The following is a 70,515-nucleotide window of genomic DNA, read 5'->3' as shown; positions in this document are numbered from 1 at the left end:
ACCTATTGAAACTTGTACGCAAAGGATTCAGACTAGCTCCAACGTGTGGAAGACCTAGAGGTCACCACATAAACGCATGGAGACAATATGAACTGGGATCTTATATTCACACAGAGGATTATGTTACCTTCACACTTGTCCATTGCATATATATATATATATATATTGTACAAATGAGCTTTATTAAGCTGTGGGAGATAGAGATATTTATATGCCTCAGCAATACTCAAACCCCACTATCTCGTTACAAAGAGGTGTTGGTTTCACCACTAGAACGGATTCACATCCTCTGGCAATTCCTTTTCCGTAATTCCCTGCAATTCTTCTTTAGGATTTTGCCACGTGGCATTAAGTGATCTAACAATCACCCGTTAAAACTAAATTTGATTTTCCTCTCTCCTCTCTAAGTGAAATTCCAAAAAAACCCTGCGTTTTTTTCATCTCTCACTCTCTCTCTTGTTCCCGGCTCTCTCCTCTCTTGAAGAAATTCTGCTCACAGCTCTCTCCTCTCTCTTCTAAGAATTTCGGAAAAATCCCTAGTTTAAACCTCTATAGGCTCTGCGATTTTCTCTCCTATAGGCTATCTCCTCTCTCTTCATAATATTCAGAGAGATCTCTGGGATTGCAGTGATCATCTCACTCTGTCTTCACAAACCCTGCGTTTTTACGTAATGGTTTGATAGGGCAGCCAAAGGAATTGAATGAAATTGAACGGTTATTAATGGTGAAATAAGGCTTTCGATGTTTTGTTGAAAAGGAAAATTCAGAAAGGGATTTACGTATTGGGGAACTAGAGGATTAGAAGAAGAATTTTGAACCTCTAGGGAGTTTTCTCTCTCTCACAGAGAAAAGAAGCAACGAAATAGTTTGTTGATAAGAAAGCTAAGTGCATGGCCTTATCCCTCATTGTCTCCAGATGCAAGAGAATTTGTCTTAAAACTACCTTTCTAAGTTTCAGTCTCAGCTTATTAAAAACCCCAGATGATCAAGTAGGTAGGGACTCGCATGGTTCTGTGGCTTTGGGCATTAATTATCTTGGATGCAGACTTGCACTCTGGAAACATAAAAATGAATGCTGACCCAAACTCTGCTTTTGCATTAATACTGAATTTGAAACCCTGCTGCTATTGATTCTGAAGTTTAAAAAGTTGAAATTTAAGCTACAGCTTGAATGTTGAAGATGTTCTTGAGAGGAAAAAAGGAGTAGAAATCAGGATTGCAATATGATCATAGAAGACAGATGAGATGATCACTGCAATTCCAAAGATCTCTTAGATTTTTGTGAAGAGAGAGGAGACAGCCTGTGGGAGAGAAAATTGCAGAGCCTATAGAGATTTAATCTTGGGATCTTTCTGAAATTCTTAGAAGAGAGAGGAGAGAGCTCTGACCAGAATTTCTTCAAGAGAGAGGAGAGAGCTGTGAACAGGAAAGATAGTGAGAGAGAGGAGACAGCCTACAGGAGAGAAAATCGCAAAGCCTATAGAGGTTTAATCCTGGGATTTTCTGAAATTCTTAGAAGAGAGAGGAGAGAGCATTGAGCAGAATTCCTTCAAGAGAGAGGAGAGACCCGTGAACAGGAAAGAGAGTGAGAGAGAGAAGAGAGACCCGTGAACAGGAGAGAGAGTGAGAGACGAAAAAAAACGCAGGGTTTTTTGGGAATTTCACCGAGAGAGGAGAGAGGAAAATCAAATTTAGTTTTAACTGGTGATTGTTGGATCCTTTAATGCCATGTGGCAAAATCTTAAAGAGGAATTGCAGGGAATTACAAGAAAATGAATTGCAAAGGATGTAGATCCCACTAGAACGGATTCACATCCTCTGTAATTCCTTTCCCTACAATTCCCTGTAATTCCCTCATAGGATTGTGCCATGTGGAATTTAAGTAATCCAAAGGTTATCCAATTTAAGCTAAATTTGAATATTATTTAAACTCTAGTTTGTTGGATAACCTTTGGATTACTTAAATTCCACGTGGCATAATCCTATGAGGGAATTACAGGGAATTGTAGGGAAATGAATTACAGAGGATTTGAATCCCACTAGAACAGCTATGTGTTGGCTCCATTGCACATTTTAGATATAGATCAATTCATAAATATAAAATAAATAAATAAATAAATCATAAAAGGGTAATTTTCATCTGGACCCCCTGAGGATTGGTTCAAGTCACTTTTAGTCCAATTTAAGTTTTCTTTTGCATATGGCTCCCCTGTGGTATCAAGAAATGATTAAATAATGACAAGCTTAACAGAATCTGTTAGTTTAATAATTTGTGACGAAAATACCCTTCTCTATTAAATTATTAAACTAACAGATTCGGTTAGGGCCTGTTTGGTTAAGCGAATCCAGAGATTTTCACCTGTTTGGTTGTGTGAATCCCTAGATTCATGAAATCTAGAGATTCACATTTTTACACTAAAAACGTGAATCTGTAGATTTATGGGTATGAGGTGAAATCCAGAGATTTCACCCATACTATCAAAGTGTTAAAAATTTGAACCATAATTCAATAAATATTTTTTTAAGATAAATCTAGAAATTTCATTTCAAGAATTCAAACTAACCAAACAGTTAATTTTACGAACCATGACTCTAGAGATTTGAAGTCTGTAGATTTGAAATCTCTAAATTTTTGAAATCTACAGACTCAAGTAACCAAACAGGCCCTTAAGCTTGTCTTTATTTAATATTTTTTGAAACCACAGGGGAGCCATATGCGAAAGAAAACCTAAATTAGACTAAAAGTGACTTGGACCAAACCTTAAGTTCAGATGAAAATTACCCATCTTAAAATGCTCACACGCCCATTCGGGCCATTCCAATGGGCTCGGATGAGATTGACGCCGGTCACACCATTAAACAAGGGAACGAAGGGCACAGACGGAATTCTACAATAGCAAGAGGAAAGCTGAAAAGGTCCGAAAGGAGAAGTGGAAAACGGAAAACCTAAGGCGATATTCGTCTTCTCTCTTACCCGCGCGTTTGAGCCCTATCCGTTTTCTCTGATATCATGGCGCGAAGACCTCGCAACTCATCTTCTCCGGATTCGCACATTAGCCGGCGGCGCTTATTTGACCTGTAACTCTTCTTCTCCCTACTTCGCCCAACCTCTGCATCTCGTCTTCTACACTTCACCGTCGGCAATCATTTGCTTCACAGTTGGGGAACCTGTTCAACTTCCTTGCGATAATCTCAATGGTAACGCATTCTTTTGTTTATATATATATATAGCATTCATTTCAGTTCCCATTGAATCCAGCAAATTTTTTGAAATCATGAAAGAGAAAGTAGCCAATTATACAAAATGAGAAGATTGAATATGCTTACAAGCGGAAGTAATATCCACCAAGGTAGTGATTGAATAGTTTCCTTGAGCTCTCTCGCTCCCCTTCGAATTTTAGCTTCCTGATGCTTAAGCTTTTTATTATTGTCCAGATCATTAGTCTCTCGATTCCTACTGGGCTTCTGTTGCAGGAAGGATTGAGGCCTTGAAGGACAAAGGAGGGTATGGGGAGAGAGAAGACACATTGCCTAGCTGTAATCTCTACTTAATTATCCAATTTGCAGGAATGGTGCGTCCTGACTTCTCGATGTTTGATTAAACTGCGTTTACTACTTTAACTGAATAGGAGACTCACAGTTCATCCACCTATCTCATACAATTAAATTATAAATATTTTTGCTGATGACTTTTTGAGAGTAAATCCCAAATGTTACTATGATTCTGGACACTTCCTTCTTCTGCCCTTGTTTACCCTGAAGAAAAACCCATCACCTTGATTCTATACAGTTACTGTAATGCTTGTGATTTGATTTTTAGAAAAGCTATTTTGATGCCAAGCTTCTCTGTGTTGCAAAACCTCCATGTGACTAATCTCTTAACTTCAATTGTAACTATTTTTACATTATTAGACCCCTGTGTCTACTAAAGCATTTGTTTCTTACGGTCATTGTTTGGAGCTTGTAATTTGATATAAATATCAGAAATGTTCTGTTAATATGACGTTTTATACATGTTTACAATTTATTTTCCAGGTCTGATGTACAATGTTTGTTGGTATCAAGTTACTCAAATAATCCAGAAATAGAAAAACCCGGTTGAGACTCAGAACTGTTTTTTTGAACCAATAATGATATGACAATAGACCACAATAGAGTTGTGGGCCTTAATAAAGTCTTTAACACTCGTACTATTACCTAGATATCGTAACTGGAGTTGCTAAATCACCTTTCTAGCGGTGGAAATTTTGATGATGCTGTAGAGATATCTCATATGCCTACTGGTGTGGAGAAACTGTCTATTGTTTGTTTGGATATGTGGACTTCTGTTGAATCTTGAAAATGCATTAATGCTAAAAGGTGAGTCTCCCGTGCATGTTGTGCACATAACTAGTAAGTCAAACTGTTCACCGTTGGAGTCTTGGGTCTTATATGCTATGGCATGTTATGGACTTAGAGGGACTAAGGTCCTGGGTTTGATTCTTGCTGGCCTTTTGCATCTCCATTTTATTTGTTGATCTCTGTTGTTTTTTTTATTTTAATAATATATATTTTGAACATGGGGATCATCTTCTTATTCTGAATTATGCTTCTCATCCATTTTTCAGGTTGGTTCTGCTTGACAGCCCTATGTGACGTTTTATGTTGGGTTCTGGATAATGAATATGACTGCCTTTTTTTTTTTTTTTTTTCTGGTATAAAATTGGCTTAACCTGACATTCTTACAAGGAGGGACCTTCATGGGGAATGAAGTTTCACAGAATCAGTTTCCAACCAAAACTTCTTCATCATTGTCCCTACCCAGTGTTTAAAATCTCTGTTCCATTGACTAATCTTTCTCATGCCACCAAATCCATTCAAAGTTATGCTAATTTTGGTGGAGAAAAAACTAGAGCAATCCTTAACTTAATTAAGAAGGGTAACTTCATTCCCACATCAGACACTTACTCCAAGCTCCTGTCAGAATGCAGTGCAACCAAGTCTCTCGATCAAGGAATGCAGCTTCATGCCCGCATCACCAAATCTGGATTTTCAGAAGATATAACCCTTTGCAATCATCTGATCAATCTCTACTCAAAATGTCAGATCTTTTGTTACGCACGCAATTTGATCGACGAAATTGTGGAGCCAGATTTGGTTTCTTGGTCTGCCCTTATATCTGGATATGCCCAGAGTGGGCTTGGTACAGAAGCACTTGCTGCTTTTCGGGTGATGCATCTATCTGGTGTTAAGTGTAATGAATTCACATTTCCAAGTGTTCTTAAAGCATGCTCAATCAAGAAGAATTTGGAGGTTGGCAAGCAAATTCATGCGATTGTTGTCATCACTGGCTTTGAGACTGATGTGTTTGTTGCAAATACTCTGGTTGTTATGTATGCCAAGTGTGGTGAATTCTTTGATTCACAGAGACTGTTCGGTGAGATTCCTAAAAGGAATGTTGTTTCTTGGAATGCTGTGTTCTCTAGTTACATACAACATGGTCACTTTAAGGAAGCAGTTCATCTATTTCACGAAATGCTATCTGGAGGAACAAAGCCAGATGAATTTAGTTTGTCAAGTATCTTAAATGCTTGCACAGGTTCAGGAGATTATATCCAAGGAAGAAGAATCCATGGATATTTGATAAGGCTTGGATATGATTCAGATCCCTTCTCGGCCAATGCACTTGTTGATATGTATGCAAAATTAGGCGATTTTAATTCTGCAATTGCTGTTTTTGAGGAGATACCTCGACCAGATAATGTTTCTTGGAATGCAATTATTGCGGGTTGTGTTCTTCATGAATATTATGATTGGGCTGTGGATTTGATGGTGCAGATGAAAGCTTCAGGAACTTTTCCAAACATGTTTGCTCTGTCAAGTATTCTCAAAGCTTGTGCTGGAATGGAGATGAAAGAGTTGGGTAGGCAGGTCCACAGTGATTTAATCAAACTGAATATTCAGTCTGACTTGTTTCTGAGTGTTGGCCTAATTGATATGTATTCAAAGATCAATCTCATGGAAGAAGCTAGACTGGTGTTCAATTCAATGCTGGAGAACGATATAATTTCATGGAATGCCATTATATCGGGATATTCACTAAATGAAGCTGATGAAGAAGCGATCTCTCTCTTCATTGACATGTTATCTGAAGGACTTAGTTTTAATCATACCACTTTATCTGCTATTCTTAAATCCACTGCTAGTTTGCAAGCCATTAGTGTGAGCAAACAAGTTCACGCACTAGTTATAAAGTCAGGATTTGAACATGATGATTATGTTATAAACAGCCTTATTGATTCATATGGAAAATGTAGCCACATAGAAGAAGCAGCAAGAATCTTTAAGGAATACCCCTTTGGAGATGTTGTGACTTTCACGTCTATGATCACAGCTTATGCTCAGTATGGGCAAGGTGAGGAAGCTCTGAAGCTCTTCCTGGAAATGCTTGATATGGAGCTCAAGCCAGATCCATTTATTTGTAGTGGCCTTCTCAATGCCTGTGCAAATCTTTCTGCCTATGAACAAGGGAAACAAATACATGTTCACATCTTAAAGAATGGATTCTTGTCAGATGTATTTGCAGGGAATGCCCTGGTTAATATGTATGCCAAGTGTGGAAGTATAGAAGATGCGGACCATGCTTTCCTAGAAATACCAGAAAGGGGGATAGTTTCATGGTCTGCAATAATCGGAGGACTTGCCCACCATGGGCATGGAAGGAAGGCCTTGCAATTGTTCAATCAAATGCTAAAAGAGGGTGTCCTTCCAAACCACATAACTTTGGTTAGTGTGCTTTGCGCTTGTAATCATGCAGGTCTGGTAGCTGAGGCCAAATATTACTTTACATCTATGGAAGAGCTCTTTGGAATCAAACCAACGCAAGAACACTACGCGTGCATGATTGATATCCTTGGCCGTGCAGGCAGACTAAATGAAGCAGTGGAGCTTGTAAGCAATATGCCTTTTGAAGCTAATGCTTCGGTGTGGGGAGCACTCCTTGGTGCCTCTAGAGTTCACGGGGATCTTGAACTTGGCAGACAGGCTGCTGAGAGGCTTTTTGCTCTTGAACCACAGAAATCTGGAACTCATATTCTTCTTGCAAACATGTATGCATCAGCAGGCATGTGGGACACTGTTGCCGAGGTTAGGAGGCTAATGAAAACCAACAAGATTAAGAAGGAACCTGGAATAAGTTGGATTGAGGTAAAAGACAAAGTGCATGCCTTTATTGTTGGGGATAGGAGTCATTCAAGGACTGAAGAAATATATGCAAAACTTGAAGAGTTGAGTGATTTTATGACAAAAGCTGGATATGTACCTATGGTAGAAGTTGACCTTCATGATGTCAATCGAAGTGAGAAAGAGTTACTTCTTTTCCACCACAGTGAGAGGCTTGCAGTGGCTTTTGGCTTGATTGCTACACCTGCTGGAGTTCCTATTAGGGTGAAAAAGAATCTTAGAATTTGTGTGGATTGCCACACTGCATTAAAGTACATCTGTAAGATTGTTTCAAGGGAGATTATTGTAAGAGACATCAACCGTTTTCACCACTTCAGAGATGGAAATTGCTCTTGTGGGGATTATTGGTGATGCTTAAGAGGGACATTTTCTCTTAGGTTTGCAGTCTGACTCTGAATGTGAATTACCAGTAACCTCTTTGTTCCTCGTGTTTTTGTAATAGAGAAAGTAAGTATATCACCTCCCACTACTTGACATTACTACCATTGCTCCCATGTTTGCTTTTCTATTTTGAGCAACAATAAATCACATAACCCCCAGTTGTAGTGCTTCGTTATACCTCAACTCCTGATTAGTTTCGGGAATAATTGAGTTTGGATCATGAGGGCCTGTTATCAAATGAATGTGAAGACAAATAAAAGAAGCATGGAAGAATTTATTGTTTATAGGAAGTAATATCAAGAAGCATCCAACCTGAGCAGATAAAAATTAGTTAACTTCAAAATTTGGTTGCTAGAACATCTTACAATCTTCAATTCTTCCATTATCTATCGGCGTGCTGGTTGTTCAAGGGTAACTCTCTTCCTCTCTCTCCATTGTGAATCCATTCTCCTTCAGCATAGTCTGTAATTTGTACTTGTAATCACAGTTCCTATGGTTGGCTTTCCTGGTACTGGCATTGCCGAGATCTTTGTTGTTGATAGCTTTCCTCTACCACGGGTAAGACCATGGACAAGCTTGTGTTTTATGGTTTAGATGCAATGAATTCTGGTGCTTAGTGTGTGCTTTCTCTCAGATTTCAGTTCATTATTGCAGAGGATTCGACCTGCAAGGTCTATGCAGCATAGTTTTCCATTGGCAGGCCAAGAGATCCCCCCCTCCTCTCTCTCACTCGCTTCCTTTCACTATGAGGTATTTTCGATCTCCTTTGCTCTTCTCTTCTCTTCTCTGGTCATCTCTGCTGTCCAACTTCTCTCTATATGTCCTCCATCTGGGCTTCCCGATTTCCTTTCCATCTCTATCATTATTTATTTTGCCGCTTAGTTCTGTGCTTTGTTTTTTATTTGCAGCCTTATTTGAGAGTCTAGTGTGTGGTTTTTAATTTTTTTTGTGCCATGCTGATTTTTTCAATTATAAATTAACTTTGAGATGCAGGTATGCAGTTTCGTTTTGAATTTTGTTCTCTCCATTTTTTTTACAACCACTCTTTAATTATTGATGAATTTGCACTTCAACAAAGAATTTGTTAAGAGAAATCGTTGAGGCCTAGATCATTATTGAGATTCCAAGACCAGATTCTTGGCAGAGGTTGCTACACAGAAGGATTATTTTTTACCTGAACTTTGTATGTTTGCCTCCCCCCCCCCCCCCCCCCCCCCCCCCTCCTCTCTCATAGTTTGCTGTTCAATCCTGGTTGTCTGCTTCTTACGAGTAAATGTTATGATGTACTGCCAAAAAAGAGAGAGTAAATGTTACTATATTATGCTGCACATTGTATATTACTTTTTCTTGCTCCCCCTTTTGAACTTTCCGATGTCTGGAGTGTGCATTCAGTAGGGATTATAGGCTGATGCACAAAGGAACAAGGCCTCCTCCAAATTCTAACTGATGTGGATGAATGCAAGGTTTAAAATTGCAGGTGTGCTCTAGAAAGTTCTGTTAAATAATTGGATGTTTATCGATAAATTTATGCTTTTCAGGTGTTAATTATTGGTGTGACATATTGTTTCTGCTTTTTTTAGAGAAGGTCAACTTGACAAGATTATAGAGGATGAGAGAAAGGGATGGGATATTGGACATATTAAGGGTTTGGTTTTCTACAGAAACAAGATTCTAGGTCTACCCAAAAAAAAAAAAATTCTAGGAATTAGATGGTTACTTGATATCATGGATTTGAAAGAACAATTAGTCAAGTTCTAACTTGTAATTGGATACGTCTGACTAATTGGAAAATATCCAAAATGTTCTTTACTGTTTTTGCTTGTTAAGGTTGCCTAACAGATTTTAGACCTATTACAAGTTCCAGCAGTCATGAATGTTCTTTGTACTGTTGTCTTGATTTGTGATTTCTAAATCTGAATTGATATCTGGAGGTGTGCAACCCCATGATGTGTGTGGTTTTCTTGGATCACATAATTGTTAAGCTTGTAATTTGATTAGTGGAGAACTGGGTACTCTCATTTGCTTGGGGATTCTATTGGTCTGCTTGCTGATAACCCAACTTAACTAATTCACAATATTCTGCTGGGTGTGACATACTTGTTTGGGAGAACTGGTAATTGGTATTGAGAATTCTCTTCTGACATTGCTTGGTGCTTGCATCTGATAATCTTCTGAATGGTAGTTTGAAAAGCGATAGCCATGAAATTCTGATTTGGCTAATACATCAAATTAACCATTTGGATTAGCAACATGGATGTTGCTGGGGGTGTGCTTCTAGCACCTATGGGGCAGTGTTAGAGGCAGTAGGATGAAAGAGGTCTTAAGTTGAAAATTCCGTCTCTCTCCATGATGACCAAAAGAAAAGACATGGTACTGCCAGCAATGACAACTGTCACTGGTTGTATTCTAGTGTACCACGTGTATTACATGACCCGACAAATTTGATCTAATAATCTATGTTTAATCAAAATCAAGTTGATTAGTCAAAGCCACTAATGCATTGCAATTTGCAAGAGGACGGATGGTTCTAAAACCTTGGCAAACAATGGATATTTTGCAATATTTGACTGATTGAGGTCAAAATTTGAAATATAAAACTTGACCGAGTGGAATTTATTAAAAAATTCTGACACTTTGACCCTTCACTTTCCCGTTGAACCCGTTTGACATGCAACGTGACAATGAGTGGTCCATCCTGGCAAGCACCGTCCTTTTTTGAAAATAGAATGAGAAAAATGCCTGAGATTGCTTATCCATATTTTGAAGGTGGTTTCCAAAACCTTACCCAAAAAGAGGGGAGGTTTATGAAAATTTTTATTTTATTTTGAATTGGGAGCTTTATATTAGGTTTTTGTGACTTCTTTATCAAGAAATACTAGTCATTATTAATTGAGCTACCTTGTGATATTAAATTTTCAAAATTTATCCGACCTTGCTTGGGTCCTGCATAATAAATGTGTAGGACCATCAAAGCCTATCCACTTTGGGCAGGTGGGTTTCAGAACCTTACCCAAAAGGGGGGTCTAGAAATTTTTATTTATTTGAATTGGGAGCTTTATATTAGGTTTTGGACTTCTTTATCAAGAAATACTAGGCATGATTAATTGAGCTACTTTGTATGATTTCCAAGCTTTTTCGAAATTTTTATCTATTAGAGGACAGAGGGCATTTAATGAGTAAGATTTTTTTGACCGTTTCGTGATAGGTGGGGTTTTTAGGAGAGAGATAACTCAAATTGGACTGACCAATAAGGTGGCCAACTTTAATAAAGTATTTCTTGTTTCTCCTTTTCTCCGTAAGGCTTTCATAACGTGTTCTTTCTTGTGAATGCTGCAACATATTTTCTAGGTCTTCTTGTAAGATGTTGCCGTCCTTACCATGAGTAGATTCAAGTCATTCAACTACTAATATGGTGCAACATATCCTCCATAATTTTTCCATGTCAGATTTTACTCTTTACTGTATTAGATTCGGCTATTAATATGGTGCAACATATTCCCGAGCGACCATTTTCTTATAGGCCATTGATGGAAAAGTATGACTCCCAACTCTTGCTATTGGGCAGGGCAAGAGCCCGTATTTACAGCATGAATTTTTTAGCGAGATAACCAGTTGGGCTAATTTTTTTGTGTTGGCTCCGTTGTCTATGATGAGTAGACTCAACCATCATTGTGTTTCCTTATTCTACACCAAGCAATTGTGATGGAAATTTACAAATTACCTGATTGTACAAGTGGGATATTTTATGATATAATAAAAATTTAATGAATAAATGTATCAAAATCACAGTATTGTTAATAAGGGGTAAAGTTCTCTATTTGGATGTATAGCATCTGTTTCCAAAATATAATTGTCGCAGTATTCTTTATAATAAGGGAAAAAAATCCTCTGTAATGCATTTCTATACTAAATGAATAAGATTTGATTTAAAGTTTAATTTAAAATTTTGAAATTTTTCACTAGTCTAGTATTTACTTTGTTTTCTTAGTCAATCATTTAGTATATATGTGCATAGTAAAGACTTGTGCCATAATAAATAATGTTTTCTGTACAATAAGTGAGAAGTCTGGTATTTTTATTTTCAGATATTATTTATTGCAGTATTTAAGATAACACAAAATTTTCTTCAAATTTCAGATATATAATAACTTAAAAATCATTTAATATAATATTTGATTAATTTCATATGGGGGGTTTGATATTTCAACATGAATTTGTATTAAGAAAGTTCTATGTGAAAATTTTCTCCTGAAAAAAAGTTAAATATAAAATTTTACTTTTCGAAGAATGCGTCAATGCTTTAGTATAAAAATGATATTATCAAAATTTTCCAGCATTAATTTATCTGAGAAAATTCTCAGGTCAAAAGTTTTATGTTGAGACAAATAGAACCCACGGAGAATGGGTTAAGGAAATGATAATTTTCTTAATTTTTTGGGGTGGTTAAAAAGGATAATAATAAATTTAGCTTCCTTAAGGTTTGGTTTGGTTACTGGCGTCAGAAGATTTCAAATTGTTGGAGTCAGGGCCGGACTCAGAATGAAATATTGGGGGAGGGCCAAGAACGAAAGCCAGATAACCTTCCGTTAAGGAAACACTAATGCTTTTTTGTTATACATTATGTGGGCCCTTATAAGATTCATTTGAGGTCCCACCTTTAAATTATTTTATTGTATTAAAGAAAAGACCCCACATATATTTTGTGGGGCCCACACATATTTGAAAAAAGAGAGGTAAATTATTGATAACGAATTTTTTTCCCGACAAAATATAGGTAAAATTAAAGTAATAATATATAAAAAATTATATATACATGACTTCAACCCTAAAAAGTTAGATGCAAGCCAATATTTTATTTGGTAGGAGATGTAAACCAAAAATTTTTGTAGGTAAGAGATGCAAACCAATGGCAATTAGTTACCTACTAACTATAGATATTTTATTCAACAATTCAAAATCAAATAACAAAATTTGCAGAAGAAATAAAGAAGCATATAATATAAAATCAAATAAAAAGAATAAAAAAAAGAGAAAAAGAGAAATAGTACCTAATTGTGGAGTATATATATTTTTTTTCCAAATTTTCTTAATCCACGCTTATAGAAAGCGAAGAGAATAAATAAAAAGAAAGAAAATGAAGAGAATAAATAAGAAGAAAAGAGGAGAGAAAAGAGAGGATATAAAAGAGAATAAATAGGGATTGAAGAGTTATTTTCTAATTATGAATGACATTTTGATTTTTGAATGCCTAATAAGATGTTTTTTCAAAAATTTCCTTTAATCCAGGTTTATAGAAACAAAAGAGATTAAATAGGAAGAAAAGATAAGAGAGATTAGTGGAGAGAATAAATAGGGATTGGGGAATTAGTTTTTAATTAAGAATGACATATGTGCCCATTATTTTACTTTTTACCTTTAAAAATTGTTCTCAATATTGGAGGGCTAAATAGTGATATTTCACATATAGGAAGAGAAAAAAGTGACATATAGGAAGAGAAAAAAGTGGAAAAAACAAAGAAATTAAGGGAATTTATATAAAAATTTTAAAAATCCAGGGGACCATGGCCCCTCTTGGCCCCCTACATAGGTCCGCCCCTTGAGTCATGGTTTATAAAATTTGATTAATTTGAATCGGTGGAATGAAAACTTTAGAGAGCTCTTAGTTCTCGTTCGAAAGTCAAAGTTTAGAGAGTTTGGTATGAATGTTTCAACTCTTTTATAGTAAAAGTGAAATATCTGAAAAAACAGTGAAATCTCTTAATTTTATCTTATATCCATAAATTTATTAATTTATATTTTCATTATAAAAAAAGAAAAGAAAAAGAAATTAAGGATGTTTATCAAAAAAAAAATTGTCCCATTGATGAATCAAATCACAAAATTCAGGCTACTAAGGAGGATCTAACAAAATCAACATTGAATGCTTTTCACGAAAAAGGATCTGATGGGTATTCATTTGTAAACAATAAAATAGAGGTGTCAGTCTGTCACACTCAGACACCCAAATATCAAGGGTAATTGTGTAAATTAAATCAAACCGTGTGCCATTAACCGAAGCACCTAACCGCCAAAATTGAACCAAAAAAGGGAATATCCCACACAACGTAGAGAGACAAACGAAAAGAAACAAGTCAGACACGGTGACGCGGTAGAAGACTTTGAAGCCTCCACCGGTCCCATCTTCTTGCCTTAATATCCCAAATTACACTCGCTCTTATATCATAATTACGAATTTACCTTCCTCGTTTTACGATCGCACTCTCGAGTCAAGAAGACCTTCTAGAAGGATTCATCGTTGATGGCGTCAGTGTAAATTTATCCAGATTTGGTGTCATTTTCCAATTAGTAAATGACCTCGTTAAAGAAAACAGCGATCGAAGACGGGGGACGTCCAGTAATTAATGCCAAAGATTTGAGCGTTCTCGTCAGCTTCGGACTTTAAAAGGCAGAGATGGAATAATTTAACACGACAACCCCTCTCTTCTAGTCTTCTCTCTTGCTCTTCTCTTCTGTGTCTGCAACTTCGGTCTTCCGGCTACCCCCGCCATCGTCGCAAGAACTTCTCAGCCGAAAATTTCTCTTGTGTTCAAGTCAGTCCAGATCCGAATTGAGTGTTTTTGCCGATGTTGTACTGTTAGGAAGAAGAAACGCGGTTCATTGAGAGTTGGAACTTTTGAGATCAAACCCAGATGATATTTTTGTAAAATATAGTTGGAGAAGTATCATCTCGGTGAACTGAAGTAGAGCCTTGAATGGCAGACTTGAATGAAATCCAATTTTCGTAGTTTCCCGGATCATACTCATGGGTAACTGTTTTGCCATTGAAGAACAAGAACAAACTAAGAAGCCAGGTATTTCTCATTTAATTTATTTGTCTAACAATCATTTCCGTGTTTCTTTTGGGGCATGAATTTCTTCTGGTTCCCGGTCAATTTATGGTTTTCCATATTAGGTGTGACGTATTTGTCAGTTGGTTAAAGGGGTAGAGCTACCGAACCTTTAAGAAAGGTTCCACTTGTGATTTCTTTTGGGGAAAAGTCTGGGTTTGCTCGCAGATATTCTCTCTGTGTGTTAACAGCCATGTGTCTGTATCCATTTGACTGTCCTCACTGTGAAATAACTCTCATACCCTTCAAAGGAAGAGAGATGAACACGATGAGAGTTGTTTCACAGTGAGACAGTCAAATACAAGGGTGAAGAAGGATAGAACTCTCCAAGTCGAAGTTTAGCTCCCAAAAAGATTTGAAGATAAAAAATGTAAAAGCAATATAATGTTGAATCTTGTCTCAGGTGAAAGCGTTTTGAAACTATAAGATCCCTGCTAACATTAAGCTATCCTACACATTCTTAAAGATTGGGGGGCTCTAGTCCTGCTTTAAATGCTTGAGAAAGCTACATTTGTTTTCTCCTCGGCTCAACTGTTAACATTAGTCATCAATGGCCGTATAATTTTGCTGGTATCTAACAAATTTTCATTTTATCTATGAATTTCAGTGGCCGAGTTCCAAGCCACAACTGCATCCCCGAAGAAACAAGACAAAGATGTGGCAAAAGTTACAGCATTTCCCTCAAATGTCAAAGACTTGCTTCAGAATCCTGGATATAGTAATGAGGATATGTTTACGTATAATGAGTTGAGATTGGCTACCAAGAACTTTCGTCAGGATCAAATTCTTGGAGAAGGTGGGTTCGGGGTTGTCTTCAAAGGAGTTCTAGATGAAAGTATTAGACCTGATTACCAAACTACAGAAGTTGCTATCAAAGTGCTTGACCAAGAGGGGTTCCAAGGCGACCGTGAGTGGCTGGTATTTGTCTTCCCTTTTGTTGATCTCGAGCTTACTGTTTCCTTTATTCCTTAGGGAATGTATATCCTTATAATGAATGATGATTCATTTGGTTTGATGTCTGCTCTATTTAAATGGTTGCTTTCTGGGTTACTCTGTTTTCTGATGAAAAAAGAATGTTGAACAATGTACATAATTTGCAATTGTATCTACCTTGTGTAATGGATGGCTTAGAAATATTTATCAGTTATGCTTAGTTTATGGGAGAGTTTTTGACACACCGCTATCGTACATTGATATGATACATGTCTAAAGGGTGAGAAGAGTTTTCTGCAGGTTAGGGGGCCACCTCATTGATGAGAAAAAGAAGAATAAGAGCCTGTGAGGGGGTATGTTCACCCCTGTCTTGTGCAGAACTTTCCCCTTATCATGCCTATGAAAAACAGAGTTAATGTTCAATGCATGTTCTTTGTTTTGCTAGTATTATTTATTATCTTTTTAAAGGATAGAATTCACTGAAGCAAGCAAAGGGATTAGGTCCTGGCAACCTGTTTTGCAAACTGGAAGGTCAGCAACCAGTTCAAATTGAGACATCATGGCATGCCATGCCATGCCATGTTGGGTTTCAGGTTCTTAGTCACTACATGTTGATGGGCTGTGTAGAATGGTCTAGATGTTGAATCATGGTAGAGGGGCCATTTGATGGGATGTGCAGACCCAAAGCTGTACAAAATTGATAGTTCTAGTAATAAGGCCAACCTAAATCATGCTGAAGCATTGTCTTGTGGTCGAACATAGTCTCTATGGTGCTCATCTGTACTGGAAATTTTTCTTTAATGTTTTGACGTTTGAGAGGAACTTCATAGTTTTGTTCTATCCTTTCAGGCAGAGGTCAACTATCTTGGACAGCTCAGTCACCCAAATCTTGTCAAACTCATTGGATACTGCTGTGAGGATGAGCATAGGATGCTGGTCTATGAATATATGGCCAGCGGGAGCCTGGAAAAGCAACTTTTTCGAAGTAAGTAGTTGCTAAATGGCATACTGAGAACTAATCTGATATAAAGAAGAGTAGAAGGTTTATATATTGATACACTAACCCAGACTGGCCTGGAAATTAGGACTTGCCAACCACGACGTAGACCATCTAACTTTTCTGCCTACCTGGTGATTTAGAACCATCTGGGAGAAAAATACCTCTGGTCTGGGTTTTGTAGACACTGGAAGTGTTGAAAATTATTAAGGACTCCAATTAAAATACTTATGAGTAGTTAAAAAGTAGTAGAATATTTTACCCCGAAAAAATAAAATAAATAAGAGATAAGACAGAGTAGTAGAATACTGAAACCAAATTCAAATAAAATATTTGATTCATGAGTACACATCATGAATGAAAGAGTAGCTTTGATCTGGAACAAAATGAAGTTTGTGTTTTCTTTTGTGGGGAATTAGTCAAGACAAATGGTTTGTCAGCTTAAGAAATTTATCTATTCATTGATCACTGTTTCTTATGTTCGCAGAGGTATGTGTATTGCTGACCTGGTCCACTAGAATGAAGATAGCTTTAGGTGCAGCAAAAGGTCTAGCTTTTCTTCATGGAGCAGAGAGACCTATAATATATCGTGACTTCAAGACATCAAACATCTTACTGGATGGGGTGAGACAACAGAAACCTTAATATACCTTCTACATTCTGCATATTCAGTGTTGAATTGTCATTGCATGCTCTACTTAATGATGGAACATTGAAGGTCTATATGGAATAGAAATGTTTACCAAGACTATCAGTTTCTTCAGAATAGTCAAAATTGAAAGCTTCCGACCAGATCTTCCTCCAACTAATGCTGTATCCATAACTTGCAGGATTATAATGCTAAGCTCTCAGATTTTGGACTCGCAAAGGATGGGCCAATGGGTGATCAGACCCATGTGTCCACCAGAGTGATGGGTACTTATGGTTATGCTGCCCCAGAGTACATCATGACTGGTACAAGACATTGCCAACCTTTGTTCTCTCTTGAAGGGCTAGAAATGAAAATAAATTGTTTATTTATTTTTATGTATCTTTTAAAAGAGGAGATAGATGTGTATAAATTTTATTTTCTAGAACCTAAAGTGATATTTTATCATATATCCTGCTCCTTATTTGGCCAGGTCACCTGACAGCTAGAAGCGACGTATATGGTTTCGGGGTTGTGCTCCTTGAAATGCTTCTTGGTAAGAGAGCTATCAACAAAAGGAGGTCAAGTCAGGAACACAATTTGGTTGAATGGGCACGTCCACTATTGAACCATAATAAGAAGTTGCTGAAGATATTGGATCCAAGAATGGAAGGTCAGTACTCGATCAAGTCTGCTCAGAAGGTGGCAAATTTGGCTTATCGATGTCTCAGTCAGAATCCGAAGGGGAGGCCCACCATGAATCAGGTGGTTGAGATACTTGAAATGTTTCAAGAAGAAGGAGAGAATGGGGAAGACCTTCACAGAGGTGTAACCTTGTATGAGTTCCCAACTGGTAACCCCAGGGAAAAACATGCAAGCAGAATTGAAGGTGAGACAGAACCTAATTTTCAAGTGAAACAAAGAGAGGACTTTGCTAATAGCAGGAGCAAGAGTGAGCCCTCCAAGGTTAACCAAATGCAATATGTACAGCTCCTCCCCCACCTATCAGCCCCAGCCCCTGAAGTGGAAACCACTGGGTTTCAGGATTGAGAGAAAACCAATCAATAGAGTTTGTCTCTGTAAGTTGGGTGAGCCAATTATACCCAATTGATTTTTTCTTTTTAATTTAAAATTTTAGGGTTCATCTGATTTATCCAATGAGGAATTGGCTGGGAATCCAAATCAAATCAATATAAAGCAGAAGCTTTTATAAATAATCTTTCATTTACTTTAGTTGCAATCTCAGAATGAGCCTTGGATAATAAGTTGTACGGATGTCAATGGGAAGTGTCTCTGTGGGCAGCCTACATATTTAAACCACATAGATTTGAGATAGTTTCTGAGATATTGTAGGTTCAAAGGTCCCTTGCACATTTGTCAATTTCAAGATGTATGAAATGATCAAATGGCAAAGCCAAAAACTTCCTTAAAATACAATCAAGATTAAATATCATGTGTTATGGATTCATGTTTAGTGTGACGCTTTAATTGTTTTGGCACTGCGCCTGTTTTTTATTTTTAATTTTTCCCAGCTAAATACTCTTAACGTCTGTTATGATCTCCTTTCACACAATCAAGGTATATCAGGTTGGTTAATTTGAGAATGGCAAAGTAGGGTGCTTATATCAATGCAATCACATGTTGGAGGTTTAAAATAAGCAAAATTTTTGAGGTTTAATTGAATTTATGATCTACTATTCGCATGTCAGTATATTTTGTGTGTGTGGGGTGCATAAATGGGGTCATAGACCCATCGCACAAGAACAACTACTTGTTGGAAAAGCTTGAGAAATTTGCTTGGAGGATTTTCTTTTAGGATCTCAAAAGAACGTTAGAGCCTAGAGACTCCTTTAGCATTAAAGATACTTTCAATATTCAATCAACCGCAATAAGCATCAACATCTCTACACGTGATGAATTGATCTCATATTTTCCAACTGATCTAGGTGACTACTTAGAGCAACACCTGACAAGTGAAAAGGCATGCGGTTGCCATTGGAGAGTTTGATTCCACAATCAATGAATCAAATCTCATATCTATTGTAGAATCCTCTTTGATTCCAAGGAGTTTAGTTTCAAGTATAGAACACATATTAATGCTCTTTGCAAAGCCTCCTATAATAATTTGCTTGATCTTAAAGTCTTCCTCCTAATTGTGTGACATTAGTATGTTTATTAATGGCAACGTCAATATTTAACTTTAAAACCCCTACTATAGGAGGTTTCCGCTTACGCTTTCCACAACAACCAAAGCCCGAGAAATTACCCTTGTATAGAACGTCCAATCTTCGAGAATATACGACACATACGCTTTAATGACCCTCTAACCCTCTCCTCGCGGTTATCCTCCCCCTTTTTGAAAATTTTGCTTCTCCAATTCTAAGCATGAAAACAAATTTTTTACTTCATAGCAAAAACTCCTAAGAGAAGTAACATGATTATAAAATTTTGATAACGGAACCGTCCTTGTTAGACCGGTTACAAATTTTGACAGTCAAAAATAATAAATAAAAAATTTTGTTTTTGTTTTCGTAAAAAGGGATTTAAGGTTTTGTCCAACTGTGTAAATATATGGACTATGCTCCTTTATCTTAGAAAAAAGGACAATAGTCTTTATGGTCATGTTTCTACATTAAATATTAAAATCAAGATTCGAAGAAAATGACACCTTTACCCTGAAAAAAAAAAACCTACTCGTATGATACCGCTTCGACTTCTTTTATAAACTTGAAAAAAATAAAAAATAAAATAATAATAATAATAAACAACCGTATGCTCTCGCGTTCACTACGCAAATCTCTTTTCTGTGTGCTCGCGCGTTCACCGACGGTGAACGTACGTACTCTTTGGGGAGGTCCCACGCGGTGCAGGGGGCCGCGTGACCGGGCAGCGTTCTTCGGACAGAAGGTCCACAGTTCCTCTCATGTCTGAAGTGGCTGCAAAAATCAAATCCAGTAGTCGAAGAGTTCGAAAACCTAGATCGATCTGTGCATGGTTTTCATAGCCATTGATAGCAAGACTAGGTAATTCTCTACTCCATCGATACGCTGTTTTACTATTTGAAACCGTACCTCCGATCCCCTCAATTTTAGGTTTATGATTCGCCCGAAACATTTGTTCCGATCAGATATCAAAACTTCAAACTAGTTGTCTTTTTTTAGCACGCTACATTTGTTTGCTGAGCGGTTGATCTCGAGTTGGATCAAAGGTAGTGACTGGCGCAGTTGCTTTTCTACTTCCTGAATTGTAGTGTTCATCAGTAGCTGTAATTCTCTAGGTGGTCCTTATATAGCATTTGAAACCTCGACACTGAGAGGACGGAAATTGGAAATGAGAAAAAGGAATTAGATTCTGTGGTTGACTATCAGTTGTCCGGACTCTGGAGCTAGCACCCAACAGATTTGTTAAGGTATCTTGGTTAGATAAGACTTAATCACATACTTCTAATTATGTTCACATTTATCTCTGAAAATATACATTATTTTTGTTCTTATTTTTGTAAGCAAATTTTACTATAATTATGAATTTCCATCGTTAAGTAGATGCAACTCTTGTATTTGTCTTCATTTACAAATTTGATTGTATTGGTAATGCAATCGGTTTGCATCAAGAAGAATTTTCTAATGTTCGAAAGTGTTAACTGGTGGAGCCTTTTATTGAAGGCGCGTCATGTCTTGTTGAAGTTTGTTCAGATTTGTGGGGTGAGAGACACCGAAATTTAAAGAGGACATGCAATTTTAATCATCGCATAGTCATCTCTCTGGCAACACAGCAGGCTGGGAACATGCAGAGTGTATTTTATGTATTGGGAAGCTCAAAACCAATGTATTCCTTTTCTTTTTTTTTTTTGGGTACTGAGCTCAAACTAAGTCAAATTACAGACAGAGGTGGTTAACTGACTTCATGGTTCATGAAATTATGAAAATACCATTTCAAAGTAATGGAGAGTGTATGCTATCTGCAAATGATATCGTCTTGATAGATGATGCAGAGGAAGGAATTACTGCAAATTTAGAACCATGAAGATCAAACTTGGAATCAGGAGTTTTTAGTTTGGGGGAACAAAGATTAAATGTATGATGAGTGACTTCAGTCAAACCATGAGAGGCGAAGAAGTGGTAAAACCGGGGGAAGCAACTGATACCACAAAGTGATTGCTTTAGATTGCTGGGTTAAACCTTTATTAAAGAGGGTGAAATAGAAGATATTGTTTCCCATAGAACTACATTAGGATGGATGAAATGGAGAGGTGTATTAAGAGTGTTATGTGACAAATGCATGCCTATTAAGCTTAAGGGGAAAATCTATAAGGCAATAATAAGACTAGCTATAACTATGGATTCCTCCCCCCCCCCCCCCCCAAAAAAAAAAAAAAAAAAAAAAAAAAAAAAAAAAAAAGAAGACTTGCCATAACTTATGAGCCTGAGTGTTGGGTAGTTATGAAGAGTAATAAAGATATAATGAATCTAGTGGATGAGGATATTGGGGAGGATGTACAGCAAGGTCAAGAGAGATAGAATAGGTAACAAATGTTTTGGAGCCGATAGTTGAACCAATCCAGGATATAAGCTTTGTGAGAACAGCTTGAGGTTGCATGATCATGTCCATGGAGACTTACGGATGCACCAACAGGAGGTTAGGTTTAATATTGATGGAGCCCAAAGAAGTAGAGGCAGGCCTAAGTTGACTATTGGAGATGCAGTAAGAAAGGATATATGTTGTAGGGCTCTATCCTCGTATGGCACTGATAGAGTTGTTTGGAGGGCAAGGACTTGTATTACTGACCCCCTGTGGGGGGATGTTACTTCTGGGGTGCCACTTGACTAGTGATTTGCCTATTTCCTTTATTTATATTGTTTTTTACATTTACCCCTTTTTAATTGCCTTGTCTCTTATTCTTATTACTATTTTAGCTTCTTTTAGATCCATGTAGCTGGCCCCATTTAGTTGGGATAAGGTTATTGTGGTTGTTATTGTTGGGTGGTCTAGGCCTATAAGGACTGCAACTTGAGAAGTGAGATGGATTTGGGTTCTCATCTCCTCTGGATCTTGTTGTGTTTGCCATGTTGAACGCTTTCATTAAGATTCACCGTTCACCAACCAGCCTCAAAGTTTATGTTGTGAAAGGTTTGTTGTGGCTTGGGGAATACCACTTGTTTCATCAAATTTTTTCTGAGTTCTTAGTGTCTGGCAAACTTGTATAGAGGGTTAGCTTTTGATTGCTCTTACTTTTTCGATGCCCTTTAAATGCTCGCTGCCAACTTTATGCACACCTTCTCTTTAATCTAGAGTTGGGACTTGCAGTGCAATAGCATTGGTGGAGTTAAGATCTAATGTGTTATCAGGTTGAGGTAAGATTAATTCAGTAGACTAGACTTTGAGACTTGGATTCATTTCCAGGCTCCACTCTACTAAAATCTAATCTACAGCAGTCTCTTGTTATGATATAGAGTAGCCCAATCGGTAAATTTTAATGTGTGATCACATGTTAAATTTGACTTATACAAGTCAATTAGTTAAATTTTGACTAATAATTTTCTTATTCTTTGATCTATTTCAGGAAGAGGATTAACACATTAAGATGCAGCACGTGCCAGCTACCATAGAGGAACAACTTCTTCTAAAGTCAATAAAGGAAGAATGCCCTTGGGAGAATCTTCCGAAACGACTTCAAGTGACTCTATCTTCTAAAGACGAGTGGCACAGAAGGTTAAGCAGTTTGTGCTTACATATATACCATTACTGTGTGCCTTTGTGCCTTTGTGCCTCTCTGCTCATTGGTCTTGTTCTCTTCTTTGTGTGGTTAAGTAAAAAAAAAGAAAAATTAGAGCTGTAGTCTTGCCTGGAATTTCCTGCCTCAAAGATGACCTGCAAATTTGCTCCATTGGGAATTTGGATTTAGGGCATATTAATTTATTATTTTCTTGTAAAATCAACAGAGCTTGTGTTACCATGTTTTCTTTTTTGCTGTATTGTCCTTTTACCATAGCAGCTGTTGATCATTCCTGTCTATGCAGCCTGCCTTTTCTTTAAGTGGATTTTCTATCTCTTGATTGTCGATTTCTGGTCAATGGACGGCATAGGTGTGGAATTGAATTTCATTTTCAAGCTAACACTTGTATTTGAGTACCCAAAAATGAAACAATGTAAGACCTCATAAGCCTAATGGTGATAAAAATTTGAGGTAGTAAAAGTCTGCTGGAATAGGACTGAGTATGGTTACTTGAATGGTAATGAAGAGTGAAAAGGATCTTGCTCTGATGCTTTCCTCCTCCCAGCCCCCAGCCCCCAGCCCCCTAACCCAAAAAAAGGAAAAAAATGATAAAAAAAGAATATTTATTGTGATGTCTAAAACATTAACTGTGATTTTCTGGAAATCAGAAAACAGAAAAGAGAAAATAGGTTTAAAAGATAAAACCTAACTTAGACTTAATATTCAAGTCATGTGGTAAATTGATCATCATCTATCATGTGGTTTTGAAGAAATTAAGTTCTTTGCAGTAGGTGCAGCAGGATCAGATTCGAATCTGGTCTAGTTTGGTTGCATAATCAAGATTTTGGCTGCAGAAACAGTAAAAGCACAACAAAGCAATCAAAGTACTTTTACCAATAGGTATCCAGCATAGATTAAACCATACTGGAGTCACCAAGCTAACAAAATATCATATTTTGAAGGGAGACAGAGACTTGATTCAGGTAGTAGCACATAAAAAAAACAGTGGAACTGGAAAAATGGAACCGAGTTTTTAGTATGACCTAGATTCTGTCTTCTCTTTGTAATTGTTATTGCACTTCAAACCCCAAGTTGTTCCAAGATCCTACTATAATTCCTACAAGGCCTCATGAGTAGCCTAGCCTATTTCTGCAGGTATAGTTCAAAAGGAATCTAACTGGTTTCCTGTTTTACCTTTCAATGTGAAACTGCAAAAGAACAATGTCATTTTATAAAAGAGCATAAGTGTGAGATCCATTCCATCATTGATGGCAGCCCCATCAGCAATCTGGGGCCAGTTGGGTTAAGGGGTGTTTAGAGAGCATGAGAGGTCAATGCTACTGTCCTCCCTCACCACCCCTCGCCCACGGGGCCTGCAGTCTGTGTTCTGTTGGTATTATGAGTCAGTCACTTAAAAGCTGAAAGAGGTCATGCAGAGTATTGAGAGCACTCTTCAATTTAATGGTGCATTTGCTTATAGAAGTTGTTAAAAAAATGACGATTGAATGGCTTCAAGTGGGGGGGGGGGGGATAGAGGTCCTTTGAGATAAAGAACTTTGTCCTTTGAGCTAGAGCCTTATGTGCCCTGTGAAAATTTTCCTTTGTAGGGAGCCAATGCCATAGCTGAGGAGATTGTAAGTATGGTTATTACGCCTTATGGCCCTTACTTCATCATTTAGTTCCTGTTGAGGTTTCACAACCATTATTGATTGCTGTATATGATCCTTGTTTTACTATTTAATTTTAAATCAAGTTTATCTAGACAAAAAGGCAAAGGAAAAATAGAAGAGGAGGTACCCGTGAAAGGACAAATGGAGGCTAATTCTATGATTTTCTTAGCTGAATTATTTTTGGTTCCCTTAATTAAACCTAGTTCTTTCAATTGTTCCCTTAATGCAGAGTAATCGACCAATGCATAAAGAAGCGGCTCCAGTGGAAGACTTGTTTTGCTCGAAAAGTTTGTAAAGAAGGTGAATATTATGAAGAGATGATGCGTTATCTGCGAAAGAATCTAGCGGTATGTTTTGAACCAAAACATGCTTTCTTCATTTATTAGCAATTTCATCATCTAGAAACAATTACCATATGGCAATCTGGCTAGTGACAATCTGTACTGTAACTGTAAGTTACCTTGTTGATTGTATCTGGCTGCAGGTTTTCTTTGGTCGTTAGTGAATGCTCTATTGGTTATTGTCCCCCCCCAGGCTTGCGCCTTAAAAAAGAAGAAGAAAGAAAGAAAATAGAATGAAAGAAAGAAAAAAACTAAGTGATAGAATTAATGGCAAGCACATGTGTCACACATAGATGTGGATCGATCTCAAGGAAGTGAGTTCTCTGGAATTGTTAGTCCTAACCCAGGGAGAGTGCACTACTTAAGCATGCTGTCATGATTTAAGTAAAGTACAATAGCAATGCTAAAATGCAAAAATTAAGTATAAAATTAAATTATACTAAATTAATATGCAATAATAAAGTGAAACTAAGATTTAGGCAAGAATGGATTAATGAACCTAAGACCATGCAGGCACTACAGGTGTGTGAAATTCAATTGTGGGGAAGCAATTAATAAACAAATCCTCCATGAAATTTACAATCAATCAGCAGACAATCTAGCCCTATTTCGCATGATTGAGTCGCTCAATAGAAAATATGGATTCCTAATTTAAATGGTTTAGGAATTATCCAACTCATACATTGCATGAAATTATAAGGAAGAATGTGTTGGAACTTGGAAGTTTGCAGTTATGCATTAGAAAGCTAATCAATGGCATACCTAATTTTGACTTTGTAATTGGGTTTTAGTCATATGGAATTTATAAAAGATGCGCATCAGTTATTCACAAGTTGCCCTGTCTTATGGTTTCATCCAATTGTCGAGTTGAAGAGTTTAGCTAGCCATTAAGGACACAACGTGACTGATAATTGCATTTAAAGAATCCTAACTTTTCGAATCCACTCTTCACTGCATGCTCCAATTACAGCACAAACCATTGCTCAATTACAATTTAAAGTAAATAAAACCTTAGACATTTGATCTAGTCCTTAAGTTGAAGAGGCCTTTCAAAAATAGAGACAGAAGATGTGAGAGAGAATATCTGTGAGAGAGTTTTAGTTCAGGGAGGGAAAAAGAAGAAGAAGAAGAAGAAGAAGAAGAAGAAGAAGAAGAAGAAGAAGAAGAAGAGAGAATCAGTGGTAGGAGAGAGGCGGAGTGAGTGAGTTGGGTAGTTGGATTTTTATTAATTAATTGATTTATTTTCCCCTCTTATCTCTTACTTTTGCAAGGTCCAGTGGCCAATTCTTTGCCTACTGCTCAATTTGGGCCTGTCTTTAAGTTAAAAAATGAAATTCCTCCAAATCTCCAATTATCTTAGTGCTGCAATGGATCCTTCCCATCTTGCCCTCTATCTAATATGCAGCTGAACACAGGTATCCTGGTGTCTGGATTGCTTCATATCTCTCCAAGTGGCTTTGCTTTGCTGGTTTTGCAGCGTTCTCTCCGTGTTACTTAGGCATATTATCCTTTTAGATGGCCTTGCTCTTGGGTTGCAATTTCATTCTTCATAATTTATGCTGTCCCTAGTTGACTGTTAGTACTGGCAAATAAGCTTGCAACAGGACTTGGTTTAAAAAAATGAAGAGGATAGTGAACTAACAGAGTCAATTTTCTGAATGTTAAAATATAAATCTGGGGGGAAAATAACTAAAGCAGTTCATCAATTAGAATGGTACCATGCTTTGTTAGCGTGGGATAGAACTTGCAGTTGAGAAATAATTGGTTTCTCTTGATCTAATGGTGAAAATGTTAGGCCAGGTCTACATATCAATGATGAGAGAGTAACAACTGGTTCCATTGATATGTATGGATTCAATGGGCTCTCATAGTTTGAGCCAGTTTCATGATATTCGTTTGTCTTTGTTTTTCACTTTTTGGTGGTTATACTGGGATTGGATATGTCTCCCTTTTAAGTATCTAGATGTTCAGATGTTTGGAGCTTGACTTTAGCAGCACTTTTCTATCCAGCAAACTATGGAGCAAAGAACAGCTTTTAGTGCCTATAGATTGTAGCCTAAATTGAATAAGGGCCTATTTTTTCCAAGATCTTTAGAGTGAACCAACTGTAGAAGGGTATTTTGGGTATTTCTAATGGTTGTGTTGTGTTTAAAATTAAAGGATTTGTATGCAGGTCCTGAATAGGATATTTTGTGAAAATTGACTAAATCTGATGGCTGGTTTGAAAGTCCTGAATTTGGAAGGAGTTTGAATCATAGTAGGACTTCTATGGGTAATGAGTGTGGAGAACCTAATGGAGCTGAAACTCGGGGGGAATACAAGCCTAATATGGGGGAAAGGTTCCTCCAAGTTTGAGTCATTTCCAACTGTTAGATTGGCATAGATCTGACTTGGAAATTTTGGTGTCTAAGGGAGTCCGCAAATTCAAGAAAAATAAAATAAGAAGGTGAGATAGAAGGGGGATCGGATATGCTGGTTGCCACTTGCATGCATGTAGGAGCCTTGCTTAGCTGTGGAGATGGTGGCTTGATCTGGATGCAGGCCAAATCCACTGCTGTAGAGGAATCTCAGCTTGACTTCATTAGAGGCCCTTTTACTGGAGCACCTGGAGATACCTTACCACTGCTGGAGCATGTTCTTCTCTTAGAACAACAAACACATCGGTTGCAATAGCTGAATTTATTGATAATCTGAACTGTGAACTGTTACATGGTTAGGGGCTTTTTTGTAGCTTTATAAACTGCACTCCTCGTTCTACTCGAATAAAAAGCTGAATTGAAATTAACTCTATTAATAACTACTAGCAGAATAAAGACAATTTAGTGAATGTGTATCTGGTTCCTGATAAGCTAATTAATTATTGTGCATCATGTCCTTGGTAAGGTCTATTCAAATAACGTGTATCAGGTCCCTGATAAGGTATATTTGATTAACGTGTATCACTCTTAATAGATTTGACATAATTTAAAAAAATAAGTACCCATTTTCATACTTTGGCATAACCACTATACTTATGGGCCCATATAATAGGGCCCATGACCACATAAACATATGAAACTAAGGCTCAACCCCTATAGCTATCAACCCTAGGTTGAATTCAAAGGAAAATGGGCCTATTTGGACCTGCATCATTTCTTTGCACCAAACAGCCTAGTTAATAATATACCACCTTCCTCTTTCTGACTGTAGACTGTTAAAAGTTATGCTGTTGATTGCTGATTTTGAATATTTGCAGTTCTCCTTTCTAAAACTCACTGCCTCTCTTTCTGTTCCCATTCTGTATGTGGATTGATGCGTTTGTTTTTTTTCCAATTCTTTGCAGCTGTTTCCATATCATCTTGCAGATTACATTTGTCGGGTGATGAGAGTATCACCTTTCAGATACTACTGTGACATGATCTTTGAGGTCATGAAAAATGGTAAAAGATTATGCATTCTAGAAACATCTGTTGGATTCTAGGTTGTGATTTTTTTATTTAGTTTTACTGATTCTGAAATCATCATTGCTTGATGCAAATTACAGCCTACAGGATTTAACTTCAGTAGGTGTTTTCCATTACAGATTTCAGAGTTGCCTTTGAGAAAGCCATTTGCTGTGTTTTTCAGAATTTTGTAAATTACAATACACAGCACACATTACATCACTGAAAGTAAAAGACAAACATAGATCATGTATTCTATTTCTGTGGTTATCTCTATGAACAATTAAGTATTGGAGGCAGAGTATAAGTGTATAACATGCTTAGGGACCATTGCTTGGACAAATAGTAAATGGTCAGGTTGACATCCATGGTTCCATTATTTAAAAATAGGACCAAAATCTCAAAACATTGTGAGATCTTGGTCAAGATTTGGTTGCTTTTCATTTCGCCCCACGTCTTGTCTCGATGGGGTCAAGATTTCAAACAATGGTTGAGATAGATGACTAACAGATCAAAGAAGGATGAAGTAAAAATGATCATATTAAAACTGCTTTTGTAATATCTCTTATAAATGAAGCTATAAGAAATTCTTTTGAGGTGGAACAGCCATGTTCAATGGAGGCCTTTGGGTGCTCTAGTATGGAGGAGTGATTTGATTGAGAGTGACGGAACTAAAGGGAGGGAGATCTAGGGCAAAAACCTCCAAAATAGAGAGACCTTAGGAGAAGTGGACCTTGGTCGAGACAAAAAAAATTGGCAAAAACAAAAGCCCAATCACAGGGAAAAAAAGGCTGAAATTTGTCCCGTTGTCGTATTTAAGGCCTCTTGAATAGAGCTGGCCTTGGAATTGTGAGAAAATAACCCTAACTTTGTCTTCTAAGTCAACCCTATGTATAAAACCAAAATGTAGAGATATCAAGTTATTCATGTTATCAACTATAAAGTATTAAATACATTACACATCAAACTATCAAAGAACTTAAATGGCTTCAAAATTTTACGACCATAAGAAGTTTTAGACTTTTAGTAAGTCATAAATCATAATCCATAAGTTCACAATCACAATCACAAAGTATGTGAGTAATAAGATTACAAGACTACAAGACAGGAAGAGTATCACTCAAGATTTTGCATCAATCGCCGAACAATCGGCCACATATGACTCCCAAGTCAACTCATCACTATAGTATGTCACTTATCGGTTTAAATGTCCATTAAATTGGTTTCCATGATTTTTCGATCAAAGCTTTTGGATCAACATAATTTACACCAAACTCACACACCCATTGTAGAATATTCTATGTGAAGAATTCAAATTTGGGCCAAAATCAACATAGTTGTATAATGAATTGTAAATGGCTTTAAGATGATAATTTGATGTTTTACATGTGTATTTGTGTTCTCTTTGCATATTCCACATTAGTTTATATCAAGTTTCCGCAATTTTCCAAAGTTGCAGCCAGATTCGAGATTTCGGCAAGATATCAGTTGGACATGTGCCAATTATCAACTTTAGGTCTAGGCCTGATGTTGTCATAGGTCAAAATAACGAGAATCTCCCAATGTGTTTATTGGCCTCAAATTAGGTTAGGCAAAAACGTCAAATTTCATGTCAAAATGACCCCAAATACAAAAAAAAAAAAAACAAACAAACAAATAGGGGTTAAAACGCATAACTTTGTCATCGAACCCTTGCCACAAATAGAGCTGGTTGGGCGACATGATCCCCATGTTGCCAAGCCCCATTTAGTTGGGACAAGGCTGTGGAGTTGGATACTTTTGAAAGCTTGATCCCAGCCCCCTTTAAAAGAAAAAAAAAAAGAAAAAAGAAAAAAAGAATAGAAAAGCAGTCATGGGGGTATCAAAAAAAGTCATCTCAAAATATCTTAATCATATGGTGAGGAGTCCAGCAAGAAGTAAAGCTGTCCCTCATATGCCTAGAAACTCCTCACCAGTTAGTGCTCAATTTGGTAAATGCTTGGCAACTTCAAAATTTCAAATCTCAGTTTCTAGGCTGTTTTTCTCAGGCTCGAACCCATGTGTGGATCACATTTCAAGGTTCCAACCATGCTTTTGGTTTGGTGAGGCATGAAATGATGAAATAGATATTTACACTCATAGTGGGTTCCCACATTTGTGATGCCACTGATGCATGTGCATTCTATTGTATTATTCATCAATATTTGGTTTTATCTATTCATGCAGCGTTAGCCTTCTCTGCTTTTGTTATTGTTGGTTAGCTTTTTGTGTGAGGGACGGCTTATACTTTTAGATATCCAATTATCCATATTAACTTAACATATTGAGGATTCTGAAATATATCTCACATACTTCTGTTTCCTGCAGAGCAACCTTATGACAGTATCCCGAATTTTAGTGCTGCTGATGCCTTGAGACTTACTGGGATAGGAAGAAATGAATTTATTGATATCATGAACAAGTGCAGATCAAAGGTACTGTTACTAAATGGGTGTAAATGCGCCATCTTTGTTTGTGAATTTGACCATGTACTGCCTACCGGTCACATCGGTATTTTACCCTTCTTGAATGCCGAGAAATGAGAATCACCAAGATGCTGTGACAACTTTGCACCTGTCTGACACATGTTTATCCCAATCCTGTAAAATTAGTTAATCAACATGGTTGTGCTTGAGTAGATTTATCCTGGTAGACATTTCACACATGTTGGATATTAGTAAATATGTCAATGTGTTACACTTCAAGTACTAGCAACTTTTAAACCAGTTGAAAGGTTCATGGAATAATTTGTCTTACATTTTATTTATAGAGTTGAGATTCCTAGGTCTTCAAGAATGCCAAGATTATGACATCTATCTGCTTGTAGAAAGGTGCATGAACATTCAATTCAAGGATCAAGTTTTCGATTTTGATCTGCTTTTGATCCTGTTCAAAGGTGAAATGACCAGAGTCTTTGTAAAATGCATTCCAGTTTGCATTGAAATAAAACTGAAATTGGCTATTTCAGCAGTTGAACTTTTGAATTTTCCCTGAAACTTCAGGGCAAGCCTATGCAAGTGTAGTTGGATATTAAATGATTAGACCGGGGAGAAAAAACACGTAAGAACTCATAAGTCTGTGGAGCCATTAGAAGGATGCTGCTTATTTCCTTGTTGTGGAGCAAAAAGTTGGGAACTTGGGAGTTCCCTTTGAGGCCGTTGTGCTGAAGGCCTGAGTTGGAGTTTCTCCTGATTATGGAAGCCACTTAGACTAGAATACCATTCATCTGTACAGCCTTATAGACCACTTGTAAGAATTCCTTGACAAAAAGACTTTTGCCTGGACCACCATACGAGGCTCCATTTTCACACGCATACCCTTGCTGTGATTATTTAGACTCATTAATTCAATCATGGTTGATCTGGAAATGAAACAAGGAAATCAAAAGCACTATAATAAGGTAATTTAGCTACTGGTAGTTTTGTAAAACTTATCCGGTTTCTGGTAAGCTCCTGCTTCAACAATTACACAAGCATTCTGAATCCTCAAAATTCTGCAGTGAGGACTCATGGGTGGTGGCATTTTTATTGATGTCATTTTCTTGAAAGGACTGTAAACTCTTCTCTTCTTGTTTACAATTTCCAGAACTTCACTGAATAGTTCTTCCAGTATTTAACATTCTTTTGGTGGCTTTTTAATATCAGTTGCATTGAGAGCTTCATTTGCAAAGTCATTACCTTGTCAGTCAATGCACTTCCTTTGTCTTGACTATCACATTTTCTGTTGGTTATTGCCAGAAAATTATGTGGAAGCTGAACAAGTCAATTGCAAAAGAACTATTGCCAACACAACCTGTAGACTTTCCAATTGAACCGTGGTGGGGAGTTTGCCTTGTGAACTTCACTGTCGAAGAATTTAAGGTGAAGTTTGTAAAGCATCTCTCACTTAAAAAATTGGAAGAGAATTAGCACATGAAATTCTTTGATGGAGTTGACAATTCAATGGACACATCAATTTCTCATGGGGATTCATGTTTCCATGGTTCTATTTCTGTGGTCGTGTGCGAACTTACCTTCTTTTTCATTCTCATAGAAACTCACTGAAGAAGAGATGTCAACAATAGACAAAGTCTGCAAGGAGGAAGCAAATTCATTTGTTCTTTTTGATCCTGACATCATACATGGTCTGCACCGACGAGGATTGATCTACTTTGATGTTCCTGTATATCCTGATGATCGTTTTAAAGGTAATTAATACTTGCAAATGTGCATTTACTTGTCAAATCTTTTCTCCTCTAAACTTGATGCGCTGTAGTTGTTTGGATATGAGATGTGTTTGGTTGCCATTGCCATACAATTATGGGCCAGATGGATTTTGTATTCTCTCAAGTCGTAAATGTTGCATTTGTTTTCATATACATATTGTAAAACATTGCATTAGTCATAAATTGGTACTCACACTATTGCTTCTAAGTGCTTGAAAGTTCATATTTGCTGGCTGAAAAACATCAAAGAAGATGAGCCTCAGGACAAACAGAAGTAGAACGAACCAATTGAAGCCTGGGTTCCATGAAATAAGTTCATGATCCCTTGTTCTTACTCTTATAATGAATCTGTTGTTAGTTCTTTGCTGTATGACCTTTTCTAAGTATTGTTATAGTATTAATGATCTCATGGTCTTGAATTGGCAATGGGATGGACTGGCCCTGTTGATTGCTCTTTTACATATGGTGGATCACGAAAGTCCTTTTTCTTAGTTTCTTCCCCACCCCTTTTGAATTGCCAACCCTTCCGTTTTGATCATCTGGTCCAGAATGATCATAACTGGTGTCATCCTGGCTGATCTGAACTATCATACCATTCCATAAGTCCTGTCCTTACCTTAGATTCCTTGAATTGCCAAACTGTCTTGTAGGGCATGCCTCATGTTATCACTTTTTCTTTTTAATTGAATTAGGCTAGTATCTCAAGTTTTAAACATGGGGAAGAGATTCTAATTCTTAATTCATATGGAGTTTTGATTTGACATTTTGCTTTCAGTTTAATGTGGGCAAAAGTAAGATCAAATTAATGCATGCTCGACTTTTTTGTGCTACGTTTGAGAAATTGCATAACCTCTGCTAGAACCACAGTTGTCAGGGCATCACCTCAGTGTTATAGTAGTTTTACAGGACTAAAGCAGGTGTGAATTGGTTGTCCACATGGCAGCCACCACTGCTGGAATTGCAGAAAAGAAGTGCTATCCCCCTGCAATCACTTGGACTTTATGGTAGGATCCCGTTGTAGCCACCAGTTGACCACTGGTTCTCTGCCGTCTGTTTCAAAGAGAAAGAAGTATGGTAACGAATGGGTTGGCTTAAAGAAACCGTCAGAACATGCATTTGAATACTGTTGAAACTGAGATATCTTGGTTGAGTTTTGTATGTGATTAGAAACTATGCTAGATGCCACTTTATTTTATTATTTATCGATGCTATTGTCTAGGTATTATCATGCTGCTTTTATATATAATGGGTGACTCAAAATATTTTTTTAAAAGCTGTGGTAGCTGGGACAATTATTCCTTGTGGCGGTAGCCTGGGGGGGGGGGCTTTGGGTCTTTTTGTCTTTTATTTAGTAGAATTTGTCTGAGGCTTTTTTATTGTATTTTCTGCCACCATTAAGTGAAGGGTAGAATAATATTTATGCACTATTTGAATCTTAATAAATAGGTGTCCTGCGATTAGGAGTTGGTTAACCTAATCGCAGGTCTTCCTGCAAATTTATGGTAACTCTGCTCCATTCTTCTTCTCCTTCTTTTTCTGTTTCTGTTTCTTCCTTCTTGTCTAATCCTTGGCTGGTTACGGAGGCCCTTGATTCTTTCATATCTCTTGGACTGTGACTGTCCAAATCACTGCCCTAATTTTGATGGTAGTGGTACATCCAACTGTCTCTTATGGACACAGGCTGTAAAGATATCTGTCATTGTGAAAGGGAAATTAAGATATTGGCAGAACCTTCCTATGCTGATTCTAAAGGTTATGAGAAGTGGATGAATGAAAATGATACAGTTCTTGTGTGGCTCTATGGTTGTATGTACTCATTAATTGCTCAAGTGATACACTGCTGTCAAAGATGTTATATGGGATGATCCGGAAGAAAGTTTTTTCAATGTCTTATGTGTATGATCGCTCTGTGATAATATGTATCCAAATCACTACCACTAATTTAATTGTACATCCAACTCTCTCTTATGAACACGGGCTGTAAAGATATCTGTAATTGTGAAAGGGAAATTAAGATATTGTCAGAACCTTCCTATGCTGATTCTAAAGGTTATGAGAAGTGGATGAATGAAAATGGTACAGTTCTTGTGTGGCTGTGTAGTTGTATGTAATCATTAATTGCTCAAGTGATACACTACTGTCAAAGATGTTATGCATGGGATGATCTGGAAGAAAGTTTTTTCAATGTCTTATGTGTATGATTTTGCTCTGTGATTATATGTATTTTTCTTAAAAGAAAGGTGAAAAATGTATAGGAGAGTTCCCACGCTACCCTTAAGGCCATGTTGCTGGAACTTAACGTCTTTAAGCCCTTGAAAACTGAATTGAATTTCTTGTGTTTATGTTTTTGTTTATTTGTAAATGCAAGGTTGAGTAATTAACATTTTTATTGATCAGTTTCCAGGCTGGAAGGGTTTGTTTCTAACAGGGAGCAGTCCTATGAAGATCCCATTGAAGAGTAAGTTCTTTCAGATCACTATTAGTGGTTTCTAGTGTTAACTGTAAATGCTAAGCTCTGTGTGTGATGTGTTATACTGCAATGGCAGGGAGGCCAGAAGTTAGTGGGTACACCACTGCATTGGCATGGGGCTCAGAGGTTGGGTAGGGACCCCGCCAATCAATATTTTATAATGCGTGGTTATGTACTTATGACTTTATAACCAAACAAAGGCAGTTACTGTTTTAGTTGGCACAGTATTTAATAAAAAAGACCCCAACCCAAACCCATCCTGAAATGGTACTAATTTGGGAATTTTCGAGGATGCCCTTTCTCTCTCTATTTTCCTGTTTTATTCTGTTGCTTTGCTGCCTTCATACATATACTGATGTGTATTGCTTAGAAAATCAATCAAATAAGAGGGTGTAGTCCTAGAAAATGAATAACTTGAATGGTTAGAAATCATAAAATAAACATAAATGAAAATGCTCAAAGTCCACCTTTTATGTGTTTGTTTATTTGATGGAGAAGTGGTTAAAATGTAAAAGAGGTGTGATAAATGTACCTTTTCCCATAAAATATCAAAATGTGAGTTTCTTGGGTTAACTGGGGTGGGAAATGAAAAGACAAACTTCTTTAAATCAAGGATCTTGTCTGCTGATGTGGCAATTGCTTTTTACCACTCCATGCCTTTAAAAAGTCCAACATAGGTTGATGAAACTTTGTGGGAAAGAAAAGTTAAGCTTACTTTTTGATCCTTTGATCCTTTGATCCCTCACATTTCCTTTCCCCTCATTTTCCCTTCCTTCCCTTATCTGTTCCCTCACCCAACTCAGATGGGTCCCACACTTTTAACTATTAACTATTCCATCCCTTTTTATTTTCCAAACAAACATGCTCTTATCAAAGAAAGAAACAGAAATTTCCTTTTAAATTGCAAAATGTTACTATTTTTTCCCCTTACAGGAACTCTTTTTTTAGGCTAAAAATTGTTGTACGGATTTTTGACTGTCTAGGAAGCCAGATGCCTCTCACCTGATTAAATTCCTTACGATCTTTATAGAATATATGAAGAAAATGGTATTAAAAGAATTTACACCCACTTCACTAGTTGGGCTATTAGTATATGAATTTATGCAAGGCATCTTCCTTGCTGAAATGGAATGCATTGTTGTAATCTTCTTGTAAGTTCACTTTCTTGAATTAGTTTGAATACAAAATCCTAGTTGCTGGCCATTTTTTATTCTTTGTGATGTGTCAAGAATCAAGATAAACTGACCCATATTTCTTCCGGTTCTTCTACCTCCTTCTGGCTTGACCTGTGGCATCCGATGGGTATCCTCTTCACCATCTTTACCCCCCATACTGTCTATGAAACTTGCATCCCCAAAACCACCCCCCTCTCGACTTCATCATTAATGGTTCTTTTGCTCCTCTTCCCCACCATAGTCTCACACAAGTATGGAACTCACTCCCCCTATCTTCCCTTCCCCTCGTGACCTCCCAGTTTGGCTTCCCTCTACCACCAAATCCTTCACCACCGAATCTGCTTGGAACCTTTTCCGCTTGCCTTCCCCCCAACCCCCTTGGCCCTCCCTGGTTTGGTTTAAGGGCCACATTCCCCGCCACTCCCTCACCCTCTGGAGAGCCCTAAACCTAGCCCTTCCCACCAGGCTTTCCTCATTAGTTGCCACATCCCCGCTAACCCCAACTGTATCCTTTGCTGGAATGGTACTGAGGACTTAGAGCATCTGTTCTTCTCTTGCCTCTTCTCTAGTTCTCTCTAGAGAAAAGCCCTTGCTTTCATCTGGCCCCACTCTTGTTGCTCATTTGGGTTCGATTGTGATTGGTTTTGGGTTTTGAGTAACTTTTCAGATACCTCTATTTGTGACCAGATCGGTAAGCTTGTCTTTTGTGCCATGGTCCACCACTTATGGTGGGAGACTGGGAGTGCGGGCATTAGACTTCCAAATCCCGCTCATTAAACTTGATTTGGAATGCTATTCACTTTGATGTTTCTTCTAGGCATCTCTCTATCCCCCATCCCCCAATGGCCAGTGGTTGACTCCTCAAGGAACAGGCTCATTGTTGTCTACTGGGGTCTTAACTCCCACTTCCAGTCTTCTCATTGATTTCGTTCCACCCCCGTGTTCCTCTTTGTATTTCCTTGTTTCTTAATTTAATTATTTAATCATCCAAAAAAAAAAAAAAAAGAAAGAAAAAGATAAACTGAACTACAACATTCTGGTCATGTTGGTAAATCTCGATCCTAGAATCATTATGTCCCAAGTGATCAGAACTACAGGTCCTTACTTGGGAGATACTAGGCAGGTTGGGGGGATGGTAGGAATGGACATATTGGTTCAACAATACTGTTGTGACTGTTACAAATGTAGGAGGTTAAGTGGTTTCTTGGTCCTCTTTGCTGATGCTTGTGGATTTTTTGTTCATTAATCATTCCAGATTCTTTCATTTCCATGCAAAGATCATTTCCTTCACGAATACATTTGCCTACTTTGCCAAATACAGATACACCGCCATGCGCTTTGGCAATGTTGTTGATCAATTCCATGATGAGTACTGTTTTACCCATCCTAGGCTTCCTAGCTCCCTGAATGTCCAATTGTATATGTTAATTTATAAAAATTCTAGATGTAAAAATATGCGGTATTCACCCATGAAAGGGTATAAAATATAAGAATAGGCATTAATCAAAAAGAAAAAAGAAAAAAAGGGCAGAAATCAATGTGCTTATGCTGAAATCAGAAGCAGGGGGTTCCTCATTTGAATTGCGAAGGATCATATAAGTCCTAAGTTGATTCCTTCAGACTTGTCAATTGGGCAAGTATGTCCATAGTGACTAGGATGGATATCTCGCATCGGAAAACTAGCAGTTTGCCCTGTCAATCCTAAGGGACCTAAATAACTTAGTTAAGGTAGGCTCCATTCTTCATCAAAAGTAATCATGTATACAGCACATGAAGAAAAATGAATTAACCAAATTTGCCTGATGTGGAGGCAATCAAGAAAGATGCATGTGAAAGCAGAATTGCATCACCTGCATCTGAAATTCAGAATCATAAAAAATAATAACAATAAATTGAGCATATATTTTTCCTATACAACTGTGTTCTTGCTGTCATTGAAACAGCCTCTCAGCAAAAATTGCTGTGGTAAGGCTGTGTAGGGAAACTGCCTCCCTGGACTCTGCTCATGCGGAGGCCTTTGGCACTGGGTTCACCCTTTTTAACTTTGTTCTTGCTATGAAGCACCTGAATATCTAAGATTCTTTTTCCAGGTTACTCTATGCGGTGTTTGTCGTTTCAAGTGAGAATGCAACTGTTGCTGAATTAGCTACAACACTACAGGCTGACCTTTCTCAGCTGCAGGCTGCCGCATCTTTTGCATGTCGACTGGGCTGGGCAGTTAAAGTGATTGATCCTGCATCTATTCTTCAGGATTCAAGCATTACTGCATCTCCTAATATTACTCTGAGTGATGAAGAAGATAGTTCTCGTGGTATGAGCACTGCAAATATGTCTGCTGATGGCATTTCTATTCAACAAGATATTTCAGGGACAGAGAACTATGGGCCAGCTTCTGGCCATGCTCGTGTCGCATTGATTGTTGATGCCAATATAACATCGTATCTCATGATGGGTTCTGTTTCACCAGGTATGTTGTTGGTTGATTGTTTCCTGAGCTATGATACTTGTTTTCATCATCACTTGTTAGGATGACCTTTATTCTGTTTCATCTCTTTTGAGTTTGCAATAGCTGAAGTTCCTAGCACTTAAATAATTCTTAAGCTCTTCATTACATGATCAGTTTCTTTAGCGATACACAGGGTTTGACCTAAAGCATTTACCTTGGTCATTTGCGTTAATCTGAATGCTTCTAAGTGTTATTGCAGTTTTCACTTTATCATTCTTAATTCAGACCAGTAATTGATCCTGAAAGGATGGATACCCTATATTACCTAGATTTGGCACTTTGTCCACCCTGATTGCATGCCCATATGTGTGGCTATAGGTTGGCCATTCTGGGATGGGTGTGTAATTACCTTGCCTCCCAATTCCATGAATTTTAAAGGGAAGAAAGGTAGAAAGTAAAATGAGGGGAGACTGATAGAAGAAGAAAATGAGACAAGTGGAAGAATAGTGGAGCAATGGTGCAGCTGCACAAGAGTTATGTATTTGTTATTTCCAGTGGTGAGCATGCCCATCAGTTAAATTGTAGGTTGAACTCAAGAAGGAAGCAATGGTACTAGGAGGAAAAATCAGAGGGCTATTAGTCTACTAATACTCTTGTTTTCATGGATTGATACTGAAAACAATTTAGAGGTATGCCCATGTTAGTCATTCTTAAGCCAAGACCTGCTGATGCAGAATTGGCAGCAGATACAAAAGAGAGAAAAGCCCAAAGCTCAAGCCCATTAAAGCCTAAGGACATGACCCAAAACAGCCCATGGCTTGCATGGGCTAGGACTATTGGAGTGGGTTAAAATGAGCCCATGGTTTCATGGGCTTGGATCACTTAGTGGAAGAAGAATATCAGCCCACTATTTTGAACTGCCCAGTCTGCTTTGAGTCAACAGGAGCTGTAGGTGGTGTTGGTTGTGGTGGGGTTAGTTGGTGGATATTTCCATTATTGTTTTGACTAGTGGTGTTGGGTAGTAGTTGGATGTTTCCAATGTTGTTTTGACTAGTGGTGTTGGGTAGTAGTTGGATGTTTCCATTAATGTTTTTGTCTCTTTAGAATGCTATATAAAGAGACTTATGTAAATGGTGAAAAAACGACTTGTGAAATGAAATCAAATTGCTTGCTAGCATTCCTCCTCTTGGAGACCCTTGTGTTTGATCAAGGTAGATTGGTGTTCGATCCAATCGATCCACCTTGCGGTGGGCCCGGTGTTACATGTTACTTTGTTGTCCTTATTGTTCTCTTAATTCTCTTATATTGTTCCATCCATTCTTCTTTATAGCATACTGCTGTTTTGAAAACCTAGTTAGTCCTTGTTCTTAAACCAATATCCTTGTTCTACCACTTCGGTTTTCAGCCTTCCATAGAAATTATATCTGAATTTTATCTATCTTAAGTCTATCAAATCTGAAGTTGATTCCCTGTGAAAGGTTCTATTTGGCTACTGTTTTGATCATTCAAATACAGTACTACATTACCTGCTTTACTGAACCTTGTGCATTCATGTAATTTTATTGTGGGACAGGACAAAATCTCTTTATGGATAGAAATTCAAGCATGCATGACAATCTTTAATAACCAAGTAGCAGGAATCCTATCTAGGGGACAAAAAATGATGTCGAACTGTATAGTGCTTATGTTCTCTAAAAAGGGCAATGAGTTCCCTATGGCCAAGATTCAAGATTTTGAGTTTGGCTGCCAATTTTGACCTGGCATAAAACTGAATTATGCCACCCAAATGGCCGAAATCCCATCGAACCTGTAAGCGAAAATTTCAGAACGTCCATTTTGGTACCCAAAAATTAGAGTTTTGATCGATAATTTCGGTGAATGCCTATTTAAGCATGACTGCATATGTTTGAATTGATTGATTGAATAAAATACCAAGAAAGTAGTTTGGTTTTGTACGTGGGTTTCTTATGTATAATATAACATTAATATGTTCTACCTTTAATCGACCAAGAAGATTAAACTAAGATTTTGTGGATTCCTCTCTTTCTTGAAGTTAGCAAAAAGACGGAACTAAGAATGAGGGAGATCTCTCTTACTTGATGTTTGAACCCAAATATCTTTTTTCAGTCTTGCAGTGGGAACTTTTAGGTGAGCTTGTGAGGATTGAATCCTTGATGATTTGTGAGTTCTTGAAGAAATTTGAAGCATTCTAGAAATTTGGATTCATTTCCCTAATTTTGACTCGTTTAGTTTTGCATGAATGAAAATGTCAAATCAATTATTTCAAGCAAAAGTTTCAACATTTTTTTTTTTTGGATGATTAAATAATTCATTACCAAAGAGAAAATATACAACAGCACAAACAACAAGCAACCGACAAGCGAGATATAGCAAGAAAACCTCACTAACAAGCAGCCTTAGAGGCATTGAGCCAGCAGATTTAAGGGCACTAATATAGCACTTGTTCTGCCGAGATCCAAACCTCTTGCACTGACCAACTGCAACAATGAGCCAGCGTTTGGTCCTTGTCTGCCGGTCCATGCCTCTTTGCCGGCCGCGCGTCCAATTGCGGGTGTGCCGATAGTCTAAGACGTTAGACTCCTTTTGGGTTCGTCGTGCTTCTGGTGTTCCCCCGCCGTGGCTCTCTTGGTTTTGAGCCAATCCCCAGGGGGAGGGCGGGAGGGCGTCGGGGTTGGTTCGAGATATCACTAGGCCCTCTGGCTCGCTAGCGGCAATCAGCAGATCCTCCGCTTGACCATGTAGGGGTGGGCGAGGGGGCGGGTTCGGAGAGAGCTATTGGCCCTCACGGCTTCCCCGCGCCGGGCCATTAAGCGGGGGGAGATGGAGATGAGACCATAGGGATGCGCTTGAGATCCCATGGCTCTCCGCTTTCCCCCTAGCTAGAGGCCACGGAGGCGATTAACATCCCTGCAACCCCGGCGGCCACATCCACTTTTTTTTTTTTTCTCGAGCCCGCCCCTCCGGGGAGGAGGGAGGGGAGTGGTTTCGCGGGGGGGGGGGAGAATCGGGGAGACAGCTCTGCCAGCGCTCTCCGCCTCTAGGGCCAAACAGGAGAGCAGGGGGGGGCGAGTTTCAACATTTTGGTTACTTGATTTCAGTCATTTTGATAATTTATTATGTTTTACGTGAATAAATGTGACAAATCAATTCTTTCTCAAGATTTCAACATTTTGGTTATTTCATTTTAATTCATTTTGACGAAATATTCTGTTCTTTGTATTTGGCATGGCATTTCATTTTGAGGCCCATCAAAACTGAATATTATCCAAAATTTTAAACCATTTTTGGAACCTATGCATAAGACCTACACCTTAGCTGCAGCTGATATTTCAATACATAAGCTGAGCTAGTAATATGATCGAAATTCTGAGGACCTTCAGATTTGGTTTGAGCCAAGAAATAATGGTAGCTAAGTCACCCTCAATGGTGGTGTTATGAGAACCTTCCACTCACTCAGCCTGTAACCCACCCTTCAAGAATATATACTCCCAGTATTTTATTAACATATTTTCCATGGGGTAGTCAGCTTTGTAACATATAGCAACTGCTTCTAAGAAATGTCATGCACTCAATGTCTTCCCTTTTTCATAGATTTGTAATATAATGTAGAATTTTATGGGCAGAACATGGAATTGGCATGCAGCCCCAAGCAGTTGTTCCCCCCCCCCCCCCCCCCCCCCCCCCAAAAAAATATTCCCTTTTCTCTCCCTCTGGTTGGCCTTCATTTTCATGATTTGTATTAATGGTTTGGGCGCTGGTTGGCTGGCCCCGCTGTGCCCCCCCCCCCAAAAAAAAAAAAATCCCCTTTTTCTCTCCCTTACAATGAGTTGGACCTTACATATGATGTTTTGCGAGTAAGCAGCCTAAAGGTTGCTGTCCATCCCTCTCCTGAATACATAAATGCATAGGAAAAGATGCAGAAGTAAGGATATTTGTGGATTTTCTTTTGTCTGAGGTTTTGTTGATTTCTAATTTAAACATGGTGGAGCCGGGGGGAGGGGTGTGTTTGGTTGGTTGGTGAGGTGGAAAAGAAAGGAGTAATCTGTCAAAGAAAAGAATATAAGTAAAAGCAGCAACTTTTCCTTTGTTTTTCATGCAGTCTATGGTGTACTTGGTATACACCTAAAACACTTGGTTTGGACTTCACCCCTTGCCTTTTTTCATGCGGCTTAGAATAGGTTTAGAAAACCTAGGAAGGCTGACTTGAAAAAGTCAGCAAGCAAAAATTTGGTCACTAATGAATGAATGAATTTGAGAAATAAATGATTCTCTGTGGCAGCTCAACAATATCTCGATTTATGAAATACGTTTCTTCTTTCTTTTTCTGGATTAGGAAGGAGAGAAAATATCACTTAGTTAAGGGATTGTCACCTCTTAAGGAAATATCTGTACTCCTGTAGTTTCATCTCTCATGGTTCTGATATGTTATCATTTAGGAGAGGTAGAGACCAATAAAGCTGCACCCTTGCCAATTGCCATATTTTTAACCATACAACATAAATGGATTTAAATCAAGTTATAGCATTTGATACTGGTAATCGACAGAAATTATTGGATTTATATAATCTATTTGTTGAGCAGACAAGGATAGTATCATGGGCCATGTGATTAATACTAGGTCCCAAATCAAAATTAGGGCCATGTGCTCGGTGCTTCTGAATTGACTCAAAATATGCTTGCAGCCCCCAGGTCAAGTTGGATGGTGTAAATGATTCATGTACCTAACCTTTTGTAGTTTCAATGAGGCTCTGCTGAGTTAAGTTTAATTCTCTTTTGCAGGTTTGAAATCTCATGCTGTAACGCTCTATGAAGCAGGGAAACTGGGTGATGCTAGCATTGCAGAACTTTGCAAGGACCTGACTTCATTAGAGGGAACAAAATTTGAAGGTGAATTGCAGGAATTTGCAAACCATGCATTCAGCCTTCGATGCATTCTTGAATGTCTTCAGTCAGGTGGTGCAAGTACTGATTCAGTGGTTGAGGAAGTTAGTGCTAAACTGGAAAAAGAACCTTCAAGCAATGATGATGTTGTTTCTCTTATAGCGGATATTGATATAACAGAGGAATCCAACTCTGGTGAAACTGAGACTGGGGCAGATGGTGACGAGAACCTTCTGGGTTCAATACATTCTCCTATCCCTGTGACTGATGCTGTGGGTGAATCTGTCAGTGGAAGTACAGGTGGTGAGTCAGTTTCAGTTATTTTTTCTGAAAATAAGAGTGGCTTGCATGAAGATTGTGAACCAGAACCTAATTTCCAAACTGATGGGATATCTGTACTGGCTGACCCTGTGGAACCTGGAAAAGAGATTTCAAAGAGGAAAAGGAAATATCGTGTGGATATTCTTCGTTGTGAGAGCTTGGCTTCTCTTGCACCTGCAACACTAGATCGGTTATTTCTCCGTGACTATGATATTGTTGTATCCATGGTTCCTCTTCCTTCTTCGTCTGTTTTACCTGGGCCTACAGGGCCAATGCACTTTGGTCCACCCTCCCATTCATCTATGACACCTTGGATGAAATTGGCACTTTATTCAGCTGTCGGTAGTGGACCTCTATCTGTTATACTGATGAAAGGGCAATCTTTACGTTTGCTTCCTGCACCATTGTTTGGTTGTGAGAAGGCTCTGATATGGTCTTGGGATGGCTCCACAATAGGGGGTTTAGGAGGAAAGTTTGAAGGGAACTTGGTCAAGGGAAATATAATTCTGCACTGTTTGAACTCACTTCTAAAATACTCTGCTGTGCTGGTCCAGCCTCTTGGCAAGTATGATCTAGATGAATCTGGAAGGATCATTACTTTGGATATTCCGTTGCCCCTGAAAAATGCTGATGGTTCAGTCGCTCATATTGGGAAGGATATGGGACTATCCGTTGAAGAAAGTTTGAACTTAAATACACTGGTAGTTAGTCTTTCGAATAAGATGGACTTATGGATGATAGGTTACATCCGCTTCTTAAAACTTTACAAAGACAGAGAATCAGATCAGTTTTTACCTGATGCTGAAAAGTATGAATGGGTTCCGTTAAGTGTGGAATTTGGGATTCCACTTTTTAGTCCAAAATTGTGCAGCAATATCTGTAAAAGAGTGGTTTCATCAAATTTACTTCAAACAGATTCACTTGCTGAGCATCATAATGCAATGCAGAGTTTAAGAAGAAGGTTGCGTGAAATCTGTATGGAGTATCAAGCTACTGGTCCTACTGCAAAGCTTTTATACCAGAGAGAACAATCAAGAGAATCATCTCGGCAACTAGTTACTTATGCAAGTGGAAAGTGGAATCCACTCACTGATCCTTCTTCTCCTATTTCTGGAGCCTTGAGTGAAAACCAGAGGCTAAAACTTGCTAGACGGCAGCGGTGCATGACTGAAGTTCTTAGTTTTGATGGTAGCATCCTCAGGTAATTTTTTTGTTTGATCTTTTCTTGTTCTTCCCTTCTTCTTCTTTTTATTTTATTTATTTTATATGTATTATTTGTCTCCACATGGCTAACTTTTTTTCCTAGTTTTGTGTATTTTGATTTTCCCAAATTACTCGTTTTCTATTGATGATGCATCTTTGGAAGAAAATAAAGAATATGTCCTGCCATCTACCCCAAAAAAAAAAGAATATGTCCCCTGCCCAAAATGCTTCTGGTGGGGTCCTATAAAATATTCTATTTTCTATGTTCCGTGCTTGCTATAATAGTCTTCTTTTGCTAATTGAAAATTAAAAAAAAAAAAAGAAGAAAGTTTTATGTTCAAATATTTAAAAGGTGAAGAATATTGTACTAAATCTTGGTTGAAAGTTGACACTGACCAAAATCTTATTGTCTTGGTTTTGGCCTTGAAACCTCAAAACAATATCCAGCTTGTGTTGGTTTTGGGTCTGACTGGGAAAAATTCTTGCTCCTTTGCAAAGAGTACATGAATAGTGTTGAGATGGAAATATTGCGCAAGCATTTGCTAAGTTAGTCACCTTAATCTAGTCACGGGAGAGAGACTCCTGTTCTAGTACTGTTAGTTGATCTAGTTTTTCAATCAATTAAGTTGTAGGATCCCAGCCAGACCCTAGATCCGAAGGTTGTTTGTAGGATCCCTATCGGACCCAAACTCCGAAGGGATATTCCTTTCTTCTCCCCCCCAACCACCCCACCCCCCCAATTTTTTTTTTTATTATTTTTTTTATAGCAACATGGTGCCTTCAATCTAGCACGTTTTCATGTTGTACAAGTTTGGCAAATCAGCAAATTTTATATTTCTCCATCAGTCCCTTTTTCCATCCCTTTGGGGAATACTTCGCTAGTCTTAATAAGATTTCACCATATACATTAAATTGAACTACTGTTATTTGTCAATATCTGTCCAGTTCCTAGAGATTTATTGAATCTGCACCTGTTGACTTACAAGCATCTAGGAAAGCTTTGGGTACCTTGAAATTGTTATGCAGGCTCTCATATATGATGTAGGATACCTTCACCATTATGACTCTCCAGAAAATGGGCATAAAGGCATGATAGTATGTTTATTTTTTTTTTTTTTGGATGATTAGCATGATAATATGTTGTACTGTCTGATACACAGAGTTTGGGCATAGGACGGTTTAAGCAGCTGTTCATGGATGGGAAAGGAAAGGGCATTTTGCTATGAATTCTCATTAATTTGACCATGGTTCACTGGAAAATAGACTTACGAACTGATGGTTACACTGCTGATCCCGAGTCAGATCGCCTGTTGTGGCAGGAACCTATAGCTGCTTTTTTTTTTGGGGTTGGGGTTGGGGGGGGGGGGGGGACAGCATTTCTGGTATCTGTTATATATCCAAGGTCAAAGAGGGAATCAACAAGTCAACATGGATTGTGGGCAAATCCAAAGTTAACTTAGTTGGCACAGCTGATATGATCCCTATTCTGATTTATCCAATGACCAGAGGAAAAGCTAAGACTGACCTAGCTACTGTTGAATGCAGGTCATTTGCTGTAACTCCTGTATATGAGGCTGCTACAAGACCTATTGAAGATTCACCTTTGGGTACGGCAAAAGTAGAGCCAGATGATGTGGACAGCAAAGAAGTAGTGCTGCCAGGGGTCAATCTCCTTTTTGACGGATCTGAATTGCTCCCTTTCGACATAGGTGCTTGCCTGCAGGCTCGTCAACCAATCTCCTTAATAGCAGAAGCTTCAGCAGCCTCATCTGCGCAGTTGAGTAGGGTCTCATAATGCTACCCTTTGTATGAGAACAGAATATGGATTTATTTGGAGAATGAGTACATTGCTGAAACACGGGTCATCATCTTGCTGGTCTAGATACTTCATCTGCTTGGTTATCCTCTGCCGCGTCCTTGATGATTGGTCATTGTAGGACAGCTGCTTTCAATGGTTAAGGTAAAGATCAGACGCTTGGAAGGTTTTGATTTGGAACTTATTTTTCAGTTTTGTATCACATGGTTCATCATCTAGAATCCTCCTCCTACCTCACCCTAAAAAAGGATCTGTTTTCACTTTGTAGATAATTATAAATTTGAACTGCATTGTTCTGATGGCCTAATCTTATCTGTGACCCTCACTTCAGTATCCTGTATGGTGTTGTGGGTTGGTGGTGTTCAGTAATATAACTTTCAAATGAAAATAGAGGAGGTAAGAATTGAGAGATATTGAGGGGAACATAGACGAATTGGATGGTCTAGGTGGCACTCAAGTGAAATGAATGAGGTAAAAACAGATGTTATGACACTGAGTTGTCATAAACTGTAGTGGAACTTTATGTACTAGCCAATGTTTAATAACCAACAGATCAGCTGACCTGACTGTTAAGGGAAATTTTATTTACCCTGGAAAGCACTATTACCCTGTATAGAGGCATTGATATCATTAGTTGCATATGCCCTAGAGATACTTCCACTTTGGAGCTTTTGGCTCCATCTGCACACTGACAATCAAATCAATGGATTTGAACCTGACTTCATTTCATGAAGTGCCCTGTCTTGTTTGATATTCCAGATTCATATCCCCATAGCTCGGTTTAGATCAGAGTTAGGAGCTGGTTGATGACCAATGTCTGTGGCTGAGCTATTACTATTTATTTTCTCTCTGCTGTCAATCAGAAAATTTTCTGGTCCTAAGTGAATTTAAATTTCTGTACCAAATGGAGTATAATTGGTTTACAATTTGCACTACTTGGTGAGGAATGTTTCCCCATTTGAAGCATGTATTTTCCTCTACCTCTGTACCTATTTCTTTTCCTTCTATGCTTTCTCTCATGTTCCTGTAAAGGTGACTGAAACAGAATGTTCCTGTCTCATACTCTTTTCTGATGGTGTTAATGCAGGTAGCATTGTGGGTTCTCTAGTTCCAAATAATCAATAGAAAAGAATGGGAAAATGGGAGAAACACGAATGAGAAAGAAATTAGCAGCAGAGAGAATTACAATTTAATCAAAGCCTGGAAGCCTGGCGTGAATTTCAACATGGGGAGTTGCTAACTCTTTTTGTACCTTTTGGATTAAAAGTCAGGTCTCATCTTTCAAGAAACAGACAATCAAGTCAATTTAAGGTATTTACTTCCGGTGGACCATTCATGTCTCAAGAAACTGAATTACATAACCCAAAGTGTCTTTTCTATTTTCTTTTTATTGATTGATTGATTTATTCAAATATCTTCTCTCTGATTAGTTGGTGTTGTTTGATGTACTACTTTTGATGCTGGGTTTGGCCCTAGCCTGTTGTTGCCATAAGAATGGCTATGTACTGGACGTATATGATTGTATCTATATGTTGTCACATTATTGTATCACTGTAGTCCCCTGATATCTTGAAAATGCATGAAGTGGCTGACAAGTGTTCTTATGAATCTTTAATGGTGTTATCATAATTGAGGGGTGATTTTGCAATCTTTCTAAATATACATAGCGTGTAGGTGCTAGGCAGGGGATGTAGTTCTTGGCATTGCAGGGCCTGAGAATTTTGTAATGTTTCAACTTGAACCTGTGATCGCTAGGTTGCTGTGAGGCAAGTTTGCTGTTGTGCTGTTGTGCTGAGATACACGGCGGGTGACACTTGGAAACTGAAAATTGAAAAGCAGTTGACCAGAGGACCAAGCACTAAACATTTTTGGTGAGACAGAAGGTGACTAAAGAGCGAGAGCCCAAGTGATATTGGAACTTGGAAGCATACGATGTAATGTCTGGATTTGTTTGTATATGTGCATACCGGTAGCTGCATTAGTATCAAACATTATTGACTCAATGATATCCTAACTAAAACTAATTATGGAATTTGCCATATGAATTTTTATCTTCCAATCAGCTTTACTCAAATTGACTTCTTTTATAAATCAAAAGCATTATGGTAGATTTTGCCATGGCTGTGGTGGACATGGTGGAAAATCTGATTAACGAGTGCCATTGCCATTAGACCATATCTACCATATGTAGCATCTAGGTAAGGAAAGCGTGGGATAAGGAGGAGGGTGGGGGTGGACAAATGTCATCCATCCGTCCATCCATGGATCCAGGTTTCTCCAGCTAATTAATGGACTCAGATATCGAGTTCTGTGGCAATTGGGTAGAATTGAGAATTTTGTGAATGGCTAGACCTAAGGTCGTTGAATTCAAGTTTGGTACTATTTTTGTGTCAATTCATGTAATTGATCGATTTTTAATTGGTTTGTCATCCACCTTATAGAACACAAGTATCAAACCAGCAGGAATTTCATTCAAGAATGCAATGAGCTGATCAGATGCAACTTCATACCTTTTGATTTACCACGTTGGGTTTATTTACGTAGACGTCATTTTTATATTCATGGGTGGCTGAGTTCTGCGAGCTTCTTGAAAGGATATTTAAAATAATATACAACTTTTAGCATGTGGCCTATTAGCTCAGTTGGTTAGAGCGTCGTGCTAATAACGCGAAGGTCACAGGTTCGAGACCTGTATAGGCCAAAAGTTTTGTTTAACCCATACATAATAGGGTTTAAGGTTTTTATCCTAAACCCGAAGGCCCAACAGTATCGCCTAAAGCGTCGACACAAAGTTTAATGTCTTCACCCCAGCCCACATGGGCCTCTATTATGCATATAGATTTTTTATTTTTTTTTTTTTGTTTTTTTTTTTTTTTTTTTTATGGGTTTTTGGGGTTGGGAATTGGGGGGGGGGAAGAGAGATATCAAGGGTTCCCCCCCCCCTCTCTATTGCAATGGTTCTCACCTTTGTGGAATATTTATCAAGTTCATTTTTATGTGACTTATAAATGGATTTCTACTATTTGATAAGATATTGGGACACTTGTTACATATTTACAAAGAAATTGGTGGACTTGATATTGGTCCTTAGTAACCTTCCATGAGTTTAGGTTTATCGAAAAAAGGAAAGTGAGTTTAGGTGGCGTTTGGCTTCAGTGCTGTACAATAATTACGCAGCATACAGTGCAAATCTAAAGTGGTGGAGATTGAATCTTGACCACATGTTTTATTTTTTTCTTCTTGCTTTCAATGGTTTAGTTCAATAAGTAATAAAAAACTATAGACAGCTTAATACTGCGCATTGATTACGCAGCAGCGAAGCACAACCCGTTCAGGTGACTCGGTGAGTGAACCACATGAGATACATCGTTAGTTAAGGTCTACCTCCCAACTCTATGTAACTCTCCAAGAGTTTGACCACTTTGTTTGCAATATTAGGTATTTAGGTAAACTGGTAAAGGGTCTCATCCCTTCCGACCTTTTTCCTCTTAGTTTATCCCTTTTTTCTTACTCGATAAAAAGTTTGAGAGAACGTGATGATTTGGACTCGAGTAGTCAAGTACACATGACACGTTTTTAAACGTAGAATCAAAGGGATTTCATTCAATCAACCCCTGTTGGATCTTATCTTCGCGTTATCTCAAAGCTAGCTAATGCCACTTTTTGACAACAACCCACTTCTTCACATACCTAATAGATTGGAATTCAATAAATAATTTTACCGAAAAAAAAAAAAGAATTTAATAAATAATGCAATAAAAACCGAAAAGACTGATAGCGGCAGATGCCAAGTATAAGAGAGAGACTAGAGGAGAGAGATTTCCAATATCTTACCAGCACCCGCGCTTGATAATGAATTCTCTAGTCATCATTATGAAATTCTCAATTCCCAAACGAAAGCAATATATATCCAATACCCTTTATTACACCCCCAAAGTCCCATCTCCACTCGCTACTCTTATACAAGAGAAACACAACACCACAAAACAACCCACCAACCTCCATGACCTACTACACTAAAAGTACTCTTAGCTAACCCTAGAACAGTAAGTAACTATAGAGAGAAAGAGAAAGAGCACTGCCTCCAGCCTGGCAAAGCTGTCTAGATTAGGCCATGGGTGGTTGAATCAACTTAAAAGCTGCTAGACAAGTGAACAATATTGCCATGGCCGGAGAAAGAATGGTTGGGGGTGCTTTTGAGTAAGAGGAGGTGGTGGTAGAAGGAGTGGCGGTAGTTGGGGTGGTGGTGGTTGGAGTGGTGGTGGTGGTGGGGCTGGTGGAGGTTGATGGTGCTGCAGTTGGGGATGTTGAACTACTTCCCGTCACTTTTACAGATAGCTTCATCCCACTTGAACAGTGACCAGGTATTCCACAAATGAAGTAATGGGTCCCTGTTTTTTTGAGAGTAATTTTTGTAGCTCCACTGCTATCTGATGTAATAGAATTCCCCACTGTGCAACTACTGTAGTCACTTCCACTCACCTCATCCACTGTGTGTCCTCCTGGATAGTTAAAAACTGCAAACAAGTCCCAAAACATAAATTGAATCAATATTCAAGCATATCACTATGCATACACATACATTGGAGGCGAGCACAATCTCAGAATGCAAAATTGACCCAGAATGCATTTTAAAGATAATATAATATCAAACACAGCACATGAATGAAGAAGGAAGTAATCAAAATTCAAAACTAACCGAGGGTGTCACCGACGGCAAAGGTCTTCCCACTTGTCCATTTGGTATAATCTACATTTGTTGTCCAACCGCCCGTGTCACCAACTGTATAATCTTTAGCCAAGCTTGGTACCACACAACTCAATGCAAGGATGGTGAACAAAACGCCAGCCATTGTGTTAGTTTCCATCCCAACAATGTTTTTGTGTGAATGCCAGAGAGAGGGAGAAGAAGAAGAAGAAGAAGAAGAAGGGTAACGTGCTATGATGATCAGAAGAGGGTCCTTATATAGGACATAAGGTGACAGGAGTGAGTAAGGTCTGGTGCACTTAAATTATTGTCTTGAAATAGTTTAGTTTCAAACAAACTCATTTTCAACGGGAATAACTTGAATTGGACTCCATTCCCCACAACCAAAGCATAAAGAAGTGGGTGACCAATTTCTCTTTCTTCCCTTTTCTATTATCATTAGCCTCTTAAAATCCTCTCCATTTATTCCCTTTAATTTGCTTATCTGGTGGGGGAGGAGATAGCCATACACGTACCTGCGTTAGATTAATTGATTGGAAATGAAGCAAGAACATGAAGGTCCCGTTATGTTATAAGTGTGTACCAAACCATAATGTCATGTCTGTTTTGGTATACTTTTTATTCCTCCTTTCCTGAATTATTTAAACAAGGTCATGATCATATTGATCAAACTAACAATGGTAATATATAAAATATATTTGCCAAATGATTGTTCTCACATTACGTAATCCTTGGCCAACGCAGACCTCTGGGAACATACATATATGCAGCAAGTAAGGTGGGTGCGTGGCCTCCCCCCCCCCCCCCTCCTTTTTTTTTTTTTTTCCCCACACCCACACCCACCCACGTCTGTTTGTGGGGGGGGGGGGCCGGGCCCCCCCCCCCCCCCCCCCCCCCCCCCCCCAACACCCCCCCCCCCCCGGCCGGCCCCCCCCCCCCCCTCTTCATTCTCCCTCCCCCCCCCCCCCCCCCACCCCCCCTCCCCCCTCCTTTTAAAAAAGAGAGATGTCAAGTTATGGCACCGAATAGAACAATCAGCAAATAAGAGAAAAGAAGAACACAATAATAACAACTAAGAGAAAGAAAGACACAATAATATTGGGCAAGAGAAAACTCCACTATAAATAAAGAAATATCCAAGAGAAGATATTTGGATGATTAGAGAAGAAGAGCTTCTTTTATAGCCTCTTCCTCTCCACATATTCCCACATCGCCGATGTGGGACTAATATTACAACAATCTCCCACTTGGAGATTAGATTGAGAACCAATCAATCTCCACACTAGTCTCTATCTTGCCACCACCATGCGTCTATGTCTCTATCAAGCCATCAGGATCTGCACCAAATGAACTTGTCGATTGATTGCTTTTGTCAATGCATCTCGCTAGGTTCTCTTTCGTGTGGATTTTCCGCATATCCACCCTTCCGTCTTCCACCACTTCACGAACAAAATGATATTGTACTTCTATGTGTTTTGTCCCGGAATGAAAAGTCGGATTCCTTGCAATGTGCAAGGCACTCGACTGTCACAATACAAGAGAATCTTCTCGTGTTTGTGCCCAAGTTCTTCCATGAATCTTCTTATCCGGATTGCTTCTTTACAAGCTTGTGTAGCTGCCATATACTCACTTCTGTTGTAGACGGTGCTACAACCGTCTGTAGTTTAGATACCCACCACACTCCTTCGCAATTGTAAACACATAGCCGTAGGGATTTCCTTTTATCAAGATCCCCCGCAAAATCGAATCAACATATCCTCCGACGAATTCAGATCCTCCATAACATAGAGCAGATCCAAGGTTCCTTTAATGTATCTTAGGATCCTCTTCACTATAATCCAATGCTCTTGTCCCGGATTCGCCATATGCCGACTAATCACTCCCACCGCATGTGCAATGTCCGGTCTTGTACATATCATGCGAACATCGGACTTCCCACGCGATGCATACGGTACTCGAGACATCTCCATCCTCTCTGCTTCATTGCTAGGACACATACTTGAGGATAACTTGAAATTAACGAAGAGGAGTAGAAATTGGCTTCAGTCTTGCATATTGAAGCGGCGCAAGACTTTCCTTAAGTAACTCTTCCGAGATAGCCAAATCTTCCTCGTTATTTCGTCTCGGTGAATTTGCATCCCTAGAATCTTGTTTGCGGGTCCCAGATCCTTCATTTCAAATTCCCTAGCCAATCGAGCCTTTAATTCTACGATCCGATCTTTGTTGGGGCCTCGACACCAACATATCATCGACATACAACAGTAAAATGATGAAATCATCATCACCAAACCTCTTGTAATACGCACAAGGGTCTCAAGCAAGTCTCGTTGTATCCAAGGCTCAATATGAAGGAATCAAATCTCTTATACCAACATCTTGGCGCCTGTTTTAAGCCGTATAGAGATTTGTTCAACCCGCAAACCAAGTTCCCCTTTTCCGGTTCTTCAAAACCTTCTCGTTGGAGCATATAGATTTCTTCTTCAAGATCTCCATGAAGAAATGCAGTTTTTACATCTAACCGCTCAAGATGTAGATCAAACGTAGCACAAAGTGCCGAACTATCCGACGTAGTAAGTCGAACCCTGGAGAAAAGATTTCGTGAAATCAACACCTTCTTTCGAGCATATCCTTTGATCACCATTCTTGCACGATACCGCTCTACTTGATCATCACTGCTTCGTTTGATCTTGTAAACCCATTTGTTACCAATGGGCTTCCTTCCGTGCGGTAAGGTACAGCTCCCACGTCTTATTCTTATGAAGAGCTTCTAGTTCTTCCCGCATAGCCGCCATCCAAAGTGACGCTTCGAGCTATCAATCGCTTCTCTCGAATGTTGATGGCTCACCATCTTCGTTAGAAGCGATGCAATGTTGCTCTCCATAATATAATCGATCGCCGGGTTGGTGTATGTCTTTCACGAGGTGACCGTCGAACTTCTACGGTTGTAGACTCAACTAGTACTTGTTCCTCATTTTCTCGATTCTCTCTCCGAGAATTTTCTGGATTGGACTTCTCTTCCTCCCGACCGTTGTACTCTCCGGAATTTCTATTGAAATGCTACTCACATCTTCCTTTTGCAGCTTATCTTCTCGCAAAAATGACATCTCTCGCTGATGACGACCTTGTGGGCGTGGGATCCCACATCGATACCCCTTGACTCCATCAGCATTTCCCAAGAATCGCATTTTCTGGATTTTGGATCCAACTTCGAAATTTCTTGGGGATGATACATCACGTACACAGACTCCCAAATGTGTGCGGCGTGAATAATCAACCGGCTTGCCACCACATATTCATCGGTGTCTTCAGATCAATCGATCTTGTTGGTGATCGATTAATCACATAGCAGCGTGTTTACGGCTTCGCCCAGGACTTAGCCATGCTTGCGTTCTTAACATGGCTCTTGTTCTTTCGAGTAGAGTTCTATTCATCCGCTCCGCTACTCCATTCTCGTTGAGGAGTGTAAGCCACCGTGAGTTGTCTCTTGATGCCTTCTTGATTACAAAACTCAAAGAAGTCATCCCCCGTATATTCACCGCCATTGTCCGTCCCGAGGCACTTGATTTTCTTCTCGCTTTCTCGTTCAACTTGCGCTTTGAATGTTTTGAAACCTGAAAACACATCCGACTTCTTCTTGATAGGAAACACCCAACATCTTCTGGAATAATCATCAATGAAAGATACATAGTACCTTGCTCCTCCCGCAGATGTAACCGGTGCTTGCCATACATCGAGTGAACTAATTCCGAGAATACTTTTACTCCCGGAATCGATGCATTGAACTTCAATCTATGTCGCTTGCTTGTAACACGGTGCTCACAAAAGGGTAATGAAACCTTTGTGAGACCCGGAGTAATTTCTGCTTCTGCGAGAACCTTCAACCCTTGCTCCGACATGTGGGCCAATTTTCGATGCCACACTTTTGTCATCTCTTCTGCAGCATCGGTTGATGCAACCGATGCTTCGCCTCCGGACATGTTTCTCCCATTACTTCGTACAAATTTGCAGCGCCCCTTTCAGCTTTCATTACGACTAGCGCTCCTTTGACGATCCTCATCATTCCATTTTGGATGCGTGTCTTGCACCCAATTTCATCTAATTGTCCCAAAGACAATAGATTCTTCTTTAAGCCCTTCACATGCCGCACATTTTGAATAGTGCGTACCATACCATCGTACATCTTCAACTTGATGGTGCCAACTCCAACAATCTCCAAGGCATGATCATTTCCCATGTACACAGCCCTGTAGAGATAGGTTCATAAGTTTGAAACCAATCTCTGCGAGAGGTCATGTGCCATGTTGCTCCCGAATCCAAGATCCAAGCATCACTATGTTCCAATCTATCCTTGGGCGCCATTGCTGCGATTCGCCGTAAAGAATATCTCCTTCACAGAATGCACCCTTGAGATGTCTCTCGCCTTATCTACACCCTTTTTTGAATCGACACTCATTTTTGAAGTGTCCCCTTTTGCCACAATTGTAGCACTTGAAATTCTTCTTACCCCTGGATTTTGACCTCCCTTGATTGTGACTCCCACTGGAATCACGTTCCGTTGACCTTCCTCGAGTCATAGACAAAGCTTCTGCTTGTTGTGAGCTTGCCTGTCTATCTTCCCTGCCTTTTCGTCTACTTTCTTCTTCAAGAATTGTAGCAGCGACATCATCAAATACCAAATAATCAAAGAGGATATTACTGGTTAAATTGATAATGATTGGGTCATATGAATCTGGAAGACTTTGGAGTAGAATTTCAGCACGTTCTCGTGGTGAAACATTATGTCCCAACGTTGAAAGTTGAGAACATAACGAAATCAGAGTATGTAAATGCTCTGTAACTGATGTAGATTCTGACATCCGTAAGGTATACAACTTTCTCTTCAAGAAGATTTTGTTGTGAAGTGATTTGGCTTCATACAATTTGATGAGGTGATCCCAAACCTCCTTTGCGCTTTCTTCTCTTCTACGCCCGCTAAAATATCATCCGATAATGCTAGATGCAAATCGAAAGAGCGATCGCATCTATTCTGTTCCACTTTTCGTTGTCCGTGAACTCCGCCGGCCGAACACCGATGGCTTCCGAGCGCTTATCTTTTATCAATAATGCCTTCATCTTCAATTTCCATAATGAGAATTTCGTGCCGTCAAACTTGCCGATGTCAATTTTTGCCGCCATTGCTTCTATCACGAGTCGTTGTTGGCTGCGAATAACTCCCACTATTTCACGTGAAACTTGTCTTCTCGGGTTATCTCCACCTGGTATATGGTTGAACCAAAATGCACCAGAAAATTTCCAGGAAAGACCGAGGGACACAAGCGGTCCGCTTAAAAACCAGACTCCTTAGACAAAATTTTCCTAGACATGCACTTAATCACCCAATACACCTTTCTAGGATACCCAAAAAGAAACCACGTGAAATTGCGACCCAAAGACTCCCGTAGGATGAAAACAATATCTTACTTATTTTTCGATGTGAAGGATCCACCTAAGTGGCAATCACAGAGCATACTATAAGTAGATACTCACACCCTAAACCAAACAAACAAACCCCCCAAGGAATTTTCCTTTTCGATGTGGAAGCTCGACTATGCCGCAACCACGAGCATACTTCGAAAAACCTCGCTCGATACCACCGTCGGGTTATGAAGAACCCACCGAATAGAACAATCAGAAATAAGAGAAAAGAAGAACACAATAATAACAACTAAGAGAAAAGAAAGACACAATAATATATGGGCAAGAGAGAAAACTCCACTATAAATAAAGAAATATCCAAGAGAGAGATATTTGGGATGATTAAAGAAGAAGGAAGAGGCATTCTTTTATAGCCTCTTCCTCTCCACATATTCCCACATCGGTCGATGTGGGACTAATATAAAAAAAGAAGAGGGGGGGGGGGGGGGGGGGGGTGGGGGTGCCCCCCCCCTCCCCCCCTTTTTTTTTTGGGGGGTTGGGGGGGGGGGGGGGTTTTTCTCCTTTTTTTGTGTGGTGTGGGGGGGGGGGGGGTTTTTTTTTGGGGTTGGCTCTTTTTCCTTTGTGTGTGGGGGAGGTGTTTTTTTCCCCCCCCCCTTTTTTTCCTTTCTTTTCCACTAATTCCCTTCTTCCAAATCATGAAAGTGAATGGGACGATATAAGCAAAATCTCACCCTCTTCTTATACGTATAATGAAGACTTTCACAAAGTTATAGCGAAGAAAAGAAAGATTAGAAGAATAAGTTTGGGTTTCAAGGAGTATCACAGCAGTAAAGGAAGGTTTTGTGATATCTAACGTTAGGTGTAGAGGTAGGTGATGGTAGCGTAGCTGGTGAAATTATCTCATCATGCTTGATATCAATTGCAATTAGCACTGCTAGTTCGGTGGAGACTTTGCTGATAACATTTGAAATTTGACGTAGAGAGATGCATGCAAATACATGTAGTCCATTCGTCTGCTTTTTTTTTTTTTTTTTTTTTTTTCCCCTACAAGGCCACAAGTTAATAGAATTGAAACGTTGAAAATAATGAATTCATGGATACTTACGTAAGAAGGAAGGAAGACAATTCTATAAGGATACAAGATCCAACGACCACAAAGGCATAAATATTCCCATATTCTCATAAAAGGTAGGAAACAGGGACGACATAACACCAAACCCTTCACTTGGTCAGCGTTGTCATCCTACCATAAGCCTGAAAAAGTCTCTCTGCTCATCATCTTAATCATAATTTTAAGTGAAATGCAAGCACCGTGAATATATGTGTAGACTGAAGAGAGATAGAGAGAGAAGCTTCACCCGGAAAATAAGAAAAAAAAGCGGGAAAAACTTGAACGGCCAGCAGAGCCCACATGATTTCTAGTCATGTCCGATAACCACTCCGGCTTGTACATAAGATGAAACAGGATGTCTTCTAATGGAGTTAAAATCCAGATATTGCAGGGTGAGGATTCGTCCACCATCTTTTGAAACAAAAAGTTTTAAGAATTTCTAAAAGCAAAAATAATTTTACAAGCATTTGATAAAATTTGCTTCCACAAGTGAAAATAGTCTTATAAGGATTTTAGCAAAGATCTTATCTTAAAATGTCAAAATCCATAAATACTCATCTCAAACTATTTCACCTAAATCTTTTATACGCCCAATTTTTGCTTTGAAAGAAATAAGCAACAATTGATTAGTGTCTGAAAACTATTTCTTGAAGTAGAAATTTTCATAAATTTTAATTTATGTTTCAAAAATACCTGAAACAAAAAGAAAAGAGAGAAGTGTTTACCGAGAAAAGAAAAAAGAGAGAGAGGCCTTAACAATAGGATTCAATCATGTGCAAGCAAAACACACGTGATTACATAGAATATAAAATCCACAAATTAAAGGTTAAGCAGATGTTTGATAACCCATCAAGTGTTTCTGTTTTAAAATATACGAGAAATTTTTTTGAGTATTTCTAAAGGCAAAAATACTTTTATAGGTGTTTGATAAAACATACTTCTTGAAGTACAAATAGTATTAGTAGGATTTTAGTAGAGTTTTATGTTTAGAATGTCAAAATGCATGTATACCCTCTATAAGCTGTCTTACTTAATTTGCTTCAAGAAAAAGACACAACAAGAATTGATCACTTGTTGTATGAAAACTATTTTTTGAAGCATAAATTTTCATGAATTTCAATTCATATTTCAAAAATTACCTGAAACAAAAAGAAGAGAGAGAAAGAGAGGCCTTTGCCTAAGAAAGTAAAATGAAGAGAGGCTAAGCGTTAATGGCAAGATTCAAAATATGATTGTAGAAATTTAATAGAGCAGCATGATTATTACTCAGGGAATAACAATTCCAGCTTGAAACATCTAATTAAGGTACTGGTTGGTTTATGTCTATGAGGTCTATTTGGTTAGCCATCAAACCATCTGTGTCTTCGGGTCTTGTTGACCTGTGATTAAGTGTAGCCATGCGTTGAGATTGTTCACTAATGACTCTAGCTGTTGAAGGATTCTGAGATAAAACAATTTCATAGCCATCATCATATGACTCCATCTTCTCAGCTAAAATTTGCCAAACGAAACCACCACCAATCGTTCCTCCCTTGATCGCAAAATTGTAAATGTTACTGTAAACAGTGTTCAGGAATGAATCTCTAACGCCTATACTGAATCCAGGGTCTTTCTTTGATTTTCCAAATTCAGCAAATAGCAACGGCTTCTTCAGTGTCATTCTCGAGTCTCTCCAGTGACTTTCCATCCACATCTGTAGGAATTTCATCTGTGAATCCTCGTTTTGCCCCGATAACCTAATTTACAGATTAAAAATGTTAATGCATGGAGATTTTGCATCTTTATGAGTTAGAGATAATTAATTGTTATCCAGTGAATTTGAATGTGATTTTCAAATTCAAATCCATAACAAACTATATCTCTATTGTGTTGATTTTGAATTTGATTTTTAAAATCAAATCCACAACAAACCTTATTTCTTATATTAACAACCTTTTTAATTGTAGGTTGTAGAAGCACATCAAAATCCTAAGTTAAGAGAGAGTTCGCATGTAAACATAAGTTGTGCTCAATTTATAGTATAAATGAAATTCTTCTCCACAATTCAAAACATGGAGAATAATTCAGTTCAAACGAAATTTCACAATGAGGATTATTAAAGATGTTAATGCACATAGATTATTACTTACTACATAAGGAAAGGGAAAGGAGGATTACCAAGTATCTGGATACGCATGTATTGTGGCAAAATCGATCTCTTTTATGAGATTATTGCTAATGAAATCTGTTCCAGCTTGGAATCCATTAGGGTTATATTGCTTCCTCTTTGGATCTGAATCTCCATAAAAACCTTCCAACCCTATCTCAAGCAAGTGTTTATCGTCCAGAGACTTCACATATCTTGCCATTTCTTGGATCCAAACCTGTCGAATTTACAAATCAAAATTATAATAATTGAAGCCTGATCTCACTCCAAATCAGGAATTATTGTTTAATTTTTAGATTAATCGTCGAGCAGGCTTACACTTAATGTTTTTCCAGAAAAATCAGCCTTGCAACGCGGTTCATTCATGAGCTCCCATGCCATGATTGTTGGATCATCTTTATAAACAATTCGAGTAATGGTGTTCAACCTTGTTAGGATTCTCTGAAACATTATAGAGTTATATTAGAAGAGCTCCAAACAGTTTGGTGTCCATGCATAATAGTCATTTTGAAAAACTCGAAATTCTGAACATGACCTATGTCTATTTAATGATGACCAATATCAAACTATCGATGATCCAGGTGCGTTTAGGCCCGGAATCAAGCCTCAAAAAATTTTACATGCACTGTGAAAATTAGCGTAAATCACCACAACATTAGACAACCAAAATATAATTTATAAGGGAGACCTTGAATCACTTAAATATAGTTTGATTTTACCTTAACGTGGTTTTTATAGTACTCCTTCACAACTGGATTTGAATAAAAACCATCATCGTCACTGATCTGCTGTCCGGCACTTCTTGCCCATTTCACATATTGTGCTTTACCTCCATAGTCATTATAGTTGTTCACCAAACTTAAAACTAAACGAATCCCATGCTTACTTGCCTCCGAGATCACAAAATCAAGTGCCTAAAAATTGTTTAACACAAGCCAAACTTGGTTTATGATGTATTTCCACAATAAGCACAAATCAAAATTTGAAACATAAATACAGACCTCGAAAACTTTCTCATCATAGACGCCTGGAGATATCTGTAATGCATGATCACCGCCGTCACTGAAAGCCAATGTCCGGCAGACAGTGAGGCCAGAGATTCTGGCATCACGGAAGACATTGGAGACCTTGTATCTCTCACTGGGGTCAGATGCAACACTCATCATCCAGTAGGAATTAAATCCATTAAAGAAGAGAGGAGACCCATTGAGAACAAACTGGGTATTTCTGGTTCCAACAAAATTTGTAGGAGAAGGACTTCTAGCTTCACAAACCGAGGCTATAAGGATCAAATATCCACAAATGCAGGTAATAATAGTGAAGAAGCAAGCCATTGGATCTGAAGATTAGGAGACTTCTTTTTCTGTTTTTTTGGTGGGGTGGGGTGGGGGGTTGGGGTCATGCATGCATGGAGTCTGCAGAAGAAAGCTTTGGAAGTTCGAGATGGTGAAGAAAAAAGAGCCAATTTTGCCTTAAGTAGTCGAGGAAATTAGGACCGAAGGAGTGGAGTCTCGTAAGGAAGGTAAGTTGGAATTCAATCCTTTCCAAATCTCACCATCAGTATCTATTCATAGATCATAATTGCTTTTTTCTTTCTATTCCTGAGGGAATTGAAGGCAAGAGATGCATTTACGCTATTCATTTAATGCAACATGCAGCAAGGTTACGGATTAAAACCTCTTATTAAGTTAAATCCATGACCGGATTTTTTTTTTCTTCTTCTTCTTCTATTTGACTGGTTTGCCAGGGATCTCTCTAGTAACATATGACCGGGTGTAGTCATGAGAGGTGAGATTGTTCATTAGTGACTGCAGCTGTTGAGGGATCTTGAGATGGGACATTATTAATTATATGTGGCTCAATTCTATAGCTCTTTGGGCACTTATTGGAAAATTTCCTTGAAGATAGGAGTCAAATAGCTTGTTATGTTATCCGATATTATTCTGCATATCTTCAATATAGAAAGTTTATATATCATTATTATTTTGCATATCTACAATATTAGGAAGTCAATTATTGTAATATAGGTGTATCTGTATATATCTTGTATTTTAGGTAGATTATTCATTATAATATATTCTTGTAATCTTCGAATTCTATGTAGATTTGTTATTCAGCTCTCCTTGCTTCTTAACATTTTTTTATGTGGATTATACACATAGGTGCCTCAGATCATATGATCGACGACCATCCTTTTTTTTTTTTTCTTCCTCCAAATACCCCCACCCACGTTATATTCATTTACCAAATGTTTCCTCTACCGCTGTTACTGGCATTAGGACTATTTGTTTATTTTCTAGTATTTATCATCTTAATGTTTTACTTGTTCCTTCCTTTCAATTTAACCTTTTATCGGTTAGTAACCTTACAAAGTTACAACCAATTCTATTTGTTCAATCATTTTCAATTTTAATTCTTGTATTTTTAAGGACCGTTTGATGAAGATGACATTTGCAACGTGTAAGAGACATGATAGTGTAAGAGACATGATAGCCTTTACATTTTCTACTCTTCAATTTCCTTAATTAGCTTCCACCACTACTGCCCCTTCCCAATTCAACCTCTAGCATTGTGGACTTGGGCATCCCTCTCCTAGTGCATTTTCTAAATTTAAAATTTTATTTATTCCTAAATACATTTAGGTATTCGCCCTCTTCCACAAACGTACACGTTTACCTTTTTTCCTTTTCTTTCAAGTATGATATCTATATCTAAATTACATATAAAAGCTACTCTAAGAATGTGGTAGATATTCTCATAGCTAGCTAGATCGTAACACTTGGAGCTTATTTTTGGAAAATGAAGATCTGTGAGTCACTCTCCGATTCTTTTTCTCTCACAAAACAGTTACTCCTATGACTTATTACACCACTTCAGCCACCTTCACTAACTTTGTTACATTATAATGGAGGGACAACTCAAAGAGCCTGCTACTCAAGGTTATATGTTGAATAAGACTAAGAGTGTTTTGTGTGTTAATCCCTTGATGGGTCAATGAAAACTTGACGTTAATCATCTGTTGAAATCATTAAAACCCTAGCTTGGCAGGTTTCTTCTAACCCCGACTCCCCTTGATTTTTAATGTTAAAAATAAAAGGGATAATTACTATTGCCCCTTATACTTTGGTTTTATTACTAATCAAACCCCCTTCTTTGTGAAATTACCATTGCCCCCCGCACTTCTAACTGTGTTAAGTTGCTGTTAACATCAAATATAAAATGTCTATTTTGCCCTTAAAATTAAGAAGTCAAAAATATGGCATTACCCACATTTATAGAAACTATATTGCATGTAAATTATATCCTTAATATCTTTTATTTTAGAATTAGTTTTGGATTTGGTGGGACCACATACTTATGATTGTTGAAACTTTCACATTCCACTTAAATTTTTCATAATCACCATGATGGAAGTTTTACAAACAAATTAGCATATAAGATCTAATTGATAGAAAATTTGGTAACATACATAATGATCAACATTAGGTGATCTTCAATTTGCAGCTTTGAATTAAATTTTATATTTCTTAACATGTTATCTTTTTTTAAGTTTTATTTAATTACATCTTTCCTTTATTTGGTGATTTATTTTTAGAGGAAAAAAAATCACATCTTTCTTTTATTTGGTGGTTTATTTTAAAAAAAAAAAAGTGAAATTAAAGTTTATTTTTCCTATTAAGAGTAGTATTATAACTTGAAAAAAGAACAAATAAGTAAAAAGATAACTACATGGTTATTTTTGGGATTTTGAAAAAATATATAGATGCCACATCATCAGTAAACTAAGGGAGCTTAACGGTAGGGGAACATTAGTAATTGTAGACAAAGTTAAAGGTTGGAATTGTAATTTTAAAAAGTACAAGGGGGCAATAGTAATTATCCCAAAATAAAATTAATAGTACTAAAGAGAAGGAGATTTGAACCCTTGATCTCTTATTAGTTGTAAAGTAATAGCGTTTGCAAATTGAACTTATCTACTAAGACAGCTAATTGAATATTTTTGTTTAAATAACCGTCCAAACTCAATTTATATATAATTCTAATTTGGCTAAAATTAACATAGGGTCCGGTAGGTCTGGACCGAGTTGGCCCGAGGGCTAAATTCGAACCCTGCCCAGCCTTGCCAAGGCCAGTTATTTTGTAACCCAAATCTGCCCTTCTTGTCGGAAAACTCGAGTTGAGCTTGAATTTGGGCTCCGATTAGGCTTTGTGTGAGTTTGGACCAAAGTTTTATTAACACCTTTAAGGGTGCAAGTTTGGCCCTGACCTGCCATGAGACCGCATAGGGTTTGCGCTCAAGATTTTGGCCCTGAGTGCCAATTTAAGGCCCAAATATTCTAGCCCTTACTAGGGCTAAGGGCGGGCCTGGGATAACTTTTTCGCCTGTTTGGCTTATCCTAACTCGTCCTTGATTTTTTGTCCTGACCTTGATTATAACCCTAATCTTGGCCCTAATTTTGTCCCTAATACTTGATCTCAATGAATTAGGAATAAGGATATGGCCAATCAGGGTTAGAGATAGATAGGATCAAGGATAGAGCCAAGTATATGGCCAATCAGAGCTAGGGTCAAGGATAGACAGGACCAATCTGAATGGGAATGGGCTTGGCTTGACCTTGTAGGGCTTAGGGTTAGGAATAATAATCCTTGCCCCTGAATTAGGGTTAGTACAGAAATGGGCTTAGATTAGAATATATAGGACTGGGTTTGGGATTGCAAAAGTTCAGCCCACCCCGGCCCTGTTGCAGCCCTAGTTACACCCTTGCTTGAAAGCATTAAAGACTAACTTAACATCTGTGGAATACGTAAGTTAAGGCCGTGACAATAGGCTCCCAGCCTCACAATTTTACACGTTTGACGATTTGGGCTTGGGCTGGGCAAGTGTACTCAACCTTTGCCGGCCCAAAGTTTACTCTGGATCATTGGTTTGGACTTTGGAGTATCAATATCAGTAATCGGCACCGATACCATGGCCGATATCGATACAAACCGGTCAATACGGCCAACCAATTCAAATATGTCCACTCATCCACAGGGGAGACAGAGCCACAAAAATAATCCCAGAAATTGGGATTTCTGTGTTTTAAAACTGCAACTTTGACTGGAGAAATGTAAACTTTCAACAAAGGTATATTTCCTTTGAGGACGACGGAGTAGCAAATAAGGATAGCAATTATTGCAGAGAGGCATTAATTAAATTAAATTAAAATTCATAAGAACAATACACCAGATACGATGCATGAAAAGGTGTAGTGTTTTCGTTCTTTTCAAACTTCTAAGTCTTCAAAGACTTCAAATGCAATTGAGCCCTTTCATATAGACATCTCTATCTATATCTAATTAAACCGAATCAGAAAGAGATTCCCTGATTAAATTTACTATATATGTATGTATTAGCAAATCAACTTCTAGATTTCCTTTTCATTTCAAAATTTTCCTTCCTTCTCCTGAACTTTTTGTTGAATACTTATAATCACTCCATTACCTTTCTCCCGGATCAACAACAATCACAAAAGCCCAAATTCACGTCTCTAGATAATTTTGTATTAGCAAGGCAGGAGCAGAGGAGCTGACCCTACATACCCTTGATTTGTCAGGATTGACAATGGCAGCATAATTATGTTTAATAATCTCCACACAAAATCATTTTACCCAAATCATTATATTATTTGCTACTTCCAACTTTTAAGTTATAAAATACTCATTAAATCTCTCTTCCACTAGAATATATGGGAAAAAAAATTTTCTTTATTACTAAGAAGGAAAGTATTATCTACTTCTTTACATTTTTTTTCATATAACCATGGTAGAAGATAACTCACTTAGGGCTATAAAATTTACACATAGAGTCTGGCCGAATTAGATGGAGTTAGGGTGAGTCAAACCAAGTCCCACGTAGCCAAATTGATCTATGACACAACCATGCTGGTATGAGGACAGAAATTAGATCGATTTTAGACTTCACCATGATTGATCGTAGCCCTGATTCCAGCTACTCTTGGTAAGAAACCCTAGAATGATTGAGTTTTTAGAAATAAGTGCACGTTATAGGGTAGCATTGCTTGTATATACTTTACACAATGCGGAGTCCAGTCTAATACTCATTTAGGAGGGTAGTCTATTTTGTCAGTGTTCAAAAATGCCCACCCTTCTAAATATGCACGTGATGGAAGACTGGAAAGGTAACATCGAAGATTGAAGATACCAATCCTACTACAAAAGTCATACAAAACCAAAACCCAAGAAAGCACAAGCACAAGACAAAGTGAGCCAAATAAAGGGCCACTATCTGCCAATCCTATAGTCAAATGGTGCCAAACTTACTGAGCATGCATGGAATTTTAAGGTCCAAAAGACAGAAACATGAAAAGGGCAACTTAAGGGTCCACACCAGGGAAATTTCCTTGGTTATAGACACCAAAAGAGTGATTTATGGTTCTTGTGTATCAGGTGATTAAAGTCACTAAATTAATTAATATAATTTGACTTAGGTCCTTTAGTGGGATCCATTCCTACTGATAATGCTTGACATGTTCTTCTGTTAATTTCTATTAGCAGAGATTAACTCCTAAAGTGAATATCATCTCCACCAATTAGGGCATAACCATGCAAAGCCCATGGCCCATCTTTGGCCCACCTATCTTCCTTCTTATCCTTACATGAAATAAAAAAATATAACAAGCTTAGTCCTAAAGCATAGGAAGAAGGAGAGAGTAGTAATTAACTCAATTAATTTAAAAAATACAAAGAAAGAAAAGAATCCATCAAGTCAATTTAAAATTTTGGCGCCGGTTACTTAGCGTGATGAAGGGGGGGGCCAAATGGCGCCATTTTCGCCTCCCTTTCGTGCCACATTAGATGGGCATAATCCAAAAGTAGCCGTTATATTTGCGGGGTTTTAGTTAATTCGGTTCCTCGTTTCCTCTCTCTACTGTACGTGTGATCTCATCCTTTGATTTGGTATATCATCTTCACTTTTTGGTTGAATGCTTGTTTTGCGAAAAAATAGGATTACTCTGTGAATCTTTGAAAAGGAAATGGAACCCACTTCAGTAGAAAAGCCGTATTTTGCGTTGGAGTGACTGGAAGAATAGAGACTTGAGAGCTTTTCTTCAATCCCTATAAATAGCATCCATGCTCGAGTCATGAATGCACAGAAGAGTAACCAGTTTAAAGTACCAAAATGGCTATGGAAAGGGGAGCTTCCCTCTACTTCCTCTCCTTCCTCTCCTGCCTCTTCTTGGTTTGTGTCAATGGAAACCCAAATTACAGGGATGCATTGGGCAAAGCCATACAGTTTTTTGAGGGTCAGAGGTCTGGAAGGCTCCCCAGAAACCAAGAGATCACTTGGAGATCTAGTTCTGGTCTTTCTGATGGTTCATTAGCCCATGTAAGATTCTATTTCTGCTTCTGGGTTTGGTTGATTATGGCTGTCTCTTAGCCCATGTAAGATTCTATTTCTGCTTCTGGGTTTGGTTGATTATGGCTGTCTCTTATTGGGTTCTGCGCGGTTTTTTCTGGTTGTGTATATATACAGGTTGATCTAACGGGAGGCTACTATGATGCTGGAGACAATGTGAAGTTCAACTTCCCCATGGCTTACACAACCACAATGTTGTCATGGGGAACTCTGGAGTATGGCAAACGCATGGGTTCGCTGCTGCCAAATGCTAGAGCTGCAATTAAATGGGGCACAGATTACCTTCTCAAGTGTGCCACAGCCACTCCTGGAAAACTCTATGTAGGTGTTGGTGACCCAAATGTGGATCACAAGTGCTGGGAACGCCCTGAGGATATGGACACGGTTCGCTCTGTTTACTCTGTCTCTGCTAGCAACCCTGGCTCAGATGTGGCTGGAGAAACCGCAGCAGCGCTCGCAGCTGCTTCGATGGTGTTCCGGAAAGTGGATCCCTCATACTCAAAACTGCTATTGAGAACAGCCAAGAAGGTTTTCCAATTTGCAGTACAGTATCGAGGTTCATATAGTGACTCGCTTGGCTCGGCTGTGTGTCCCTTCTATTGCTCTTACTCTGGCTACAAGGTGCCGAATCTGTTCAGTTTTGGTTAGAGTTTAATTTGATTTGTGACTGACACACAACATCTGAAAATTTGTTTTGTTTTTATCAGGACGAGTTGGTCTGGGGTGCTACATGGCTTCTAAGAGCCACAAACGATGTTACTTACCTGAGTTTATTGAAATCTTTTGGAGGTGGTGACTCACCTGATATATTTAGCTGGGATAACAAATATGCTGGTGCTTATGTTCTTCTTGGAAGGGTAATACTAATAAATCCAACATTCGAAGTTAACATTACTGTTCAGGTCCTTCGGTCGTATAATTTTCTTAATATCTACTTTGTTATGATTGTATAGATGTCTCTGTTGAGCAAGGTAACAACCTATGATCCATATAGGCAACAAGCTGAAGATTTCATGTGCAAAATTCTACCTAATTCTCCTTCTACAACTACACAATACACATCAGGTAATTTAATTTATAGGAATCATCCCTTGTTAAAATTGTGCCTTCATATACTTGCTGAGTTTTCTGCACCTAGTCAATTTAATCTATTTGAAATGCAGGGGGTTTGATGTTCAAGCTAAGTGAGAGTAATCTCCAATATGTGACATCCATATCCTTCTTGCTTGCTACATATGGAAAATACATGGCAGCTACTAGGCACACTTTCAACTGTGGCAACATGTTGGTCACATCAGGCACATTGAAAACCCTAGCAAAGAGACAGGCAAGTGATTCAAAATTTTGTTTTTATAGCTTGATTGATACATGTTTCTAAGACTAACTTGTGGAGATTTCAGGTGGACTACATTCTTGGAGACAATCCCATGAAGATGTCTTACATGGTTGGGTTTGGAGCAGACTACCCAAGGAAAATTCACCACAGAGGGTCTTCTTTGCCATCATTGGCAGTTCACCCACAAAGCATTGGCTGCGATGGTGGTTTTCAGCCATACTACTATTCATCCAACGCTAACCCTAATATCTTAGCCGGTGCCGTCGTGGGAGGACCGAATCAGAATGATTTCTACTCCGATGACCGTAGCGATTACAGCCATTCGGAACCTGCCACGTACATTACTGCTGCCCTAGTTGGACCTTTGGCATACCTGGCAGGGAGTTCCACTTGACAATTGCCTTGGTCACCATTGGCATTGACATTTTAGAATTGCTTTTTCTTTTACCTTTGATCTTTGTTTCCATTAGACCTAAATTGTGCCACCCTCATATGAGAGAGGTTTGGTTTCTGAATTAAGATGTAGAATTGAGTCTTTCGTGCACTCTCCAAAAAAAAGGTGGAAGTGGTGTATTTGAATTATCATATATCTATCTTAGTTGTTGAACTTAAGAACATGGTAACAAGATATCTCTTCAATTTTGATGCTTCTATACATTAAAATTTTACCCAGAAAAATAAAACTACAAAAAAAAAAATACAAGAAAATAAACAGAACCAGGATTTATGGGAGTCACTTACAAACCGGTCTCAATATTTTCTGGACGTACCCAGCAGTGTGCATTCGGCTCACAAACTTGAAAATAGCCAAAATTGATCTTCCTATCAAGTAAGTGACATTTTCGTAGGATTTAGTCAGAGGCAGACCACCTCTTCGGCAGGGGGTCCATTTTTCAAGTAGTTCTTAAAATATGTCCATTTTGGGCTTTTTCTATTATTGGGTATTTTTTGGTTTTTTGACCCTCTTCTTCCAGTGTGAAATATTAGCACTTGTTCCCTCCCCCAGTATTGAATTTTAGTTCTACCTTTGCTTAGTGTTAGGCATTTGATCAATGTATCAAAAATTTCAAAACTTATAGAACGAACCGAGTCAAACCCTTTTAATCCATCCAATACCAAGCTAGCCCAATTTAGTACCCATAAACAAATTAGACCCCATTAGATACATAAAACTTAGCAAAGCACTTTGGCACCATATATAACACCTAATATTGCGAGAGAAAAGATTAATATACTTCAAACATGTACATAGAGAGCATCTAGAACATGTACATAGATTCGCACCCATCCGGCGGCACATATTTTAGTAATATTCCCCCCTATAATATCAACTCGCTAGTTCAAAAAAAAAAAAAAAAAGACCACGACGATGACTAAAATATATGTTTTTTTTAAAATTTTGTACAAAGGGGTTTTATTAAGCCGGGGTTTGTGGATATTAATATGCCTTAGCAAGAGTCAAACCCACGATCTCCTTGTTTCACCACTAGAACAGCTCTGCGTTGACATTAAAATATATATTTTAATAAAAGATTTTAAGGAGTGTAAAAAGGCTCTTTTTTTTGGGGCCAAAAGAATTTTGAGATCCAAAATGAAAAAATACAAAGATGAAAACCAGGTTGGGCCGTACC

At 38.3% G+C, this 70,515-nt stretch overlaps 5 protein-coding genes, 1 non-coding gene and 1 pseudogene across 8 annotated transcripts; 5 read left to right on the top strand and 2 right to left on the bottom strand.

Annotated features, from left to right (window-relative positions):
- Window positions 1-2,908: 2,908 nt before the first annotated feature.
- On the top strand, window positions 2,909-8,781 carry LOC149026662 (pentatricopeptide repeat-containing protein At3g12770 pseudogene; annotated as a pseudogene). The gene is made up of 3 exons (XR_016173403.1): window positions 2,909-3,198; window positions 3,436-3,572; window positions 4,608-8,781. The product of XR_016173403.1 is annotated as a pentatricopeptide repeat-containing protein At3g12770 pseudogene (transcript).
- Window positions 8,782-14,040: 5,259 nt separating this feature from the next.
- On the top strand, window positions 14,041-18,597 carry LOC149026661 (putative serine/threonine-protein kinase PBL17). The gene is made up of 6 exons (XM_089155035.1): window positions 14,041-14,453; window positions 15,097-15,407; window positions 16,272-16,407; window positions 16,907-17,043; window positions 17,250-17,373; window positions 17,541-18,597. The coding sequence occupies exons 1-6, from the start codon at window positions 14,405-14,407 to the stop codon at window positions 18,095-18,097; spliced, it is 1,314 nt and encodes a 437-aa protein (XP_089011161.1). The 5' UTR covers window positions 14,041-14,404; the 3' UTR covers window positions 18,098-18,597.
- A 1,291-nt stretch (window positions 18,598-19,888) lies between these two features.
- LOC149026660 (uncharacterized) lies at window positions 19,889-49,158 on the top strand. Of its 2 annotated transcripts, none has more exons than XM_089155022.1 (12): window positions 19,889-20,070; window positions 22,608-22,756; window positions 24,660-24,777; window positions 28,094-28,190; window positions 30,540-30,646; window positions 31,949-32,071; window positions 32,244-32,397; window positions 34,813-34,873; window positions 38,151-38,527; window positions 43,307-44,930; window positions 46,478-46,892; window positions 47,836-49,158. In XM_089155022.1, the coding sequence occupies exons 2-11, from the start codon at window positions 22,629-22,631 to the stop codon at window positions 46,725-46,727; spliced, it is 3,039 nt and encodes a 1,012-aa protein (XP_089011148.1). In that variant the 5' UTR covers window positions 19,889-20,070; window positions 22,608-22,628; the 3' UTR covers window positions 46,728-46,892; window positions 47,836-49,158. The 2 variants fall into 2 exon arrangements, with proteins under 2 accessions (XP_089011148.1, XP_089011140.1); XM_089155014.1 differs by having other exon boundaries at window positions 19,889-20,456; window positions 47,836-49,157.
- A 217-nt stretch (window positions 49,159-49,375) lies between these two features.
- On the top strand, window positions 49,376-49,449 carry TRNAI-AAU (transfer RNA isoleucine (anticodon AAU)). Its single transcript has one exon. It is a non-coding gene; the product is annotated as a tRNA-Ile (tRNA).
- Window positions 49,450-50,592: 1,143 nt separating this feature from the next.
- LOC149026658 (mavicyanin-like) lies at window positions 50,593-51,687 on the bottom strand. Its single transcript, XM_089145498.1, has 2 exons — window positions 51,448-51,687; window positions 50,593-51,265 (listed from the first exon to the last, which is right to left on the bottom strand). Exons 1-2 carry the CDS (start codon window positions 51,614-51,616, stop codon window positions 50,856-50,858), a joined length of 579 nt encoding a protein of 192 aa, XP_089001624.1. The 5' UTR covers window positions 51,617-51,687; the 3' UTR covers window positions 50,593-50,855.
- A 7,595-nt stretch (window positions 51,688-59,282) lies between these two features.
- Window positions 59,283-61,462, bottom strand: LOC149026657 (mannan endo-1,4-beta-mannosidase 1-like). Its single transcript, XM_089153467.1, has 5 exons — window positions 61,130-61,462; window positions 60,848-61,042; window positions 60,447-60,569; window positions 60,140-60,345; window positions 59,283-59,718 (listed from the first exon to the last, which is right to left on the bottom strand). Exons 1-5 carry the CDS (start codon window positions 61,460-61,462, stop codon window positions 59,283-59,285), a joined length of 1,293 nt encoding a protein of 430 aa, XP_089009593.1.
- A 5,836-nt stretch (window positions 61,463-67,298) lies between these two features.
- Window positions 67,299-69,532, top strand: LOC149026656 (endoglucanase 9-like). Its single transcript, XM_089145489.1, has 6 exons — window positions 67,299-67,518; window positions 67,666-68,169; window positions 68,256-68,405; window positions 68,502-68,613; window positions 68,712-68,875; window positions 68,949-69,532. Exons 1-6 carry the CDS (start codon window positions 67,312-67,314, stop codon window positions 69,276-69,278), a joined length of 1,467 nt encoding a protein of 488 aa, XP_089001615.1. The 5' UTR covers window positions 67,299-67,311; the 3' UTR covers window positions 69,279-69,532.
- Window positions 69,533-70,515: the final 983 nt, after the last annotated feature.

Source organism: Hakea prostrata, chromosome 1, assembly GCF_041222555.1.
Source record: "Hakea prostrata isolate BN-2017 chromosome 1, UWA_Hpros_2, whole genome shotgun sequence".
In the NCBI taxonomy this organism is placed as follows: Eukaryota; Viridiplantae; Streptophyta; class Magnoliopsida; order Proteales; family Proteaceae; genus Hakea; species Hakea prostrata.
The sequence above is the reverse complement of the archived record's forward strand: the minus strand, read 5'-3'. Positions and strand labels throughout refer to the sequence as shown.

Excerpts from the sequence above, each read along its gene's own strand:
- LOC149026661 (XM_089155035.1), top strand. The coding sequence starts at position 14,405 with ATGGGTAACTGTTTTGCCATTGAAGAACAAGAACAAACTAAGAAGCCA. Across the intron at positions 14,454-15,096 it reads AGAACAAACTAAGAAGCCAG|TGGCCGAGTTCCAAGCCACA; the intron begins GTATTTCTCATT and ends TATGAATTTCAG. Across the intron at positions 16,408-16,906 it reads GGAAAAGCAACTTTTTCGAA|AGGTATGTGTATTGCTGACC; the intron begins GTAAGTAGTTGC and ends TTATGTTCGCAG.
- LOC149026660 (XM_089155022.1), top strand. The coding sequence starts at position 22,629 with ATGCAGCACGTGCCAGCTACCATAGAGGAACAACTTCTTCTAAAGTCA. Across the intron at positions 24,778-28,093 it reads ATCTGCGAAAGAATCTAGCG|CTGTTTCCATATCATCTTGC; the intron begins GTATGTTTTGAA and ends AATTCTTTGCAG. Across the intron at positions 32,398-34,812 it reads TCCTGATGATCGTTTTAAAG|TTTCCAGGCTGGAAGGGTTT; the intron begins GTAATTAATACT and ends TTTATTGATCAG.
- LOC149026658 (XM_089145498.1), bottom strand. The coding sequence starts at position 51,616 with ATGGAAACTAACACAATGGCTGGCGTTTTGTTCACCATCCTTGCATTG. Across the intron at positions 51,266-51,447 it reads TGCCGTCGGTGACACCCTCG|TTTTTAACTATCCAGGAGGA; the intron begins GTTAGTTTTGAA and ends ACTTGTTTGCAG.
- LOC149026657 (XM_089153467.1), bottom strand. The coding sequence starts at position 61,462 with ATGGCTTGCTTCTTCACTATTATTACCTGCATTTGTGGATATTTGATC. Across the intron at positions 60,570-60,847 it reads ACTATAAAAACCACGTTAAG|AGAATCCTAACAAGGTTGAA; the intron begins GTAAAATCAAAC and ends ATAATGTTTCAG. Across the intron at positions 60,346-60,446 it reads TTTCTGGAAAAACATTAAGT|GTTTGGATCCAAGAAATGGC; the intron begins GTAAGCCTGCTC and ends TAAATTCGACAG.
- LOC149026656 (XM_089145489.1), top strand. The coding sequence starts at position 67,312 with ATGGCTATGGAAAGGGGAGCTTCCCTCTACTTCCTCTCCTTCCTCTCC. Across the intron at positions 67,519-67,665 it reads CTGATGGTTCATTAGCCCAT|GTTGATCTAACGGGAGGCTA; the intron begins GTAAGATTCTAT and ends GTATATATACAG. Across the intron at positions 68,614-68,711 it reads AACTACACAATACACATCAG|GGGGTTTGATGTTCAAGCTA; the intron begins GTAATTTAATTT and ends TTTGAAATGCAG.